Source organism: Panthera uncia, assembly GCF_023721935.1.
Source record: "Panthera uncia isolate 11264 chromosome D3 unlocalized genomic scaffold, Puncia_PCG_1.0 HiC_scaffold_8, whole genome shotgun sequence".
Taxonomy (NCBI): domain Eukaryota; kingdom Metazoa; phylum Chordata; class Mammalia; order Carnivora; family Felidae; genus Panthera; species Panthera uncia.
In genome coordinates, this window is record NW_026057586.1 from 43,217,775 (window position 1) to 43,289,863 (window position 72,089).

The 72,089-nt window shown below is 37.8% G+C and overlaps 1 pseudogene; it reads left to right on the plus strand.

Moving 5' to 3' along the window:
• The first annotated feature begins 18,279 nt into the window (after window positions 1–18,279).
• Window positions 18,280–52,318, plus strand: LOC125914326 (uncharacterized; annotated as a pseudogene).
• Window positions 52,319–72,089: the final 19,771 nt, after the last annotated feature.

Below are 72,089 nucleotides of genomic sequence, written 5' to 3' on the forward strand. Positions count from 1 at the left end.
GGCCTTGAGTGCAAGAATCTGTCTCCTGTGGCTTCCTTTTATTAGCACAAATGAGTTGCTTGATGACAAATTAGTTAATGGTCACCCCAGAAGGTGAAAAAGTCTTCATAGCAAAATGAATTTAAAAATCTGGAGGTATAAATGGAAAAAGTGAAGGAAGCAGAGAATCAAAGTGCCCCTTAGCGAGAAGGGCCATATGAAATAGCTAGCAGGAAGCTGCTGGGGGTGCTGGGAACCCTATGGGTAAGATTCGAGATGGAAAAGGCCATCCTGAGCATTAGGATGCTGAAATGAGACATGAGCTGGAGTTAAATAATCTTGGGGCATTATTTTAATGAAAGTTTTGACATTGGTATTTCTGAAATTGTGTAGCGCTTTTTTCTTTTAAATCTTGCACACACACACACACACAGTTTTCCAGTGTGGCAGGTTCCCACGAGCTCTCCCATGAGTTGACTGGTGCTTCAAGTAACATAGGATTTAGGCCTCTGGAAAGTCTATGTTGATAGCAGTTTAGATCGAAAAGACCAGAGTCCCAAATCAAATGTAACAGAGAAGGAAGAATGAGAAAGAGTATAAGGCCTCAGTAGAAGCAGAGATAAGAGGAGGATTCTTCTGAGCATAAAGGCAGAGAAGTGTTACAGTATTCAACAGCTCTCAGAGCTGAAGGCAGACAGAATGAAACAGCTGGCAATCAAATGACAGCAAGTAACTGAGCACTGGAAGACTGGTAGAAAGAATTTCTCCATTTTTCTATTCTGGAGATAATGAATCTAAATACTTCAGAATTTTTTCATTAGTGTGTGGCAATATGAGGAATAATGGCATTTGGAAGAAATAAACATCCAAGAGAACATTTTTTATACCTCTGAAAGCGAGCCGAGATATACAAAGCCCTCCAGCAGACATTGCCCCAGGCACCAAGACCTTCCAAGGTAAATAGAAAACAGACAGCTCTAGAGAGGGAGAGGCTGACTCTGGGTTAATGTGCACAAACACGAGCAGTCCAGAAGTGAGCATGAGGAGGTGAACAACAGGGCCACTGGGGAAAATTTCGTGAACAAGAGATGAGCAAATTATAAGTGTCACAGCAGGATAGATGCTTTAAGAAAAAAACAGTCATCTTTTCATAAGTTCTGTTTCATTTGTGTAACAAAAAGTCTTAATCTGTTACTGCTGATCAATGATTTGGTGTATCAGAATAATGTCCCCATCCTCCTCCCCAAGATGGGGACCTGTCATTATCACCTAATCGCTTCCCTGAGAATTGATTTTCTGTGTCTGCCTTTAGAATTCCCACTAAATGGGTCTAAATTTTCCTTAAATTTGATGGAGGGAACAGTTACAACCAGAGCAGCTATAAATAAAAAAGGAAGAGGTCCTGAATCCCGGACCCAGAGCTGGCACCAGCCTGAACCTGGGCATTTAATTCCTCCTCGGTGAAGGCAAGGAGGTTCAATTAAAGAGACGTTATTTGTTAGCAGGTTTGTGACCAGAATCATTGCTCTATAAAAGTGTTGCAGGGCAAGAGTAAAAAGTGGCACAGAATCTAACATTGAGAGTGTGCAGGAGTTTCTTTTTAGAAACATATGGACACCCCCCAAAGATATTCTTTGCTTTCAACAGGTGGCTTAAAATTTTACCATAGATCTCCGTGTCTGGATGCCACAGATCTGTCTAGATTAATGCTGTCAAACTCACGTTTTTTCCAAAAGGGCTGTAATATTTAAAGTATCATTTTTCCTAATATTTTATACAAACTAATGTTAACACTGAATTAATTTTAGTTCATTCAATAAACATATATTTTAGAGCACTTGCTATATAATAGTAAATATTACTCCAACTGTTGGGATGGAGCAGTAAAAACAAACAAATACACAAAAAAGAAAAATCTCAACTCTTACAGAAGTTTCTCTGTAATGGGGGAAACTGAACAAATATAAATAGATGATAGATAGATGACCTATAGATAGGTAGGTAGATAGATGATAGATAGATAGACAGATAGATAGGTAATAGATGATAGGTAGATACATGTGTGCATGTACACATATATTAGAAGATGTAAATGTTTTGAAGACAAATAAAGGAACAGGAATTCAAAAAGTATAAGAGGAAGGTTCCAAATTGCTCATGGTGAGCTTCATTGACCTCTGAGGGAAGATCACCAAGAGGTGATGGCATGGACTTCCCAGGCAGAAGGAACAGCAAGAGAATGTAATCACTGTCAGGCAGGCACATGCCTGTGTGTTACAGGAACAGGCTGGTATGGCTGGAGTGGATGGGTCGGGGGGGGGGGGGGGGGTAGTAGTAGGTGATGAGATGAGAGAGGAAATGGGAGGCACACAGGATTGAGGTTATCAGCCATTGTTACATTTTTGGCTTTAAGTCCGAGTGAGTTAGCGTGACATTCCAGGATTTTAAGAAAGGGAACAACACAATATGATAGATTTTTTGTAGGTATTCCCTGGCTGCTATGGTGAGTATTGACTGAAGGAGGGGAAAGGGGTGCAAAGGCAGAAGCGGTGAGAAAGTTATTGCAATAACATAGGCAAGATATGAGAGCAGAGTGGCCCAGGATGAAAGCAGGGATCATGGAAATAAGTGCTTACTTTCTGGGCAAATTATGAAGGTAGAATTCACAAACTGTTTGCTGACGGATTAGGCCTGGGATGTGTCAGCCAAAGAAGGCTCAAAGATAATTACATAGGTTTTCACATGAAAACCTAGAAGGATGGGGTTGTCATTAATTAAAATGGAGAGCATGATGGACAAGAACATGCTTGTTTGGGGAAAGGGGAACTGAAATCAATTGTTCAGTTTTGAACATTTTAAGATTGACATGACTATTACATACTCAAGGGAAAAATCCAAGTCAGCAAGGAGCTACAAAACCTGGAGTTCTGGGAACCATTCAGATTAGAACAATAAATATCAGAGTCTTCAGCAGAAGTTGGTATGTGTAGCCATGAGAATGGATGACATTGACAAAGAGTGAATAACAGCAGAAAAGAGGTCCCTGATCCCCAAACATTCCAATGCTAAGAGGCTGGACAGTGAAGTGTTACCCACCAATGTAACTGAGGAGCAGTGATCGGTAAGGCCGAAGGAAAATGTAGATAGTGTGGTGCCCTAGAAGTCAAGTGAAGAAAGTATTTCAAGGAGAAGGGGGTTAATCAAGTTAATCAACTGAGAAACAACCATCAGATTTAACAATATGAAGGAGGTAAAATGTTGATGAAGCACTGTTTTCTCAGTCAAGTAAGAAAGATTATCAGGTGAGGTGGAGAGAAGGGGAGAAGTGTTTGGGGTTTGAGAGGTTGGAAGGTAGGCAGCAGTCTTTTCCTCCCGACATTGATCCACGGCAGGTATTATCAGGGAGTAAGCAGAGAGTGGGATTTAACCAGGATTGAGGTGAGAATGAGGAAATGAGAGAAGGCCAAGGGTGCCAAATATACATACAAAGGAGTGATTATGGGGGTGCCTGGGTGGCTCAGTCAGTTAAGTGTCCAACCCTTGATTTTGGCTCAGGTCATGATCTCACAGTTGGTGAGGTCAAGCCCCACATAGGACTCTGTGCTGTCAGCCGGAAGCCTGCTTTGGATTCTCTGTCCCCATCTCTTTCTTCAACTTCCCCACTTGTGCTCTCTCTTTCTCAAAAACAAATAAACATTTAAAAAAAAGAGAGAGAGAGAGATTATGACTGGCCATGAGATTTAAGCTGGAAAGAAAGGAATGAGGACAGGAAGAGAGCAAAAACAAGTGAAAATCAATGAACTTTAAGCACCAATGGGGTGGGGGGTGGGTAGAGAGAAAAATTGTTGAAATAAGGGCTCTAGGGCAAGTGAGCTGGGAAAATAAGAGGTGGCAGTTTGAAAATGGAGTCACATGTATTGGAAATGTTAAGACTTAGGGTATGATCATCGGTGCGAGGGAGTGAAGGAAATTGTTGGTCAAGATTGTAGAAGGAAAGAAAGTCAAATAATTAAGAGTCTAGGGTATTGGGGGGATAATCTACATGGATACTGCAATTGTGATAAAATATGCCAAAAGCAGTGTTAGAGAATACCAACTATGTTTTAGGGAAGAAAAGCACATCAAGTTCTTAACATTTGTTTTTTTAATGCATGCCTAAGAATTTGTAAAATGGCTTATGGGAATAGATCAACAAGGAGCACACTCTATACTTTATTTGAATTGATTTATGGCAGAAGCTTTAGGTTGTATTCACATTCTTCACATTACTAAGCATTTGAATCTCTCTTGTGCTTTCCTTTGTGTGCTCTGGGCAGCATGTTTTATTTTATTGACCAAAATCTCATTTACAGTTCAATTAATGCAGTGGAGAAAACATGGTACATGCCAAGCCCTTCCATTCTTTATGGCCTGCACTGTGATTCTGGCAAGCCAAAACCAATTAATTCAAAAGAGAGAGCAATGGAGAGAAGAGATTTAGTTCATTCTTATTAAGAACTAATTCCTCCTGCTCATACAAAATCGGTGTGGAAATGTTGATACCAAAGTAACTATATCTTACAGTTCAAGACTCTTTTTGAAATTTAATATCTTCTAGTTTACTTTGAGATTTATCAAAAATGCCATGCACAATACTTAAATTCACATACATACATGCAAACACATATAGAGAGCAAAATTTTACTAAGGATATGTCATATTTTGCTCTCCTAACTGAATAAAGATTTCACCGTACTCTATCTATCTACTTGCTAATATTTCCTTTCAGTGTCAGTTGAGCGATTTGCTATGCCTTCCTGTCTTCAACAGGAACATATACCTAAATCAATCCTAGTCCTAAAGTGGAGCACTGAAAACATGGACACAGAAAATGTGCTTGATATCATTTAGCAATGTAGCATCCTTTGAGTCTTGTTTGATTTTATTCAGACTTCCTTCACTGGAGATTATAATCTTCTATACACAGTGCACTATCAATTTTGGTGCAAAATTTCTTGTCAAGATTCTTCTTACAAACTGATATTGTAATATGACTGATCTGTTTTCCCTCTTCTAACAACATTTAGAACTTCTAACAACTATATAAAATAATAGATTGCTTTGCTTCTCTTCTGTATAAAGGAAAAATAGGATTTGGCATAAATAATAGCTATCTTTTATTAATGTATATCTACTTAAAATAAAACCAACATACGCTGTGGATAAGTAAATATGCCAAATAAAGTTCTATGTCCTTGAACTTTAAAAAATGTTTTGACATCCTATAACAAAATCTTATTTTCAAATGTTTTCTTTGTCATGTAAGTCAGTGTCACAGAATCTTTTTTCAAATGACTTAAAAATGAAAGTGTATCAGGTCCAGGGTCAAGCTACTGTAATATCTTTTCTTAATTTATTTTTGTTTGTCTGAAAAGAGGACTATTTAACATCCAGGTATAGCTGTTGATATGGAAAGGCTATGCAATTATAAAAAGAATTTGAGTTGGTCAGGAATACTAAAATAAAATAATCAATATTGAATTTCATCATATAAATCATAAAGTAAAAGTGTGAACAAATTTTAGGGGAAAATAAATTTAATTTAATAGGCAAAAAAGGGTTTATAATATCATATGAGATTTAAAGATGACAGCAGAAAGTGAACTGAAATATTAATTTGAAAATAGGGACAGTGTTCACTTTTGCCTTTTTCCCTTAGCATTGATTTATATGCATTTTTACTCTCTTATGATTTCAATCGGACTATGATACAATTCCTAATCAAATGTAAAATCCTCAGTTTTAGATGTTGCTTTCTATTTTCCATCATTAATCTATCTTAAAGTACAAAATAACAACAGTAGGTGCACCCTAAGTTCTCAGGAATCTCAGTTATCAGTTTCCTATCCACCCTTTTACTTTCCCTGACTCGAGCTCCGTCAGGCCTTGGGCTACTGCATGTTTATTTCATTCATGCATCTTTGGCAAGGATTATCTCATCTGCAACTTGAATAATGCATTCTCCTACAATTCAAATTTGTGTTAGTACTACCAACACAATAGTAATGTAAGTTCAACATCTGGTGTATGAAGTGGAGAGGCTCTAACAAGGAACAAATAAAAAACAAAAGTATGAAGCAGAAGATGTCTACTGTTTCCTGAAATCTGTGCCAGGTCTAACACTGGGTCAAATGCAGCTGCCAACTCCACTGCTTGTGAAGTTCCACAGCACTTTATCTCTTCTCTCTTTTGGTGGGAAACTCTGTTCCATCTTATAGCTCCCATAATGGGAGTAAAGCAAAAATGAAGAACCTCTATCACTCTCCAATATGCACCATCTCTTTGGAATTCTATAGCAAGAACTCCATGTGGAGCCCAGTTCTGCATAGAACATTATTAGTTAAATTCATAGCTAACTCAAAGTTTGGACTAAACCTTTCCAAGCCTGCTATCACACTTCCCACCAAGAGCCGTGAAGTAAGTGAAACTAGTAAGTGGGCATAAAATGCACCAAAACCAATACTGACGCTCATTCTCTCTCAAAGCGCTACTCCATTCTCAATAAGAGGCTAGAAAAGACATTCCAAGTTGAGTCATTTTTGATGTGGAGCATAGAGTGCCTGATTCCTGTCCATGTTCAAAATTGCTAAAACTTTTAGGATAGGAGGAAATCACAAAACAAAAGGAAGGATCCTTCACACAGGCATGGTGACATATATAAAATGGGTAGTCACGTGGTACCAATTCTCCTTTTCTCACTCAGAAATGGAGCCCCCAACTGTTAATCGAGCACATGGGTACCCAGAATAAAGACCACATAGACTAGCCTTCATTGTGGGTATGCAAGTTCTGGCCAATGCAATATATCCAGAAGTGGTGGTGAAACTCTCAGGAAGAGCCAAGCTGCTGGCATACAAATGGGATGGATGGTTAAGATGGATGAAACAGGCACCCTGGACCACAAAATGGAAGATAATGCAGAAACTATGTAGAAGAAACCTAATCTTTGATGATCATGGAGGACCTGGAAACTCTTATCCAGACTTTCATGGAAGAGAAAAATAATTGCATCCTATTTCAGCCACTGTTATATTTGTTCCTGTCATATGCAGATGAAACTAATCACAACTAATACATTAGAGAAGGCTAATTGTCTCATTTTATTAGAAGCATTCAGAAGCAATTATGAAGAACTCCCTTTCACAGGTGTTCCTATGAGATGATTTCAATATTATATGCATTTCAAGAAGCATAATAGCATTGGATAATGTAATTAATTCAACCCATTTTGCTCCCTCATCCAGTTCCTCTAAATCCACATGGTTCCCTGTTAAGCTTGTAAGGTACTGTTGTAATCATTATAAATGTTCACAAAATTTCTGGTTCTCCTTCCATACACCTGGCAGAGTTGCCCTTCCCTGAACACTTGAAATCAGGTGGCTCTGTGACTAGTTTGACCAATGAAATGTGAGCAGAAGCAACATATGTCACTTCTGTGAGAAAGTTTTAAGAACCCACGTGAGATTCACACTTCGTGTGAGATGCCCTCTTTCGCCCATAGTGGTGATTATGAGTACTTGCCAAGATACAGCCCCCGTCACTCTGGGTCCCTGAAGAAATGTTATGAGTGCCCCTGCCATTTCACTAAGGAATAAACTTTATTTTATTAAAACATCTATTTGGGGGCAGGGGTTGTTTCTGCAACAGTAATTAGCCTATACTACCTGATACAGGTAGCTCCCTGAACGGTTCTTATAACCTAAATCATCCTGTGCATGATGTTATATTGATAGAGAGACAAAGAGAGAGACAGAGACAGAGAGAGAACTTAAAAACTCTTAAAGATTGAACCAATGGAAATATCCAAGTTCTCCTTTGCTTAAGGGTTTTCTCCCTCCACAGGATTCCCCACATACCATCCAAACACTTTCAGGTCTCTCTTTCTTCCCATAGAATCTTTCTCTCAATCTGCTTTTTCAAGATATTACTTCATGTGTCTCCCTGGTTCTGTTTACAAACATCTATGAAGACTAAATCTATCCTACCTCCTTCCACCTGCTTATATCTCTCGTCATTTATTTCCGGGATCACTCCTGAATCTTCGCAGGTCTTGTGCCCAGTACTCTACCGAAAATGTTGTAAGTATACTAATGATTTCAAAGTTCACAAAATGAATGGCTTCATCCTCCTCAGCTACTTTGCCCCATGGGCCACTGATGACATTCCTCTATAGCTTAATGACACTTTTTCTGGCCCTCTTCTCTCTAGCCACTTTTCTCCATCTTCTTTCCTGACCACTTTTCTAATTTCAGCCACCACCAAGATTCTCCAGTCAATCTCCTTTCCATTTACTCTTTTTATTTTTCCTCCGAGTAAGCTCATCAACCTTACAATTAATAAGCTGATGTCTTAAAATCAGTACGTACAGCTCCAAAACTCAGCAATTACTCAGAAACCTCAGAGAACTCTAGTTTATCATAACCAACTTTGGGTTCTATTATTATCTTCTGCCTCAACTTTGGGTTCTATTCTCCATGATATCTCAACGATTTATCTTAAAAACCTCAGTCATTATTGACTCCTTTTTCTCCCTAACCCACACCCAATAGGTGCCTTCAATCTATTTCTTTCTCTGTGTCTCATTAGCAATTCTTTTGTTCATATTTGGATTTTTTTTTTAACGTTTATTCACATTTGAGAGACAGAGCGTGAGCAGGGGAGGGGCAGAGAGAGGGAGACACAGAATCCGAAGCAGGCTCCAGGCTCCGAGCTGGCAGCACAGAGCCCAATACAGCGCTCGAACTCACTGACCATGAGATCATGACCTGAGCCAAAGTTGGACACTTAACTGACTGAGTTACCCTGGTGCTCCTCTTTTGTTCATATTTGTATTATCTCTACTAACTCTTTGAAATAGCCTCCTTACTGACCTACCTTGTCAGTAGGTCTACTCATGCCAATCCTCCACTCATGAAATCTCCTATATTATCTCTGTCAATTGTTAATCATATCTTGACCATATCATCCCTACAAAATGAAGTGCAAATCATCATTGCATCAAAAAGCCCTCTAGTGGTGCCTGGGTGGCTCAGTTGGTTAAGCCTCCAATTTTGGCTCAGGTCATGATCTCCTGTTCATGGGATCAAGCCCTGCATCAGGCTCTGCACTGATGGAGTGGAGCCTGCTTGGGATTCTCGCTCATCCTTTCTCTCTCTGCCCCTCCCCGATTCATGTTTTCTCTCTCTCAAAATAAATAAATAAAAACTTTAAAAAAAAATCCCTCTAAATCTGACTTTATAACTTTTTAGCTTTATGTCCTATACTACCTAACTAGCACTATAATCTGAAACCTCTGAAGACTCTTCCTCAAATTCTTTTCTTTTTCAGGTTTCTTCTTGCTTTTTATATTTCTCTACTATTCTTTATGTTTCTATGTCCTCACTTAGATCACAAACTACTCTTTGTCTTATTAATTTTTATATTCCCAGCACCGAAAGCAATGCCTGGTAATTATATAGATGAGGTTGACATTGAGATGTTATGTATACAATATATAATTATTCATTTATATAATTAATATAATTATAAATAATTAATATAATTGATTTAATATAATATATACTGAGATGTATTTTATACCTATATTTTAAGCAATAAAAAAATTCTAAGCTTATATAATTTTTTGTATAAAAAAAATCAATAGACCTGCTATAGTTTCCTTTAACTTTACTCCTGTTTTCCTTCCAGTCAAGCTCTGTGTTAAAACTAGTTTTCACTCTTCATAAAAGTTCATGTTATCAAAAAGCAAATCTTTCATTTAGGCAAAAAGTATTTTATGATCTTTTATAGAAGAGGAAAGTCAGTTCTAAATTACTTAGAAATAGTTTCAGAATGCTGTAAAGTAAAAGCTGTAATGAATAACTTGTCCATACTTTGTATGCTGAGACATTTTTGAGCAAATCTTAAAAGATGCATAGAGATTCAGTCATGAGACTTTCAGCAAGATTAATGGATGCAATGCTGCTTAAATCCCTTGGCACAGCTTTGAAAATTTCCCACGTGCTATCAGTGATGTCTTTGTGACTTAAAATTCTGGCTTTGGTTTCAGGTTGCAGATTTAAGGAAGCAATGGATGTGTTTGATATTGACAACCTTATGGCCTCAATTATATAATAACAGGATATCTGGTTTTGATGATAACCCAGAGACCATTCCATCTGATACTTGGATTCTCTCTACAGTGCTGGTCAGATAATCATGCTACCTCCGTTTGAGCAGGAAAGTCATTGATATGAATTTTAAAGCTTTACAGAAAGAAAATTAATCATTGCATAGGTTCCCAAAAACCCTACTAAAACTTGAGGCTGCTAATGATAATTGAAGGACATTCATGGAAAAGAAGCTTCATGTTTACTTAGTACAGGCTCATTAACGTTAGAACATTCTTAAAAGTGGTCTCTCTATAGTTACCTATCACAGAATAGCGCTTGTTTCCAGATATCCTTAAGATGGGACATTTGGGGAAGTCTCCCCCAGATGGGAAATTTTGGGGCAGGGAAAGGAATATTCAGGGGGGCTAAGGTTAAACTCGAACAAACAAAAAGCTTTATTTTGAAAAGTCAAGATGCTCTGGAGTTTTCTAAAACTGACTTTTTCCTTTCAGGGATCTTCCACATCACCAAAACCATCTTTAGATTTCGTGGGACATTCTACAAACTCTGTGCCGGTCGCATCCTGACTTAAATCTTGAGAGGGGTCCAGCCATTGTGTGAAGCTTAGCAAGCAGCATTCGGAAACCACATTCTTCTACCTCTGTAGTCAAGAGCTAAAATACATTAATATTTGAAAAAAAATATTTTTGTTATAATATTTATGGCGCCATTTCTTTGTCAAAATTATTTTAAGCAACTTCTGTAACACTCAACTTCCACTAAAAGTGCCACCAATTTAAGCCAAAAGGATGTCACCAGCAAACATATTTTAACATGAACTATAATCTATATCTCCACAGAGATCACTGTTTCTAATGCAAGCTTCCGCCAGAGTGCCAACCTAAGAAAAAGGAAATCAAGTGTGTTTTAAATGGAAAAGCCTAGAGTCCAAAGAATAATAAGCTACAATCTAGGTATTTTACACTTTGATTTATAAAGTATAGAACATGCATGTGCAGTACTATTGTTTCCCTTGGCACAAGGTAGAATCTTTATATCTTGAAGGCAATCACACCCTGGTCTAAATTATTTTAATCTCAAGTAGTCCTTTACACAAAGATCATAATCATTTAAAAAGTCTAAAATGTTTAATGAAATAATTTTGAGAATGAAACAGGAAGCTCTCAGATGAAAGTCTGTGTGGTCCTGTGGCAAAAAATTCACAATAACAATGTAGATTGAGACTGTTTATTGAAAATATATGTTATTTTGTTTTAAAAGGACAGTGAAATAAAACTGAGAATAGCCATCTCTGATGGGCCACACCAAATCTCAAACAATGCCACTGGAAGAACCCAGGTGAAAAGTAAGGTGACAGAGGTGCTTTCTGGAATTTCTAGAGTATTTAGAGCATCAGAGGCAAGGAACAGGGATGAAAGAACAGAGTATCTCCAAGACAGTCCTTTTAAAGAATGGATGAAGAAGGAGAAAACAAGTGGCTGTAAGATGTCAATAGGACCTACAACTGGACCTCGGACGCCTGTGAGGAAAAGTTTGCATCTAACTTTAAAGCCACAAAGAATATCTCACCTTCAGGAACATAAGTAATTGAGAGTTGGCACATTGTTAGCTTTTTAGCTACATTCTCTTAAAGCAGATTTGACCCAGAGTCTTAGGAACCAAAATGTATTATAAAACCTTCAAACAAGATAGCCTTTGCTCTGATAATAAAAGCATAGATTGGCATTGTGGGAGAAATTAACGCATAGCTTGCAGAAAGAAAAGAATGAAATGGAATTAAGATTAAATTGATGTGATTATTTTTTTTTTAAATCTATGCATACCCTGTTTGTTTCTCCTTGACCACATATGGCCAGTGTGGTGTTGTTGCTGTCGCTGTTGTTGTTGTTACATAAGTGTTCTCATACGTTCTAGTGTTCAAAAGGATGACAAGTAGGTTCATCTTGGTGAAGAGCTAAGTGAACAGTGGGGAAAGCACTTTAGGCAGACCTTCCAAAAAGAGGAGCTGGAGTGGCATTATTTGAATATTGATCACTTGAGTGGAATCTGGACATCTGTCCCCTAGATTTATGTGGGAAACATTTGGCTTTCCTTCAAGCATAACTTTTATCCTCTACTAGAGGCAATGAGTAACCTTCAATGTTAGAGTGTTGTGTTTATGTTGGCATGTGCTCTTAGGCTTGTATGTCTGTTTTGCCAATTAACCACACTGTGAAGAAATACACAGATTAAAGCGCAGTCAAATTATTATTTGTCCATAACCTCAATATACTCAAGTGACCTTTATATGCTATCCAGTTTTAGCAAAGTACAGGAGTTTAAAGAAAACTTGTAGTATGTATCATTATCTTTGTTTGAGATTCCACACTCATCCTTATATAATTGAAATCACAATGGTCTACATGGCTGTGGTTAGAGAGGCATTTCATCCAAAACTTACCCAAAATCACTCCTCTGTGTGCAAATTTTCTCTAGCTACTCTCCACAACCAAACAGGAAAATTGACTAATGTAATCTAGACTGTAGCATTCCTGGATAAAAATAAATTTCTTTAAGCCATAGTTCTGAAGGACAGTATTCTTCCAAGATTTACACAAGTGGCACCATTTCACTTATATTCAGTCTGGGCTTTATATTCAGTCTGTTAGGTATATTCAATTAGTTTAGGTATCAATATATAATAATACCTACAGTGGGTTCCTTAAATTGTGACATTATAAATATTGCAAAATAAAGTTTCAGGAAGAGTTGAACACACACTCTTTTGAGAACCATATCCAGTTTTATGCCTACTTATACAAAATGAACTAGAAGGAATTCACTGAAGGTTTCTATTACAACTTCCAGTTCCTCTCACCTAAAATTGAGAAAATTTTCAATCATGTGATTAATATCTAAACTATTTGGATGTTCTGTGTTTATCATACTGCTCTTCTCCCTTGTGGTCCAGTCTTCTCTGAAACAGAAACTTGATCACTAACTGTAGGGATGACAGAAGTTGTTTGTTAAGTGCAGAAATAAATATGTATGGCTTGCATCTTTCTGTAGCCTCAACGTGTGTTTCTTTGGTTGCCCTGCTTGCTGCAATTGCCACTCATTGTTAGTCACTGTATTTAGTGAAATGGACAATCTTTCTTTCCAGAGAAAGAGTCACTCTGAAGTGATGAGGGAAATGAAAATGAATTTCCATGTAAGGTTATTATATTCTTTTTTTTTAATTTTTTTAAATCTTTATTTACTTTTGAGAGAGGGAGAGAGACAGAGTGTGAGCGGGGGAGGAGCAGAGAGAGGGAGACACAGAATCCGAAGCAGGCTTCAGGCTCCGAGCTGTCAGCACAGAGCCCGACGCGGGGCTCAAACTCACAAACCGTGAGACCCAAGCTGAAGTCGGACGCTTAACCGACTCAGCCACCCAGGCGCCCCAAGGATTATTATATTCTTTACATAACATATCCGAGCTATTACTTTTCTTAAAGAGAATGAAATGAGGTGACTCCTCTTTATCCTAAAGAATATGGTGAAGTGGCAAGGCACAGTGGATACCTATCATTTTGTGCCCTTCACATTCACCTTGGGGAATTCTGTTCACATACATACACATGCATGTCATGATTTCTATGACAGCTTCCTACTTTTTGTGGCCTCATGCTCTGGTCATAGTCATTATTACAGAGGGCACTTGACTCTAGATGGGCCAATATGAGAACTTGGCTGAAAATTTTGAAATTTGGACCTGAATTCTCTCCTTGGGTCCCTGACTTAGATGCTGGGAAGTAAGGGAGCTCTCAGATGCTGGTGCCATTGACCAAAAGAGTGGAGGAAAGGGAATTGTAATGAAAGGGAAGAGTAAACCAAACAACATAACAAAGCAAGGATATTAGAAAAATGTTTGATTGTTTCAAACACCTAGCTCTATTCCTCTCCTCAGATTTGGAGATACTACAATAGTCTCATCCCCCTTAGTTTGGACTAGTTTACTGATACTAGCAAACAAAAGTGACCCCCAAAGAACACTAGAATATAGCTCATGTGGCCTTAAAAGGTAAGATGTCTTGTTTTCAGGCACATGGTCCCTCCTAGTGTATTGGACTCTAAGCACCCTGGACCCCCTTCTCCCTAACTCTGTAGATGCAGTCAACTTGCAATGAGCAGGGTATGGGATATGCTGTCAGCCTCTGACCAAGTATCATCTCTAGGGGTGAATAGTATCGTCAACCGAGAGGCTGTGGCAGATGCTTAATCGTCCCATCAAGTCCAATGTTTCACTCTTAGGTTGACAATGCTTACAATATAATAATTTACAGTTCTTATCAAGGTAGCCGGAACCAAGCAGCTAAGTGAATTCTGGAAAAAAGCCCTAGGCAATCAAAAGACCTGATGGAAGATAATCTGATAAAATAAATTTCATATAAAGGTGTACGTGAGAGACACAGAGTATCACAAGAAAGTTTTACTAACAAACAAAGGATAATACTTTTAAATCTCTTAATACCATATATTGTATAGATAATACCTGCTTGGTCTTTTCTAAATTTTCTCTTCTTGCAATTGCTCCTGGTTGCCTAGCTACTAGTTGCTTAGTTTCCTGCAGCACTACCCTATAAAATTTTCTACTCTGAGAAATTTAAGGTGAATCCCTGTTTTATGAGGCAGGGCCCACAGCAAAATCCACTCAATCCCAAGACTCAAGTGAATGAGAATCAATTCAGTGTGAGCATAGAACAATTGCCATGAGGGTTGGAATTGACTTACACATTGAAGAAAGTTCTTACGTGACCTGACTTTAGGTTGTGAATACAATCCTTAGTGTTCTCTACATTTATCTTCCTCATATATTGATTTATATAAAAATTCCACCATTCTCTTTAAAGCATTAATTCATTAAAAATGAAAATCTCCAAGAATAGGTAATATTTTACACTGTTTTCTATAATGCATACTATGATGGAAATAAATCATTTGAGCAAGTTGTTGAGGAGTGAAGGGAGGGAGACAAGGTATATTTTGGGGGTCTGTGGGGGAGTAAAACAGTACCAAAGAAGGAGATTGAGCTTGCTGAAAGCAAATTCTATTACTTGATGATTTTTATTTGTTTTTCTGCCTTGCTAAAAGGGCCTGAATGACATTTATGAGCATTTTCTTTTTTTCTTTTTTTTACTTTAGAGAGAGAGAGAGAGAGTGCACAGGCAGGGAGAGGGGCAGAGAGAGAGAGAGAGAGAGAGAGAGAGAGAGAGGGAGAATCCAAAGCAGGCTGCTTGCCCAGCACAGAGCCCCATGCGGGGCTGGATCCTATGATCTTGGGATCACGACCTGAGCGAAAACCAAGAGCTAGATGCTCAACTGACTGAGCCACCCAGGCGTCCCCATTTGTGATCACTTTATAGAGACGAATAAAGATTATAAACAAGATTATTTTTGTATTAAAAACTATGTCAAATTTTCAGCAAACTGATATCAAGGGGGCAGCAGTGATGAAACTACTGGTTACCACTGCCCAAATGACTTTTGTGTCATGTGAATAAATGAGTACATATTCTAACAGATGTTATAAATGATGCTTTTCTTGACAATTTTGACACAAATATACAACCGCTACTAGCCACTTATTAAAATGTAATCCTTCAGAAGATAAACCATGTAAAACTTGATCTCTGTATCTTCTACAATGCCTAGAACAGAACCTGAGAAATATCAGACACACGAAACACTTCAACTATTAAAAATTACTTAAAACAAAATATAAAGAAATCCGAAAACTCTATGTTCAAATAGTTGGTTTTATATTTAATCTTAGTTCTTCTTAATCATAATCTTAGATTCCCTTTCCCCAATTCTTTAACAAATCGTGAGTCGTGAAAAATTATGCTACCCATTAGAAATACAAACAGCTGTCATCTCTTTTGAAGGCCAAATAGTTAATATGTGCTATTTTAACTTATACCCCAACACACAAAACCTAGGGCAGTATTTCCCAAACTTAGATGCAATTGTAAATACTTTGAACACAGAACATGCATTAACCACTGACAAAATCCATGCTTTCAGTAACGTAGTTTGGGAAACACTGGTTTAAATTTCCTTATACTTTTCACCAAGAAATTTATCCAGATATCTCAATATTTTCTCTCCTAATTTTTAAGGCTTCCTTTTAGTAAATGGAACAAAAATATCATCACCACGTAACCTCCCACACAAAGTAACTCCTGATGGCTGTGCTTAACCCATGCCATGCCTCTCAATAAAGAACTTACATAAAGCTTAATTCAGGTAAGTGTTTCACAAGTTAACACTGAAACAGATGCCTTTATTAAAGGTTATAATTTATAAGTCTGCTTCTATTTTTTAAAGGTCCACAGTAATTTCTTTTATTGCTAAACTCTTAAAGCCATATGAAAGTTACAAATTTGAGCGGCTAACAATCTCACAAAGTCTCCAGCATTGGTGTTGCTTATAATTCCCCACACCCACCCTTTCAGAATAACCTCTTTTCCAGATATTTATTGGAAGTCCTTTTTGCAAGCCCAGCAATATTTTCTGTACTGATGATACACAAGTGAAGGAGGCAAGCAATTCTCTGCCCTCAAATAGCTTATAATACAGTAATAGAGAGGCAACTGGCATAAAAACATGCTTTCCACCCTAAATTTTCCATCCTAAAATCTATTTTCAGGGAACCCACCTTGCCTCCGATAGTTACTAGCTGTCACTTGGCCTCTGTGATTTGAGATCTCATAATTCTTTTTGCTATCAGTGGGCCTCCCATACTCTCAGCCTTGGCTTGTAGAACACAACTGCCACTCACTTTCTTGGTGACGCGGGTGCCCCTGGTACTAGTGCATCCCTTACAACACTGGCAGAAGCTGTACTCTCCCATCTGGAGAGAGATATCCAGCCTCAGTTATTTAAGCTTTTGAGCTTTCTTCCACTGTCTGCTGCAGCACTTCTGGCATCTCCATCATACTTAGAGTGTGCCAGCACTTTCTTCAAACTTTCAAAAGCCAAAGTAGCCACATGTTAGCTCCAGGGCCCTTGCTGGATAATTAAATATTTTCATACTGGAGAGTGCTTCTAGATCAACAAACTCTTCCCTCTCCAGCCTTCTGTAATGGTCCCCTTGATCCAGTAGTCTCATGATCCGTCCTAAAAATACCTATCACCACACTCCTTCAGTAGATTTTGGTTGGGTCCTTCAACTCTTTATTGGTATAGCATCTTTCTACCCTTTGCAGGCTCAGCATTTCATCTCTCCAAACAGGTCCTGCTATAACTTCACTCCGGTTACAACTGTGGTGGTCAGAAGGAGATGTGGGGCTATATCCAAAGAGTGGGGATGGGGACATGGACCATTTTGCAAAGCAGAGGCCCTTCATCATGGCAAAGCACATGGGAATCAAGAAGACATAAAGTACAACTGCAAGTGCAGATGGTTCATGAAAATCTTGAGTTACAGTGTTTTCAAGTACATCCATCCAGATGTCTCTGTCCAAAGTTTCAGCAGTCCACTTGTTCCAGCCAGAGCCCTGACTTTGGCATAAGACTTGCCAGGGCTGAGAATGCAACCTTCCTGGGAGTTCTGTAGCTCTTATAATTAGGTCCTGGGCCTGGTCCTCTGCTTTTTCTACCTGCTAGCTGCAGGAAATTAAATTTTCTTCATATGTTTCCCAAGAGGTTCTCTGGCTTCCACACTTAGCCATTAATTTAATTTATCAAATACATTAATTGCTCCCAGCAACAACAATCAAATTCCATAAGCTTCATAATTACCACCTCTCCCAAACTTCTAAAGCACCTGAGATATTGCCTTACTGATGCATTTCTTTCTATGGGTATACTGTCCCGGTTCATCTTAAATGAAAACGCTTAACCACTGCACCACCACAGTGTGCCAAGAGCCTCCCACAAGAGCTCTACCTACCACAAGTGTTGGGGTCCTCATTGGGACTCACTGCAACTGGTCGGTGGCAATTAAGTGTTATTTTAGATTTAGACCCTCAGACCACTCCAGGTACCACCTCTGTTCAGCCAGATTCCCTGTGAAACATGTAGACAGATATATTCCTGCAAAAACTTTGTTTGGGAGTGCCCTTGGGGTCAAACCTGTGAGGGGCTGAAGGAAGTAGGACTGGAACTAGGGAAGAGTTGAACATTGATGCCACCACCACAGAGGTCTCAGCCTGGGACCTCTGGGAAAACTCCTCAGGGCAGTCTTGTTTGGGAAGAGCAGGGTGGGCTGTTACCCAAGTCTGGGGGAATAAGCCCTTTAGTCCTGAAAGGTGGATCTGAACAGTGCAACACAGCGCTGAGCAAGAGCAGAAAGCTTTCAGACACGATTAGCAGAAGACAAGACGGCATGTGCAGCTGTAGTGCAGAATATGGCAACGCAGATGCAAGTTGGTTATTTGAGTTGATGGAAGCAAGATAAAGTCACTATTTTTAATTTTTTCTTTCCATGAAAAACAAAATGAGATAATTAGTTGAGGATGAGTAAACAGATTTTGAGGAGAAAAAAAAAATTACATAGTTCTTCTAGATGATGGAACAACAAATTGACAGAAAAGTAGGACAAGATTGCCTGGGACCCCTGAAACTCACTTGAGATATATTGTCATAAACTTAAGGGAAACCCATCAGCGTGTTTGAGTGTTGTTCTTCAAGAACATTTAGTTTCTCAAGAACAAGCACAGAGTAGGCAAAGAGGTGAGTTTCACGAGGCTGAGGTTTCACCTGCGAGGGCAGTGGTGGGAGACAGATAATGGAGTTGATGTTAGAGAGAAGGGGATACACTTTGTATGAATCATAGACTCTAAACTAAGGAAAGATATTCAGGACAAGAGGGGCACTAATGAAAACAAACACAAAGGTAATAGTCAAAATGATTAGAAAATCTTAAAGAGCTAAATATTTGCAAAAGCAGATGACACTAGACCCGGTGAGCTAGCAATACAAGGAATGCTGAATTTATGGTGGGTTACTTTCAAGAGAGAATCAGGTGCAGCTATCAGAATGAAAATCTGTAGAGTACCTCCATAGGCTTGGATATCCGATGTTGAGGGAGTGATCACTGCAAGTGAGAAACTCAACGGTGTGAAAATCCAGAGTGTGGGTTCAGTCATCACATGATGCTAAAGTCATCGAAAGAAAGGTAAGACAGTGGTGGTGAAAAAAAAATATAAGGATCATGTTAAAACTGTCAATAAGTAAGGCAGTTACCAGGCAGTTGGTAGATACTATACAACAAGGTGGGGCAGTCCAATTTAAATAGCTAAGGCATTAGGGGAATGAAGGGATGAATAAACTTGAATGGTAATAAAAGAAAAAGAACACTTACATTACATATGGGGTGGGAGAGAGAGAAAACAACAGCCATAATAGGAACAGTTGAGAGGCTGCAGAGGAATCCGACATCCTCAAGTGATGGCCGGATTTCAGTAAAACCAAAAAGGAAAAGGAATGTTTACAGAAGTTAAAGATCATACACCATTTTATTGATAACAGAACCTGAGTTCCAGAAAGTATGTGTGCATACGTGGTGAGGTCAGGAAGCGAGGAGCTCACGGGAGGAAGGATAGGAATCAGAGTGTTGTGTGAGATTATGTCAGATTAGAGAGTGTCCAGAGCCAAATGGAGGTACATAAAGGTAACCATGTATGTCCTCAGGGGCTTGGACTTCTGGCGAAAATTGGGATCAGAGATAGGCACAACAGGAAGATACTGATCTTGATAGACACTTAGGAAAAAAACAAATATTCATTCTTAATTATAATATTCCTGAAACTGTCTCTTGACCATTTTGTAATAGTGAAAACATTCACTTGGAGACTAGGGTAGGACAGTCTCAGGATCCCAGGAATCTCTTTTTGCCTTTCTCAATCCTGGTGTGAATATGGTCATGGCCAGTGAAAGGCCCACGGTCCCAGGAAGTCAATCATAAGACTATAACTGCTGCTTATGGTGATCGCTTCTGGGCTCAAGTTGTGACAGTTAAAATTTTGCCCATGGTTTCTTTCTTTCTTCTTAATTTTTTAACGTTTATTTATTTTATTTTTGAGAGACAGACACAGAGTGTGGGGGGGGGGGCGGGCAGAGAGCCAGGGAGACAGAATCTGAAGCAGGCTCCAGGCTCTGAGCTGTCAGCACAGAGCCCGACATGGGGCTCAAACCCACCAACCACAAGATCATGACCTGAGCAGAAGTTGGCTGCCCTACTGACTGATCCACCCAGGCACCCCTCTTTCTTTTTTTTTCTTTTTAATGTTTATTTTTGAGAAAGAGAGAGAGAGAACGAGGCAGGAGGGGCAGAGAGAGAGGGAGACAGAGGATCTGAAGCAGGCTCCACACTGACGGCAGAGTGTCCAAACAGGGCTCAAACTCACAACTGTGAGATCATGACCTGAGCCAAAGTTGGCTCCAACTGAACCACCCAAGTGCCCCTTGCCCAGGGTTTCTAAACAGAGCTGGCTGCAAAGACTTCTCTTTGATGACTGACGCATCTGTTTCTGGACCCATGTTCCCCACTATGTGGAAGAAGTCTATCTGCTGAAGACAGAATGAGCAACCCACAAAGAGAAGCAAAGAAGAAAGAGGAAAAGGAGACTTTACTGCATTCTAGTCTTTGAAGCCGATTGTTTCGAATGCCAAAGCTGACCAAACCCTTTCATAAGTGGCCAATATATTGCACTTTTTTTATTACTCTGATTCAAGTTAGATATGTGTCACTTGCAACCAAATGTACTTGACTTGTACATATATTTAAAATAAACACATTTTAAACAATGGGACAGTTCCGCATTGTACTCTTGAAAGTTCTAAGTAGAATGACCTTGAAAGGTCTTCTAATCCATTTCTTTGCCTTCAGGCAGAATGACACTTAAACCGTCCAAGAATGCATGTGGATTTTTAATAAATACCATCTGTTGGTGACATATGCCTGTGGGATTTGTATGTGTAAATTACAATTATGAGATGCTCAAAAAAATAAAAAACAACTATACATTTCTATTGCCTTCTCTGGAAAGTGATGAATCATGTTACAGAGTGCATACTGTATTTCTCTTTTTGAAAGGGCATTACCAATTACTTTAGCGATTTGATTTTCAACAAAGTTGAAATTGCCTTAATGAGACTATCTCAGAATTTCTGATTCTTCAAAGTATGTTCAACTATCTTAAATTTTTAGTTTTAAAAAGTCTTACCTTTGACAAATACTTGTTTTTTGCCATTATCAGTGCTGTATGGAAGAAGAAACACAAGTTCGTGGAAAACACACTCCTCCCAGAACAGTAATGACATCATTTCTGACATTATCAAAGGTGCTTCCAGCAAACACTCCACAAACCAGGGCAATGTTGAAGTTTCTTCCAGGAGAGCCAGAAACAGTGACCAATGCTCAACAAATAATAAAGGATTTTCTAAAAGGTAAAGAGAGAAATTTGTTTAGGATCCTAAAAGAGTACTACCAAAAATAAAGAGTAAAAATAATTAAATCTCTATCAAATAATAACACATTAGGTAACTTACTGTTCCATTATTGTCAACACCATATGAGATTGTAAGTAATATTTCAAATCAGAGTCTAAGGATTGCATATCCAGACATAAAAAAATTCCTATTTCAGGCATTACCCTGAAAAGGATATAAATGGTCATTCTTCACTCTGATGGCCAAAACAGTGACCAAGAAACAGCATCCACCCTGTTCAGGTCCTTCCCATGATGCAATGTTCCCATAATGCCACAATGCTGGCTTAGGATTTTAGAAAGTCAAAAACAAAACAAAACAAAAAGGAAGAGTTAAATGAAATTTAATTTCCCCATTCTGCACAATATACAATTTATGTAGTAAATTTTACAATATGTGTGTTTCAGGGAGCCTGTGTGGCTCAGTCAGGCATCTGACTCTTGATTCTAGCTCAGGTCATGATCTCACGGTTTGTGAGATAAGCTCTGAGTAGGGCTACAGTGCCATGCTTGCGTGGGATCCTCACTCCCCTTCTGTCTCTGTCCCTCCCTTGCTCAAGCACACGCTCTCTTGCTCTCTCTCAAAATAAACAAATGAACTTTTAAAAATCCTATAAAAAATAAAACAAAATACGTGTTTCAAAGTCAGTGTAAGTTTGTACATGTGTATATCAGTTTGTTTGTATGCCGTATGTATGTCTGTCTCCCTGAGCCTGTAGAACTATTTCTATGAAATATCACACTGGGAACACTATTACAGGCTATTTTCCTTAAAATTCTCCAGACCAGAAAGGCACTGTGGCATTTCATCTATAATAGACACCAGGCACTGGAATGACTTCACAGGAATGAAATGTAATATTCAAATCAAGTAAAGAAACTAGTTTCTTTGTGCAATTTACATATCTCTATATAATAAAAGGGATCATATTTTCTTCAAATACTTTTTTTAACTCAATGAACAACTCTCTCCTACTTCTGGTTGAAAGTAAAGCCAAATTATTTCAGTCAATAGTTTCAAGAAATAACATTTTACATTTATTTTTCATTTTCATGTTTTATACAATATCTGTCATTTGTTTGAAAATTGAATGTGTGGCTAGTCGGTTAAGTATCTGCCTTCAGCTCAGGTCATGATCTCAAGGTTCATGAGTTCGAGCCCCACATTGAGTTCTCTGATGCAGAGTGCAGAGCCTGCTTCAGATTCTCTCCCCCTGCTTGTGCGTGCACACTCTCAATCTCTCTCTCCCTCTCTCTCTCCCTCTCTCTCTCCCTCTCTCTCTCCCTCTCTCTCTCCCTCTCTCTCACTCAAAAATAAATAAACAAAAATTTTTAAAAATTAAGTAAAATTTTGCATATTTTGAATTCTCCTTAATTACATGTACGATATATTAAGATATTACCAAGCTATTTGGAAATTTAATTTGAAGATTGAACCTTTACTTGTATTTCCCTAGGTGGGATCCCCTGAACTCTAGTCATAGGAAATATTTGACACTGTTTTTGTGAAGAACACATTTGGAAAATGCTTCCATTAATATTTTAAATCGCTAACACATGCACACACACAAATTTATGTAATTTTACTTAATACAACTTTTCCCAATACACATTACTTTAGACTACTCTGAAGGAAATACCATAAAGAACACAGAACTTCCTGATGGAAACACCATAGACTACCTTAAGGAAGACACCATTTCTATTGGATTAACTTTAAAACATAGTCTACTCTTCATAGGAATGAATTGCTTGCAAAAATACTAAACAAACAAAAACAGAAACAAAACAAAACAAAAAAAAACCTTCACATATTCACATAAGGCTGTGTGAGCATTCCTTCCCGGCTGGCTGAATAATTACAGAAACCCCAGGGAGCATGGCTGGGGATGGGGACTCCCCCCATCCCTTATTTCTTCCTCACACCTCTTGTCCACACTGCTCCACATGCCACGCCATGGTCACTTCTGTGTATCATACTTGACATACTAATTGCAGAGAATTCTCAGATTTGAAATCCCGAAGCGCTCTGAATTCAGTCTGTCTTTGAGGTATGTTTTCATTAATTTAATATCCGTAGGAGGAGAACAAAACCGAATCATAGAGAACACTACACTAGGTTTTAGGTGAGATGAGTGCAGGAGCTGCCTTGGCAACAGGAATCAGCTTTTATGCAGGCAGAGATGCAAAACTATGGTCTTCTTGACCAAGAAGACAAAAATATACACAGAGCTCTTCTTGTTCCAAAGAGATCTTGAATTCATCTTTTTTTTTTTTTTCCTTAGTATTCTTCTAAAGTATTTCCTAGCTCTGTCGGGACCTTGTAATAGTCTAAGTATATCACAGATATATGCTACACTTTTATCTTTATCCTTGCACTTTTCTTACCAAATTTTAAACATAAAGTTTTCATATATCTGATCATCTAGGAGCAAACTAAATAGCCAAAGGCCTCATCAAATATTGCACTTTTGCTTTCTCATCAGTTCCCTTGTGATTTGTATCACTCCCCCAACTATTTCTAAGTAGATCTTCACCAACTTCTGCAAGTTTTAATGCCTACCCATCAAACTTTTATTTAAACCTTTGGTTTCTCAGCAATATAAAATCTGAATAATTGAGAAAATAAGTAATACTGAAGAAATAAAATAATAATCATCTAAAAATACATTATAAGATAAGGGGAAATGTCCCACAGTAGAACCCAGAAGCTTCCAAGTTCACTTCCAGATTCTGCATTACTTCACTGTTTTACATTTTTAGACTAAATAAGCTCTTTCAATACAACAGTAAAGGGAGATAAAACAATGGATCAATACATAATGATTACAAAAAATTATCTCACTACATTCTAATAGATAAATTATATTCTGAAATTATTTCACAACATTCTAACAGGTAAATAAACTATATATATTGGTTTGATTGGCTCATATATTAGTGCTTTGCTAAGAGAACAATATTTTAGATTCAAGCCTTAAAAGGGGTCAAGTAACTATGGCGAGTTTCCTAATCAGAAACAGCATCCATAATCCAACCAGTCATCCCATATTATCCACCTTGTTGCCTGATGAGTGAATATGGATGAATCCACACAAAATAAAAAATATCACTCTAATAAACAATTCACTGAATGACCAATGTCATTTTCATACATATTTACAGAGATTTCATTGATTCAAATTAGATACAAATGGCTTGCATTGCCTCAAAACCAATAGAATTTCTGCACACAAATTCCTTTTCCTAGTAAGTCATTTTCCCTTCCTTCTTTGAGAAAGGTCAAATGTAGCCTCATCTAGGAACATATTTATCACCTACTCCCTGTCTTCATTTAGGGTTAGGGCTTCTTCTTTGGGTGGGGAGAGCCTTCACTGATGTGCTCCCTCCCCCTTCCTAACCAGCTCTGGAATAGGAACTTCTACTATACACCCTACACTTAATTTCTATAATGACTTTTAGCAAGAGTATCATCATGACTTAATGACATATCTACTTGTATGTCTTCCCCAGAAGACAGTGCTTTCTGAATGGCAGGACTGGGTATTTTCCTTTTGTGTAAAAATTAATAAAAAAAAAAAAAAAAAGATAAATGCTTACCTCCTACACTAAGATCTAAAATCATCATAAAATAAAAATGAATTTATCTGTTTAGTTTGCAAAATCAGATCAATCAACTCTAAGCCTCCATGCATATGCCTAGTTGACTGAAAATTAATGATTAGTCATTTGCTGTGGTGAGAGGGGAACTTTCCACCACTCTAATGTTATGCAAGAGTCCCAGAGGTTTATATGGACCAAAACATTCAGGTATACCCTTCTTTGCAGTCTACCTAGGACAGTGTTGATACTGTCTGAGCCTGAAGGGCAACTTTCTGTCCCCATGCTAGTCCCAGGCACAGATATCTGTCACCAGAAGTCTCAGGGTCTCAGCCATTAGTGATCAGACCACTGGCATTTCTGTGTCACACCCTTAGAGGCCCATTATCACCTTTGGAAGCTGGAGGGGAACCCATCCCATGTATACAACATATACCCAACACAGCCACCTGATCATTCACCCAGGGGACTCTTAGAACTCCTTCACCCCAAGCACTAACCCTGCTCACTCCTTTCCCTTTCACACTGTCCTTGTTTAACTCTTCTCAAAATGAATTTTCCCCCTGGGGGAGGAGAAGTAGAATAAGGGCAATTTACCTTTGGGCCTACAGTGCTGGCTTCTCTTTCCTGAGGTTCAAGTGGGAAAGGAGATGTTAACAACAGATAGTGTTTTTTTAATCTTCTGTTAACTGACTTATTAAGCATCCTTCAGAGGAAAAGACTAGTCAGCCATGTCAGCAAAAACAAGGATTCACTGAGGCAAACATTGTAAGCATTAATTCAAGAACACCCCCCGGGAAGAGGCAGCCTTAGCTGAAATTTTCAAGAGTTGTAGCTCCTTTGCAGTGCTGATGCTATTGTGGAGAGGGATAAATCCAGGTATCTTCACTGCATTAAGTCAACATTCAAATCTTATATTTCCTGTGATTCAAGTTCCAGATTCACCCCAAAACCTAACTGTAGCTTAGCTTCCTATGCAGTTCTGCTGACGAGGATAAACGTAACAGGCATGTTTGTTTGCTGCCTGACAGTTGTTTTTCTTATTGTGAAGTAATAATTGGCATTCTGCTTTTGTAAATTAGTCTCAAGAGCTTTGAGAATGGATTATATATAAGTTGACAACATGTAGAAGGGGGAAGGCTAAATCAGGGTCAGGCGGCTACTATAGACTGCCTGGGGAGACCACCAGGACAATGCCCCACAACCTACCCTAGGATCATCAGATGCTTTTCCTTCTCTCTCTACAAGCAGTCTAGACTCACATGTGGGGCTCAATAGCTGAATATTGAATGATTAAACCTTTTACATTTTGACAGCATTGTTTAGAGTACAAAAGAAGTCTCCAAGCATTATCTTTTTTAATTCTTAAGAAAATGCTAAGGGCTGATATGGAAGTTTCTATGTCTGTTTTACAGGTGAAAAAAACTGAGCAACAGAGTTTTGGTGACTGGTTTGAGGTTACATTGTTATTCACCAACCAAGCCAAAATGTATTTTAAAAAGTGGCTACAAATATTTTTAACCTGGATGTAACATTAATGCCTTGCTACCAAAACTCTGCCCCTCAAAACACCTACAGATAAATAATAGTTAATGGTTATGTAGCTCTTAATTCTACACAGGTACTATTCTAAGTAATTTACAGACATCAACTTGTTTAGTCTTTATAATAACCCTATGAAGTTAGTGCAAATTATTATTCTTATTTTACAGGTGAGGGAAATAAACTTCAGGGAAATTACGTAAAGTGTCCAAGGTCACACAGCCAGGAAGTGGCAGAGACAGGAATCAAACCCGGACACTACTGTTTCCAAAACCTATGCTCTTTCCCTATGTTATACTGTGAATATATGAAAATCCTTTGCCTGGTTGGATACCATAAATCTCGGATTCTACTTGCAGCTTATTTGTCATGTGCAAAAGGCATCTTTGCCACTTGGTTTAGTAGCCATGTTTGAGATTTGACGTCTATATCCATATCTCATCAGGCTTGTACTTGGAAATCTGTCACTTTCTTCAACCCCGCCACATCTGCCAACCTATACTTTCTAACACAAGGACAATCCCAAGAACTGACACCTGCACTCTCAATTCTAGACTTCCCCAGTCTGATTCAAACTGCTTCCAAATGGAAGTCCAGTTATAATTGACAAGATGAGATAAAATTTTATTCTATTAAAAGACAATTTTTTGGAATACCAAATGTTTTTAGAATAATGTTCTTCCCCATGCTTCTCCAATATCAGATCAACTTACTAAATGCCAACCTGTATTTCAATAGGTATCTCATTCAACTGACTCTTTTGTGATAGTTTTGGGAGTATTCCCTCCTTAGGCCACCCACCACAATCATCTCTCTCTCATTCGAGAAATATTTATTGAACCACTAATATATGTAAGAAATAAGCCTAAATGGAATCCTATGAGATAAGATTCCAAAGGCATAGCCTTTGTTGTCAAGGAGCATACTATTTATTAGAACTAAAAGATATACAGAAATGAATATTAGAAGAAGAGTATTATTAGTTGCAAAAGGTTTGTTTTTGAAGAACTCTGGAGGAGAGATGATCCCATTTATTCTAAGGAGTCAAGAAGTCTCCTTAAGAAAATCACATTTCAGGTAGAGTCGTACAGGAGTGCCAAGGAAAGAGACTACTTCAGGTTGAACAATTTGTAAGATCAAAGAACAGAAGTTAAGACAAAGCAGAACAGTTTTCTTGCTTGGCTAGAGCACTGTATGGATCCAAGGATGTAGCAAGAATCATCTTGGAAAGGTAGGTTGGGGCCAGAGTGTATGAACCTTGAATGTACAGCTCAGCATTTCACTCTAAAGTAATTTTGGAAGTGAGTAACATTCTTTTTGTTACATTGCACAGTGGCTAAAGCTAGGGACAGTGGGGGTCAGAAAAAAATCTCCAGCTTTGCCACTTAGTAGTTCGGTGACTTTGAGTAAGTCATTTAACCATTCTAGGTCTCAGTCTCCTCATCTGTGAAATGATAATGAATATAAGAACTACACGTCATAGGGTGTGATGGCAATTAAATAAAGCAATGCTTACAAAAGAAGACAGTGTGGGGATTGGCATTGGTAGATACTAGGAAACACTATTAGTACTGAAAAAGCAAATAAGTAGTGAAGACTTAGAATTCTCGTAATTCATTTTGCACGCGTTGGAATACTTTCTAAATCATCTGTGCCCCTTTGCGACAAAAGGCATTTGACAACATATTCCACATGTGTGTAGTTGAGTACTACGTGGACACCTGCCTCCATCCTGTTCTTTGCCCACTTCTGTCTTTGCATTGGTCTTTCTGGCAGACACATCACACAGATAGTACATATTAATTTTCTGTTTCGATAAAACCCGTGGGACTTTTTCACACATACTCCAACTGCCATGCCAAGCCTCCTGAGTCCTGTCCTCATGCAATTATTTTTTTTCCCTAAATGTAGGAATTCAGATCATCTCTGTTAATTTAATCGTATTAATTTCAATTGATTTCCTTGTAGAAATCATTTTAAAACGACTAATTTTAATCTAACATTTTAACTTCAAGTCACCTGAAAATTTGATAAGCATTGAACCTCTCACTAAAATATCTAACTAGGTTAGAACAAGAAGAGTTCTGAATTTTATACCCTCATATGTCTCCTCTAGTTTATTAACTTATTAATCGACACTATTAGGCTATGATAATTCAGCCAGCTAGATTTTTCTTAATATTCTTATGTACTTCTTGCTCAAAAAGCTATCTTCAAACATTAGATCAAATATTCTTCCCAAATAGGATATAATTTATCTGCCCCATCATTTGTAACAGAAAGTAAACTAGATGTTGTTGTCATAACTTGTTCTTGGTAAATACATACTGGCTTTCCATAATCACTATTTTCTTATTTAACACTCTCCCCAAATTTGTTTTATGTCCATGCTTTTCTCAAAGTTCCCTGTGCATATGAAGAAGAAACCTGGCCAAATGTTCTTACTGAAGCTTTTCCAGGTTAAGTCTGTATGGATTCTTGAAGTAAAACATTAGCTGTGTGGGTAGATGGTATGAAAATGGATCCATCAGAAGACAGGGCAAGACTCTTAGCTACATCTATACCATGAAATGTGTTTATTTACAAAGATCTTCACAAGGAGATTGGGTAGCTTCAATCTTATATGTTATACTCTTTTAAGGCACATTTCAATATATTTTGCAAGCAAGAGAACCTTTCTGAGGCTTTTCATTTAAATTTTTTGTGGAACTATCAGGTGCACAAAGGAAGAATACACCAATTAATTTGGTTTCCAATTAATTTTGTTTCCTGAAGTCATTTCATTCTAAGACAACATCTGGAAATCCCCTTATTTCACATAGGCACTAGCAATTAACAGTATAAAAAATTAACAGGATGCAAAGATTTCATTCTGCTTAACAATCAAAAGGAGTTGTTCTATCAAAAGGAGTTGAAAGGGGCTTCCTTTGACCCTGACCACCAGTTCCATTTGTAGTTCATTGTCCCAAATCTCTTGTTCTAAAAAGCTTTCACAGAGCAAACACCTCGGTAGCTTGTTCTGTCACCTCTATTGCACTTTGTCCAATAAATTGGGTCAATATACTTCCTATTCTCAGCCTTTTCTTCTGACTCAACAGGATGCTGGCATCATTCCAAACCTGCTGGGCCCCAATCCTGGTTTAATAGAAATTAAAAAAACAAAAATCAATGAGAGAAAAAATGTTTCTGGATAGCTCAGCTGACATAGCCACAGGCAGGAGCTGGTTAGTGCTATTCGGCATTATCCACATGATCAGACAGACATAGACTGTTATTTCACAGTTCACCCTGCCGACCAAGTCACTCAATTGTCGCAATCAGTGCTAATGCTTTAGGGTAAAAATAAATAAATAACAAATGTGGACTCTAGCACATGCACTGGCTGGTGCTGTGAATACACACGGAACAGCACTATTGGTAGATTCAGCCAGCCAAGGTCTAAATCAGCTAGCTAATCAATTCCTGATTTGTCTTTTTCTTTTTTTTTTTTTTTTTTTTTGTTTCTGCTTTGTCAGTTAGCTGGTTGTGACCCATGAAATTCCTTCTTCGGAAAAGAGTTTGCTTTAGGTAATACTCTTCATTCTAAAAGAAAATCTACTGACTATGGCATCATTGGGTGACAATACCAAGCACAAGCTACCGCAAGCCAAGAGGCAAAAGGGAAAGGTTATCTAGTAAGTAACAAGGAGAGATTTCTTGCCTCGAAGTATATGAACTCCTTAAAGGCTTTAGAAGCTACCTTCCCATGCAGTAGCCTAGGGATGCTATAATTCATTCAAAGAGCCACATTCAGAATGGGGAAAATAGAAATATAAACCTATCCAACTTGGCACGAAAAACTTAAATGGGTTTGAATAATTGAAAGCAAGCAGACTTTACCATATTGCAGCCAAAATTCAAATGGCATGCTGGCTCTTGAGACACAGAAAAGCAATCTAGGGCATTATCTCATGTGTCATTCGCTCTACTTTTCTTTAAGAAAACTATAGCAAGAGGATTTGTATTTTAAAGATTAATGCCAGATATGAGCACCAGGAAGAATGAGTATCTTTAAAATGCTGAAGAGGCAGAAATTTAGGAGAAAATAGATCTACTCATAATTTGAAATTCTGTCTTTCCTCTGTTGGCTGAGTAACAGGCTTTGTCATCTACTACAGTAGCACGGAATGTTGAAATGTTGAAGGAGTGGGAGGGAAGGAGGTTGCTGCAGGCAATATCATCTCTATTATCTGTATTAAAGGAAAAAAAGAGCATCATGTTCATAAAGGAAGGAAATACCTGTTTTCACCAGCAACAATAGAATTTCATAGTTTGGCTGCGTTATTTTAATGTCTCCCAAATTAGCTCTCATTCCCTACCACAACCTTGCATCGTATTCTGGACTTTGTGCAAAATAGAACATACAGATATTCCTCTCATGCATGATGTCCAAATTATAGTCATAATTTTATAATAGTTTAAGTCAGGCAACCAAGTAGGATTTCATTTATAAACAGAAATTCTTGTCAGTTTCACAAGTTAGGAGGAAAAATATAAGTAACACTTGGTGAAGAAAGAAAAAGAGGGGCGCCTGGGTGGCGCAGTCGGTTAAGCGTCCGACTTCAGCCAGGTCACGATCTCGCGGTCCATGAGTTCGAGCCCCGCGTCAGGCTCTGGGCTGATGGCTCAGAGCCTGGAGCCTGTTTCCGATTCTGTGTCTCCCTCTCTCTCTGACCCTCCCCCGTTCATGCTCTGTCTCTCTCTGTCCCAAAAATAAAATAAAAAAATAAAAAAAATAAAAAAAAAAAAAAGAAAGAAAAAGAGCGGATGGGTTGTCCCTGGGACACATTGTTTGCAGTAAAAGGTTAACTTCATCAGCAGAAAAATGACAGAGTAGAAATAGCAGTAATCAAACAGAAGCAAGTAGTAGGGGAAACCTATCGAAAAGCAATGGGAAAGTGGAAAGAACTTGAGACAAAGTAGAGATAAAGACGTTTTGGAATAGAGGCTACGTGACAGAATGCATGACCAATAAATTCCAATTTGATTAAGAAGGTTATAAGAATCTGAGGGAGGAGAAAGAAGATGACTCTCTACTGAATGTAGAAGGTGGAGATTGTTAAGTGTCGGAGCCTTTGAGCCTGCCAAGTGCCCTAGGCTTAACAAAACATTTTGTCAGGGACGCCTGGGTGGTTCAGTGGCTTAAGCAACTGACTTTGGCTCAGGTCATGATCTTGAGGTTTGTGAGTTTGAACCCCACATTGCACTTGCAGCTGTCAGCGTTGGGCCAGCTCCAGAACCTCTGTCCCCCGCTCTCTCTGCACCTCCCCCACTTGCATGCACACTCTCTCTCTCAAAAATAAACACTAAATAAATAAACACATATTTTGTCACATGTCTGGTTGGTGGGCATTAAGAAGGGCACTTGTTGGGATGAGCACTGGGTGTTATACGTAACTGATGAATCACTAAATTGTACTATTGAAACCACTATATGTCAACTAACTTGAATTTTCAAAAAATCTTGAAGAAAAAAATGTCAGTTTCCCAACCTCTCCCTCTTTTTATAGGTACAAAGAGTAACGTGGCTCAATTTCTGAAAGCTAACCAGAAGAAATGTGGATATAGACAAGTGCATTCTGAATAGCAAAATAAACCGAATTTTCTCCTTTTATTGAATAGTTGCCTTAATTGTTTACTGAAATAGAATAACCTCAACAATACTACCTCTGGAGAAGAAGGGGTACTCGTCCATCTGGGCCAGATGCCATCCGGTGATGCAACTCAGATCACTCTCTGCAATGGGAGGGTCAATGGTTTCCAGTGCAGAGGTGGGGCCACATCCAAGTCACTGAAGGGATTTTTCCAACTGCACAGGCCTGCCACCCAACTGCAACTTAAGAAAATGGTGTTCCATAGGTTGATAAATCTCCCCTAAAGATAGCATACTGGCCTCAGGGATCATTTAGACACAGATGTTATCTTTCTACACTGGTTTTCCTCCATGATTCTTTAATGTAAGCTGTAACCTAGATAACAATGGCTCCAAGCCAAATACCAATTTACATATCAAAGGTACATCCTGCGGTACATTTGTGTTGACCTAACCATTGTGTTGACTTGAAGAGAAAAAACGAACTGTTAGTGAGAATTATTGTGTTAATTCAGATTTACTGAGAAGATCGGATTAGATGTGCAAAAGATTTATTAGGGGAAGGAGCATCAAGCAGAAGAAAAAAAAGGAAGAATGGTAGGGTAGGAGTTTCCAATGGTAACAGTGTTCCAAGAAAGTTTCAGCCAGGCTGGCGAGGAGTCCTTTAAGTTAAAGTCACCCACAGCAGGAATCCTATGTCTCAGAGGAAGGGGCCACCTTAATACCTCCACTGGTCATTGGCTGGGAGCAGCCCACCAGGAATATGGTCTCAGGCAAAAATGATGGGTGACCCAGAGGGGCAGCTGCTGAGGCTGTCAGTCAATTACCTGTATTTTCATGGCTACCATAATTAGTGTAATGTTGCAACATTTTATTCTAGCCAAATAAAGCGATTGACCAAATCACTGACTTTATTTAAAACATAACTGCTATCAAAGACTTGTAAGGGTAATTAATTTCTTTCATAAACTTTTCCTAAGAACATACTATATATCGGGTACCATGCTAGCTGCTATAGATAGGGAAGTGGTTAAAACACAATACCAGCCTCAATGAACTTATAGTTTTACACGAGAGAAAACAACATGCGATGAATGTGTATTACATATTAAAACCAAATAAGACCAATTTTATCATAATATGGATATCTTTTAAATGCTTATGATATGTTCACTGGGTGAAGCATTTAATAAAACACTACAGTGCAAAGAAAATGAACTGTGTGGTTAGTCATCCTTCAAAGTCAGGCAGTAAAGCAAACAATATTATATGGAAAAAATTAACATCTTCATTTTTAAACTTAGAATATTTCAGTAAAATAATGTAATGTTTTTGCAAATGATACGAAATTGGTTTCAATTCATGAACCATTTTCTGTTAATTAGATCTGTTTATAACAAATATATGATTTTAGTTTTCCCTTTTCCCTTAATTTTAATTGTTTCTCAAAAGTTAGATATTCCATGATTTCAACAGACAACACCTCACATTTGTAAAAATGAGGATCATGAAACTTCATTCATATAGATGAAAATTATCCCAAGATTTCATACATTCATTGAACAAATATATATTGACTATCTATTCTTTTCCAGCTTCTCTAGGTACTAGGGATACAGCAGTGAACAAAACACACAAAATTCCTGCCTCACCTGAAGTTTAGACTCTTGTTGAAGGGGGAGGATGGAGAGAAAAAATAAATAAGTAAGATATAACATGATAGTAGTGTATTCTAAGGAGAAAAAGAAACCAGAAAATGGGGATAGAAAGGGATGACAAGGTGTATACTAAAATTTTCCATACGTGGACCAAGAATAAAAAGTTTATTGAATGAAAATAGTAATTCATTGGAACACCTAGGTGGCTCAGTTGGTTAAGTGTCCAACTTCGGCTCAGGTCATGATATCACAGTTTGTGGGTTCAAGCCCCACGTTGGACTCTATGCTGACAGCTCAGAGCCTGAAGCCTGTTTCAGATTCTGTGTCTCCCTCTCTCTCCGCTCCTTCCCCACTCACACACACACTCTCTCTCTCTCTCTCTCTCAAAAATAAACATTAAAAAGGAAAAATAGTAATTCACTAATCAAGTTTTTTATTAATTTATTAATTTTCAATAAGCATTTATTTGTAGGTGCCAGTGACAAGAACACAGAGATGTAGGAGATATGATCACTGCCTTCTCAATGCCTGCTAAGTAGTGGGAGGGTAGAAATCAACAATCAGTATTATATTCCCAAAATGCTAATATATGAGCTGAAAGTAAAATATCAATATAGCTTTATTTTCACATTTGCAAACAGAGATACAAATACAGATATTTTTTAATATTTTAATAAATATTATTTAATATTAAATAAACCAATAACTGGCAATGTGACAATAGTAAAACTTTTTTGAAAACTCCCCAAATCCTCCTAAATGATAAATCAGGAACATTAAATGAAACAAAACAAAACAAAACTACAGACAGTATCCTCAACAAAACTAGGGATAAGGTATCCCCATAAGCTTCAGAACAGGCATTAGTGTGTCTAAACCATCAACAGCTGTGTGCCCTACACAGAGGAACAACTATATGCTCAGATCACTGAGGAGTGGAAGAGTGATACCCATTTATCAACCCGTGAAAACCAAAATTTAATCCAAAACAATCACAACCAAAATAAGATAATCCTATGGAAGCCAAGACTAAGGATTTGGGAAAAACCTGAATGTCCTTACAGGACACAAGTTTCAGAGAAAGCAAATATGGCTTATGAACGTGAGAAGATTGAAGAGAGCTTTGTCAGTGTATGTGCTTGAGAAGTACAGAGCAAATATTCATTTTTAGAAGTACAGAGTTTTACTCTTAAGGAGCGCTATTGGAAATAGATGCTTAGGTGAGTGAGTAGAACAGGAAAACTGGTTATATAAAGAGAGAGAGAAGTTTCAGATACTTCTCTTTGGGTGCTTTTGGAGGCACCCAAAGGAATTAAGTCCTGGAAAGTGGTATACAGGCAAAATAATGAGAATAAGTCTGATATCACTACCTTGGAATGCAAGCCTATGCAGTTGAGGGCTGAAGCATGCATTTAAAGAAAGAAAATACTTCTAATCTAGACTTACCTATAAAAGACACAAAAGCACCTACACAAAGGCCATAGCCTGAGTATTTCACATAACAGAATGGACCTTCTCAATCCAAGGAGCTCTCCATAGGAACATAGTCCTGATGGCCTAAGAAAATCTACAACACTGGAATATGGGAAGTGGTGAGAAAAGCAATATGATCTAAACCATATAAAGTTATTGACAAGAAGTGCCTGGGTGGCCCTTGATTTTGGCTCAGGTCATGATCCTAGGGTTGTGGGATTGAGCGCTGCACCAGGCTCCATGCTGAGTGTGGATCCGGCTTGGGATTCTCTCTCTCTCTCTCTCTCTCCCTCTCTCTCTCTCTCAGCCCCTCCCCAGCTTGTGCATGTGCACGTGTGCTCTTTCTTTCTCTCTCTCTCTCTGAAAAAAAAGTTATTGACAAGAAAAATGATGAAAATTAACCTACTGATATTTCAATAACCACAGGGTATACACACTAGGAAAATCTGTCAATAAAAGAAATGAAAATGAGCTGAAAAATATCAAGAAAATTAAGAACACAACCACAGCTTTGAAAATAGCACAAGTCTTAATAGAAAGCCTAGAAATTGTATGACGATATATCAAGAGAATAGGATACCAAATCTCAAGAAAAAATAGAAAAAAAATTCATGAATAAAAACTGAAATAGAAGGAATATGAGAGTGAGTCTACAGAAGCCAGTGCAGTATAAAAAGAAAATTTATAAAAATTTAAGCAGATTTTTTTTAATGTTTATTTATTTCTGAGAGAGAGAGACATAAAGAGAGAGTAGGGAAGGGGCAGAGAGAGAGGGAGCCACAGAATCTGAAGCAGGCTCCAGGCTTTGAGCTGTCAGCACAGAGCCCAACATGGAGGTTCAACTCACAAACCATGAGGTCATCACCTGAGCTGAAGTTGGACCCCCAACCGACAGAGCCACTCAGCCACCCTTAAACAGAGAGTCAAAAGAATTTTCAAGAAAACTGTTGGGTGTGGCCACGAGTGCTGCCCAATCAGAAAGTCTGGCTGGAGAACCTGGGCAGCCACAGAGGCCACCCTATAGCCCCACTCAGGCCAGGACCAAAGCCAGCAAATCTGCTCAACTGCTGAGCATACCTTACAGCCCCATTGCATCAGGGAGCCCAAATAGTGACCCCAGGGCAGGCTGAGAGCCCAGCCTTATGGCCTTCCCTGATTGCCAAGCACAGCCTACAGATTCACCCAGGCAAGGAGCCCAGCCAATGACCCTGCCCAATTGTGGAGCATAGTGAGCGTTTGGACCCCATCAAGGAACCCAGAGAGCAACTTCGCCCAAAAGTGGAACACAGCTAGCAAGCAGCTCATCACAGAGCCCAGCTTGTGACCCCATTTAACTTCAGGACACAGTCTGCCGCCCCACCTGATCATATATATAGTACTGCCTACTGCCCGGCCCAACTGCAAAGCCCTGGCCTGTCTGAACGTGTAGCCCAGCCAGCAGCAGAATCTGCTGGGATATCCCATCACTTTTTGCCATATTTTCTTCACTGCAATTGAATCATTAAGCCCAGACTATACTCAAGGAAAGAATTAAGTTCTAGCTTTTGAGGGGAGGACTATCAAATAATTGGTGGCCATACCTCTAAACTATTACAAACACCAATTAGGTGTTTTTCCAGAAACAGACAATTTGAATTTAAAATTAATATGGAAAAAAAAATAAGCAAGAATATTTAGAAAATAATTGAAAAAATATCATAATATAAGGGAGCTTGCCCTACCATATATTAAGCCATATTACTATGTTTTTATAATTTAAAAATGTAAAAGCACATGAACCAGTGGAAAAAGAATAGAACATCCCAAACAGACCCAAGTACATACAGAAATATACAGAAAGGTTGACTTTTATTTATTTGTTTTTTTAAGTTTATTTATTTATTTTGAGAGAGCAGGGAAGGGGCCGAGAGGGGGAGCGGTCAATGTAGGACTCGAACCCATGAACTGTGAGATCATAACCTGAGCTAAAACCAAGAGTCAGACACTTAATTGACTGAGCCACCCAGGTGCCCCCAAAAGGCAGACTTTTAATAAATGGTGATCAAAAAACTGGGGGAAAAATCACTAGAAGAAGAAACAAACAAAAAACGTAATAAAAATAAATAATCTACAGAGAAAAGCAGGGAACCCAGTGGAGAAGATACAGAGGCAAGGTAGACACCACTGAAAATGACTTCACAGATAGTATTAATTTGGGAAGCACACGTTTCATGTATTTAACAACAATATAAATTAGATAACAGAGAAAAAGGCAATCTTAAAAGCTACAAATACATTTAAGCAAATAAATCTAACTGCATATTGGGTTGGTGACAAGCACATGGAGGATATAGGATCTAGTGAAGAGACGGATTTACAAAAGTGTGGGCAAAATGAAAGATGAAACCAAGAATGGGTGATGCACCCCCGGACTAGGAAGAGAGGGAACAGTTGTCACCATTAGGCTACTAAGGGTCCAGAGAGGACATGACGTAATGCTGGAATCTAAGGAGATGCATAACCATATGACACAGCCACCCTCTAAGAGCTACAGTCATTAAGTAGAGAAACACAGCCGGCAGCCCAGCAGGAAAAACCAGGGGAGGAAATACCCCAGCTTCACTCTCCTGCCCTTCAAATGTCCTCTCCTCCACAAAGGAGAGCCGGAGAGAAAATGAGTTCAACTATGCCCTTTCTAGGGAGTGCTTCCCACCACACAGAGCAGGATAAAACATTGAGAACAAATGCAGAAGGGCAAAAAGAGAATGTACAGTACCCCAAAGAAATAATGTTAAATTTATTAGGTGAGCTAATGCATAAAGATTATGTGAGAAAGGCTCTAATTTTTAGGGTTCAAACAATTTCAAAATCTTTAAAAATTTAGAAATATACAAGATGTAGTAAGTTAAAAATTTGGTTGTTGCTGTTTCTGTTTTCCTCATAATTGGGGATGAAATGCATAGTGTTTTATACTGCTGACAAAATGGAAAATTGTCACAATCTTGCTAGAAACCTATTTGGCAATAGGTACCAAGAGGTATAAAAATGCTATAGGCTACAGTCCTCCAAGCTAAAAAATAAGTAGATGGTATAAAAAATGGACACACAAAAACAACCATGGCTGGAGTATTTTAAAAAGCAAATTGTAAGAAACTTAAAATTGAATGATGAGGAAATGTTACCTAACATTTAAGTAGTAATTTTAAATTCAATGTACAAAAAGTTTTAATGACTTGGGGAAATGCTCCACAGCCCTCAGGCTCTTTTAAGTCCTCATGGGACAAACTTAATATTTATGTTATTATGCTAACCAATTTATTTTAATCAATATAGAATAGTTAACCTGTTTCATAACTAAAAAATCCATCAGGATAACGCTGAAATGATGTCTCTGTGACCTTTGACTACAAATCACCTCCACTCATTCTTTTGCAAGAACTTATGTATCTATTTAATCAAGTAATAAATTATATCCATCCTTGTTAAAAACACAACAAACCAAATCAGAAAAACCTAGATAACATGAAAGCTTCATTTACCATCACTCCAGACCCTACTCCTTTCCTCAGAGCAAACCAGACTCAGAGCAGGAAATTTAACTTTCCAAAAGTTCATGTATATGTAAAATATATATACATAAGTACATGTATGCCTATGTTATATGTGAGACCTATATATACACATATATAGTTATATGCATATACAGCCAAACACACATTATACATGTGTGTCCATGCATATATAAAAATACATGCACATACATACATAAATAATCCAATAATAGGTTCATGTAAAATTGCTTTCCATTTTCAAAGGTTTTATCAATTTATATCCTACAAAGTTTTTGCTTACATACTGGCCAAATACAGTCCTCATTTACTTCAAATTTTGTCAATCTTATGGAAGAAAAGTATCTTTGTTATTTTAATTTGCATTACCAACTGTAATAACTTTCATGTTTATCAGTATATCTTCAACAATAAATTGCCTGTTCATATCCATTGTCCATTTTTCTATTTAATTATTTATGTTTAATTCTTTATGTTTTTCCTTTTGATTTATTTGTATTTTTTTTTTTAATTTTAGAGAGAGCACATGCTCAAGTGAGGGAGAGGGAATCTTAAGTAGGCTCCATCCTCAACGCGAAACCAGAAGCAAGCCTCAATCTCACGACCCTGGGATCATGACCTGAGCTGAAAACAAAGAGTTGGACACTCAACCAACCGACTGATGGGGATGTGTGTTTTTTTCTTTTTTTAAATGAAGAACACCTATGTCCTGTTATTTTTTTTTTTTATGATTGCATTATCTTCCCCTAGTATTTTTACTATTTACACATTATATTTTCAATTCTTGTGTATAGTTCCTACAAAAAGATCCATTTTTACTAGATTTTTCCATTTGTTGCCACACAATTTTCCCATTATTTTTATTCAATGTTTTGATCACTTCAATATTAATAAATCGTCTCTTAATTTCTAATTTTAAATAAATAAATATTTAGTTAGATCAGACTTGCCAAAGTTGCATCTATTATATTGGTCTTTTTTAAAGAATTCATTTTCATTGTATGGTTCAGGACTAATTCATGATTTCCTGCCTTTATTTTTATTAATTTCTTCATTCTATTTTCTTCAGCTTTATTCTATTATTTTCCTAGCATTTTAATTCATATGTTAATTTCTTTTTTAAGTTTTTATTTTCAAATGTATATATATCTCTGAATTTAATTCATATGATATGTTTAAAGCTTTATCTTTCTTCTAAATAGATTTTGAGCTTTTTAGTAGCAAAATTGCCTGGCATGCCATCTGTGTTTTGATATTTACATACAGTCTGAGAGTTGCCTATTATTAGAAAATTTATTTTCATGATTAATATGTCTGGTCTTCTTTAATCTAGTTTTATGCTTTTTATTTATTGTACTTCCCTTACATTTTACTTTATTTAATTTTGCCCTTGCGATTTGAAAATAAGTATACTGTTTTCGTTTTATAACTGTTAAATTTGTATTTTTTAAAATATTGAAACCTGGGGCACCTGGGGGGCTCAGTTGGTTGAGCGTCCAACTTTGACTTAGGTCATGATCTCACAGGTAGTGAGTTCGAGCCCCGCGTTGGGCTCTGTCCTGACAGCTCCAAGCCTGGGGCCTGCTTTGGATTCTGTCTCCCTCTCTCTCTGCTCCTCCCCAACTCATGCTCTGTCTCTCTCTCAAAAATAAATAAACAGTAAAAAAAATTAAGATATTGAAAACTGGTGTCTCTACTTATGAATATCTATCATTTAAGAACATATCCTGACTGCTACTATGTAGAATGAGAAAACTACCCAATATTTTATTCCACTTCTACTCTTCCATATTTTCATTTTTTGTTGTAATCTCTATTGAAACCTTGCTTATCATTTCAAGCTACTTATTATTATAATTATTTATAACACTTTTGCATTTTTCCATTACTTTTCTTAGCACCACTTTCAAATTCATTGTTAAAACACTTATTCCACTGAAGTAATGAGTACCACTTTTAAGTTTTTGATAATGGTTTCCTTTCAGAATGGAATGAAGGCCAGCGGTTTAGTCTCCATTTCCTTTTCCCCATGTAAATGGAAACCATCACAACCTTTTCCCTTGTTAAAACCCCTTACAGAAGATCTTCAACCCAGTGTGCCAAGAATGGGTTACAGGAATGATGACAAGGGTCGGAATCACCCAGCCCTGTGGGCAGTTGAACAAACACCCTGGTCTTGGAACTCCACACTAGTCACCCGGCTGCAAACAGCCCTGAGCATTTACCATGCAACACTTCATTTCCTCTGCGATGCCACATTGCAAAGACCTGCTAGAAAGTCCTGCTATAAATGCTGCTCTATTGCTTTCTCTTCAAAGTTGTGGAAAAGTTTGAAATCCAGATGTTTTCTCCTTATTGTATTTAATGTATTTCTGCATCCTAGATATGTGTGGGTTTCTTTTTCATTGTTAAGTATCCGAGCTTTTATCAGAATGTGTTTATATTCCATTCCTTTTAGTAACATTTGACAAATCATGGGCCATTTAAGTTTACAGAGTAAGTTTATTCTTTAGTTCGGAATGTTTTCTCTCATAATCCTTTTGCATATTTCTTGTAGATCATTTATTCTAATTCTTCAGAAAAACAGCAAGTTTTCAATATTTTTCTGTTCGTCTTTTATATTTATCATCTTTCCATTAATTTGTTTTTACCTCTTTTTCTTTTCCTCTGCATTCTAGACAACTTCTTAATTTAATCTTTTTTGTAATTCTTGATCTTCTGCTATGTCAGGCCTGTTCTTTGTCTACAACAGGTAAAAATTTTATTTCTACTTTTAAAAAATTATAACATTTTTATTTACCGTACCTAACAACTTTTATATTACCTTATATGTCTTGGCACACATATTTTTTCATCTCTGTTATCTTATGTCCTCTCTTTCCTATAATATTTTATAAAATTTAATTGAGTTCAAAAATTTCTAGTGATGAAAGCTACAATGAAATATGTATATATTTGTTATGTATGTATAATTTATCTTTTCTTCTGGTTAACAAATCTGTTTATAACTTCCAATTTTTGTTTGTTTGTTTTTCTTTTACATTTGCCAAAACGGTGACAATTCCATGCCAGCATCTCCTTTTCCCCAAACAAACAACTATCTGATTTAGGCACTTCATTCTTTGATTGAATGCCATTGTCTTCCTCTCATTTGATCTGAAGTTGTAAAGTTAGTTGATTGGTTGTTTTTTCAGTCAACTAGAAGGCTGAGAAATACAAAGAACTGTAGCCAGTGGAAAGACTGCCTTTTAGTGTTCCTATAAATAGAAAAGATAAAAATATCTTTGGTTACAGGTCAGATCCTGTATCCTAGTGCTGTTACCTAGTGCTGTATCCTAGTGCTTTTTTATTTCAAAAAAGAATTTCTGTGTTTGGAAAAAAAAATAAGTAAATCTGTCAAAATCTGTTGTCACTCACCCTCTGCTTCTACCTTCCTCCACAAGATCTGGCCTCTGGCATGTCTATCCCCAAATTTCACCCGGTCCCCTTCAAAAGGAGGCCACACCACAGAGGAGCCTGAAGCTTTGGGCAGATACTCTTTTCCTTTCCAAAGTTAAAGCCCTAGAATATACACTTGAGTTTATTTGGATCCCAAGTCCATATCTTTTTCTACTACAGATAACTGGCCCTCACACTCATATGAACACCTTTAAAGAGTCTTCCATCCCCATTGTGCCCAAACATTGTTAAACTAATAGCTGTTTGCTTGCTCACTGCCTGCATGACTGCTGGATTGATTAGAGGAGCCCCTATTACTACAAGCAGGCTAGTGTTTGGGATGCCCCTTTCACATAAAGATTCTTATTGTTGATCATGAGGATTCCTGGAGCATGTGTGATTATATTTCAATATACCAGTCAATGAAAAACATGGTATCCCTATCTCAGTAAAAATTCCAACTATGTATTCTATCCAATCAAAAGTATCTGCTGGATTTCACTCTGTTTCTTTCAAGGTGATAAAAAGGTAAGTGATCAGTGGGGAATCTGTAGATACAGTTTTAACATGATGTTGAAAAGAAAGTATGGGCACCAGGTCAGACTTGTGACCCATTTAGGGTACAGAAAGGCCTTTCGTTATGGGATATTCTGCCCATAAGACTGAGTTCAGGGCTGGCCAATAGAATGTTATGCAATGATGGACACGTTCTATATCAATACATTTGATACACTAGCCATTAGCCTCTGGTGACTGTTGAGCACTTGAAATATGCCAGAATGACTGGCATACAGAGGACTGTATTTTAAATTTTATTTAATTTTATTTAATTTTAATTTAAATATCCACATATATTGTACAGCCCACAGCTAATCAAATCATTGACTTATTTTTAGCCAACTTTTCTCCCCTAAATCTAATCTCCCAATTATCCCCAAAGCCACTGGAGTTTATTTCAAAAAGATTTTGAAGCAGGTATTGCCTTTATTACAGTTTTTCCCTAAGAGATCACTCTCAATTTTAAAGGACATCGTGTATTAGGTCTAGAAGGTTGAAGGGCATTGACCTCTTCTCTCCAAGAATTCTGAGCCTTATCTAACAGTGAGGCCACAACATATCATCAAATATGAGTTAGCTGGAGGACTGGGACCCCTACAAACTTGACAAGAACATTAGGAAGGAACTGAGCTCTTTTATCTTCACATTGTTTTTTCTTCCCCCTCCAGAGTCCCTTCTATTCATAGAAGAGTTCTGAAGAGTTTACCATCACTGATCTCAGTGGTCCTCATCCTCCCTTCCCAAGAACCAGCAAGATCCGATCTCATAAAAACAAACACCGAAACCTCATGTTATTTTTTAAATGTGTGAGTCTTACTATAGTAGATATTCAATTTTGAATCTCACCGTGTCTGTAAAGTAGTGCATTTTCATTGTCTCTCACCATTTTCCACTTCTGAGTTTAAAAACAAAACGAAACAAAACTTTCTGCCTAATGACATATTTTATGCACAGCATGTGGTTATAATTAAAATAATACCATTCATTCCACATACAAACTATTTTTCATCTTGGGAAAAACACTGATTACTCCCAAGGAACATTGCTGCATGGTAGTTATTACTTCACCATTTCACAGATGAAGAGTGGGAAAAAGAAATAAATACAGACTAAAAGGAGTATCTGTGTGGATGCAAGAATCAAAGTTAGACGTTTAAGGTGTGTGATTTTTCATCTCAACCTCAGACCTGTTCTCTCTCCATTTAGGGTTGTAACCATAAATCACCCTCAATTAATTGTGAGCATATTTTACATAGTAAATCTAAACTCCTACCAACAGACAGCCTTCCTCTAACCAGAAAGAAGAAAGAAAGAAAGAAAGAAAGAAAGAAAGAAAGAAAGAAAGAAAAGAAAAAAGAAAGGGAGGCTGTAATTAGCCAGATCATCTTCTTAATTTCATCAACTATTTTGTTGACTGGTTCCATGGGAAAGACTCAGAAGTGGATATTTGTGGAGCAAGGTAATTGCTACTTCCTCCCTGACCTTGTTTTAGTAATCTAGAAAATATCATGAAACCACAAAGCTTATGCACCATCACGATTTACAAATTATCCACACACAAAAATGGCAGTTTCTGCCCCAAATTTCTATCACCTACAGAACCTGCCTCATCACTACAAAGATAACTATACATGATGGTGTGTGGATGGGAGGGCTTGTAACTATTTGGGAATCTTTAGGTTCATAAGGAAGAGGGGAACTTTTCTCAAAAGAAACATCAAATTTTCTTTTCTCACAAGAAAATAAGATCTTTGAAGATTTTACTTGAGTGGAGAATCTCAGTTATAAAAATCCTGTCCACGTGGGGGTGCCTGGGTGGCTCAGTCAGTTAAGCCCCCCAACTTGAGCTCAGGTCATGATCTCAGGGTTTGTGGGTTTGAGCCCCGCATCGGGATCTGTACTGACAGCTCGAAGCCTGCAGCCTGCTTCATATACTGTGTCTCCCTTTCTCTCTACCCCTCTCCTGCTCACTCTTCTCTCTCAACAATGAATACACGTTAAAAAAAATTTTTTTTTTAAATCCTGTCCATGTGGTTGTACCTATGCCCAACATATCTCTTTCCTTCCTAACTATACTTATCTTAGAAACCCTTTCTCTCTCTCATAATGGCTAAAATTGTGCCAATAGAGTTTTATTTCAGTGAATAATGTTCTTTTAAAATCCAAATTTTTGGAGAATATTATACATCTATCCCTTTACCAGTACTCACCAAGCTATATTAGAGAAATTCGACGTTAAATTTGTGGGGCAGCAAAATAACAATTATGTGCAATAGAGCAGACATATATGACATGGCAAATGTAGGCTGGTGGTCTTCAGACTATACCATATGTAATATCACATTCTAGAATTTGAGAGAAATGCACAGTGTGGGGCCCCACCCCAGAGACTCTAAATCGGCAGGTTTGAAATAGGCATAGGAATTTGCGTTCAGGCAAGTTTCTTAAGGTGATTCCATGCCTCATGCTCAATTCCAGGAAATGTTGTCCTCTGAAGGTGTGCACAGCACAATCCATGCACTCTACATGGGGCCCTGGGCATCGCTCATTCTCATAAGGGCTTAGGTAATTTGAATTAATGGAACATGGGGTATCATAAGGAAAGGGCTAAAATGGAAAGATAGCTGAATATTTGACAATGGCCCAGTGTCAAAGGTGTACTTTGCCATTTAAAAATTTCATTGAAGTTAGGCTTTGTACCCAGGAGAGTAGCAACCTTTTGTTTTCTTCCTCTTCTTCTTCATCCTCCTGCTCCTCTTCTACAAAACTCCCTATTCTCCCAGCCTGGAACCTGCTTTATATAGTTCCATATCACCTAGACAAAATAATTTTTCTATGTTGCCTTGGGAGTCCATCTATCATCTTTAACATTACTTCAATAAGAAAGCTTATAAAGTACAAAGAATCCAACACACATTTCCCTAAGATAGAAATTTAAATGCATACTAAAAAGAAACCAGACAGATAAGACTCCTAGAGAAAAATAAAGCAACTCTACATTATCAAGAAGCAGCATGTAAACTGATTAACTTTTCTCTCAAAAAGAAAAAAAATCAGGAGGAACATATTAGGGAGTCACTGCCACATTCTAGGGTTTCCCAAATCTTTGTAATTGTTCCTTAGAAAGTTTCAATTAAAGTGTTCTAAATTTTTAAAATGCAATATAAACTCATTACCAGATAAGCACAAAGGAATATTCTAAAGTCACTTATGAATGGATTTTGGATTATTCATCTGCTTCTTTCCATTAGGACAGCCAAACTGTAATTAATGCCTTTATTCCCGTGTTACATAAAGCGTGGAAGTCAGACGTGCAGCATCCGCATCCCCACCACACACCAGCTGAATCCAAATCTACATTTCAACAAGTTTTCTGGTGATTCAGATGTACATCAATACTTGAAAAGCACCATTCTGTCACATCAGGACTTAACCTCTGAGGGACCTCAGAGACTGTACGCTATGGGTACTCTCCGATGTTGGTGATATTAAGTATCCATGGGGGGGTCTGAATACTTATAGAGATTGTGACTTTAGAATGCATTTTCAGAAATAAATCCATTTTTATGAATGCAAGTTTATACAAGAAAGATGTTCTTGGGGCTCCTAGGTTGCTCAGTTGGTTAAGTGGCCTACTTCGGCTCAGGTCACGATCTCACAATTCGTGAATTCAAGCCCATATGGGGCTCTGTGCTGACAGCTTGGAGCCTGGAGCGTGCTTCAGATTCTGTCTCCCTCTCTCTCTGTCCCTCTCTCCTACCTCTAAGTCTCTCTCAAAATAAATTTAAAAAAACATTTTAAAAAAGATTTTCTTATTTACATTTTAATTCCTACTAACGATTCCTACTAAAGTCCTCAACTTGGTGGTTGACCCATGGGTAGTTACTGGCAGAGTCTCTTTTAAAAGACAGTAGGACCAAATATCATACTAGCTAAGGGGTTTTAATACATGTTCAAAAGCACATTTTACTGCAAAATAAATGCCTGTTCCACCCCTGTGCAGTAGTAAACCTAATAATTAGAGTGCCTGATGATTGGCCACTTTGTATGAAAATACAGAAGAGAAAACTGTTACATTGAGCATCCATAAATGTTTTTGGTTGTGAAATCCAGAAAGAAATTTTAATTGTTGGCTTCATAATTCCCCATCTCAAACATCCTAAACCATCAATAAAAAACACCAACAAAACTGTGAAAATACATACAATAAAGTGGGTGGGGGAGATGAAGCAAAGGATAAGAGGGTTCATCCATAACTGATAATTTTTAAATTTCTCTTTTTAATTTAAACCATTTATTTTGCTTGGTCACTGGCTTCCTAGAAGGTAGGCTCCAGATCCTCAAAACTGGGATTTGATTTCTGATAGCTTAATCCTGACATCAGCTATGGGTTTATCATGGGTCAAGGACAGAGTTTCTGTTCTTTGGGAAATATTTCCTTCACTTTATCCCTTAACTATAACTGTAGCCCATACCGAGCCGATCAGCATTAAAATATTCAGAGTTTTTAAAAGCAACATGCAAAAAAGTTTAAGTAGATGAACACAAAGCCATCAGCATAAACAATTTAAAACACTTTCCTTTAATGAATTCATTATGTATGTGATGAAAAGGCTTATTTTTATTCACCATAACGAAACACCAAAAAGACAATTTTGATGACCCAATTTTTGCTCATTTAAATTATTTTATCTTTAATTTATTTTGATTTACTGATTTCTTATTGGTAACTTTACATTATTCCGATTTATGACAATCTGATTTCTTCTCACATCATTCTTACATTGATAATTTCAATCATTTTAACAGTCTCTTTTCTAACATTTTGATATTTTCTAATCAACTACAGTATTGTAAGTAACCAACTTCTCACAGACAGGATTTGGACCTACCATTAGTATGGAAATGTCATATATTCAGCAGAAAAAGTTCACTGCTAGTATTATTTTTTGAAAAATACATACCATTACTTATATGAATAGAGCAAAGGAAGATAGATATTTGTGATTTGGCTCTTATAACTCAAAATCTTCATTTATGGTTTATAATTGCATATATTTAGTTTGGCTAATGTATGGAGGATAAATATAGCTAGATATAACTTTTGAGCAGAAATAAATATAGCTTGATTTATAGGACAATGCTTTTATTAGGAGTTAAAAGCTTAGCTATCTCTGTAAATACACAAACAGATATATGCAACCATGTGCAGTGGGTGTAGAGTCTATCAAGTAGCTTAATGTTATCAAAATACTCCAGTGATAATGAAACTCAAGCCTCAGAGGACAGTAAGAATATTATTCCATATAATGTATTATGCATCAATAGTTTCAGGCGGGCAAATCCTACCAGCCACTCAGGCCACCACAACAGTTAGTGAAAAGAATATTAACTGATTCATGAAATGGAAAAATAGAGAGAAGAAAGGGAAACCAAAGAGAAATCCCTACATTGCTCCTTTTTTTTCTTTTTTTTCTTTTTTTCCCCTTCTGGCCATTGTTTTCAGTCCACCCGGAGTCCCATGGTTCTACTCTGTAGACTCTATGCTCCCACCCTCCACTCTCCAAATCTGCATCTGACCCTCCCTCTGCCTCCACTTCTCTTCTTTCATCCTTTTTTTTTAATTTGCCATCAACACTCAAAGCCAAGTATGTACTTGTTGTCATTCAGTCCCAGATATTGACTTGTTAAAGCCTCTAATTCAAATCAATCCACTATTATGACCATACTCTAATTCCATTAGATTAATGATTAATATGTATCCCACAGCCTATGACATTAATTCCACCTGAGCAATATTCTTTTTTTTTCCTGCATAGAAAAAGTACTTTGTCACAAGCAACAAATTTTAAAGATTTGCTGAAGTCCCTTTGCCCTGTAATAGTATCTAGTTGTCATTTCAGGAAAGATAAATTGGGTCCATTATCAGGAAATAGTGGCTATTGCCAATTTTTAACACCAAAACTGCACCCTGATCTTCAAAATCCCTTTCTATTGATTTCTCTCATATCAGATTATGTTGCACAGACATATTTTACACAATTTAAGATCATTTATCTTTGCTTCATAAGAAATCGAACAGTTTTTATTGATGTTTACTCGGGGGCATGTGCTTCATTTCTCGTGTAACGTACGAAAAACTAATGTACTCTTAATAGCAGACAGATTACACAAATTTGCATGGGTATTTTGAAAAGATAATACCAAACGGGTTGAAGTAGCACAGAGAGAAAATTTTTTCAACTTCATTATTTTCCAAAGCAGCAAGATTACCAACCAGCTTTGCAAAACTTTCCCTGTTGAGCTTAAACATACTACATGCTCAAGTGTTTTAATTTGAATTTTTAAATATGGAGGAGGACTTGCTCCTGAGTATCAGGAATTTGTCAACTTAATTACACAATCCCAGTAGTTTTGTGAGGACACATTAGTAATTTCCTCCTGGCTTTGCTAGCCCCTTGCTTCCCAGCCTTGTATTCTGAAGGTCTCTTGCTCTTTGCTTCTCACCTCTTTGACTTACAGACTCTGCTGGGAAGGAGTTTCCTTATCAGGCACACATCACAGAGATATGTTAATATGCCTGCTCACCTTTTTATTGTTGCTATTTACCTAAAGACAAGAATTCCATGTAATTTTTAAAAACTGATTGTCAAAAATTAAATGTTCAATAGGAATGCTGTGGAAATTTTGTGAAATAAATTTGGTGGGTGCAATGGGGCTTTCTGTTCATTTGTAGTTCATTTTTTTAAAAAGCCTTAACATTTTAGGCACAGTGACCCAATGAAACAATATCACATGATATATGTCCATATACATGTGTGTGTATGTGCATATGCATATATGTATAAAAACATTCGACATGTATACTTTTTTTAAACGTGAAGAGAAAGAATTGAGAAGTAAGTCTTCTTACTCCTTCAGCTTTCCAGTTAGGACCTATCTGAGCTTGTTTTCCTACACCCTTTGTCTCCTGATAGCTGCTCCCATCCACTCCCCATGCCCCTTGGTGTGATCCAAGAAACAAAATGTTGCAATCCAATACTATGCCTCAAACAGTCCCCATCACACAGTAATGTCACAAGGATTATGAGAAAAAGTCATCCAAAATATAATTAGCCCCCTTTTGTCATTGCCATACAATGACATTTACAGTAGTCTTTTTATGATAAATATAAAGCATTCAACCCATACCTATTTTTTTAAAACAAGAGTACAATTCAATAGTCTATTGTTGAAACCTTAACTAGCTTTTGCAAGCTAGACTCGAAATTATACACTGAACCTAAATTATGTTTGAAATTGGCTCCTTTATATAGTTTAGAACAAATGATTTCCAGATGAGAGTCAAAACTCAAAAATAGAGCCTAGAATTCAGAACTGTTCTGTTGGATTATAGAATTTGTAGGCTAAGGCAAAATGAAGGCTCAAAATCTGCTGAAAGCATGTATTTTTGGTCTCTGCTCCTAGGAGAATGTTCATGATAGATGCTATGGAATTTCTGTCAATTCCTAAAATAACCAAATATTCTACTTTTGGAAACCTAAATAAATAAAAAGAAACGCAGCTTCTTTCACATAACAGCATAAAGTTAAAAATCAAAGTTTGGAGCTAAATCCATTAGCTGGAACAGTTCAGAGCAGATCGAGGCACATGGGCTGCATTGCCTCTATCCTCCCATTCCTTCCACGTTTTGGATTTTTTCTCCCTCTATTACCAGATGTATAGTCTCCTGCCTTGGGAAAGGGAAATATAAAAACAGTGCATGTGCTTCATGCTTTCACAGAATGTTTCTCTTTTCCCAGACCAAAAATGTTGCAGAATCATAAAATAATTTCAGATTCACATTTTTTGTGACTTTATCTATCCCTATTTCAGCACAGAGAATGTATGCAGTAGCTTACTGATGTAGAGACAATGCAATATAGAAGAAAAAGGCCAGAATTTTGATTTGGGAGAACTGGAGTTGAATTCCAACTACACTGTCTACTAACAAGGAAAAATCTCTCTGAGCTTCAATTTTCTCTTCTGCAAAATGAGAATACTACCTCGTTTTCAAGAATGTTGAAAGGGTCAAAACTAATGTACATAAAGTCAATAACATAGTCGTTGACACATAATAGGTGGTCAACGTGAGACCTGTTATGTTACTGGTATAATAGGAACAAACAGAATTCCCAGGCCTGAATTCTCATTTATTCTGCAATACCTCCCTGGATCTCTCTAGATCCAAGAGTCTCAAAGGTACCTATCATAATTTCTACTTATCTCTAATCTCCCTGTAAGAAGACACCCTGTTTCACTACAGATTTAGGTCTGCACTGGAACTTGGTAGTCACAATGCTGGAACAAATGGAAAACTAGCCACCCTCACATGGATCAGCTAAGCCACACATGACCTTTTCCACCTTTGCAGTGTTCCTTTTGACAAACCTTATCGTAACCTACATTTTAAAAGTACCAATAGTTTTTCATGCCTCGGCTTCATTGCTGGTGCAGGCCACAAGCTGTACTCACCTTGTGCCCCAACTCCCTACCCCCGACCTTAGCCAGGTCTTCTAGGCTCTGTGTGGTGGGCCTCAGGGTAGGGTGGCCAGCATGGACTCTGGAGGCTGGGGCTGCACCCCCTAGTTCGTATCTCTGAGACACTCGGGCCTGTGCGCTCAGAAGCCACCTTGATGAGGCCCCATGGCCCCAGGCCAGTCTGTAACATCACCTCTTCTGAATGTGCCACAAAGCAGATCCTTGACTCCCCACCCAGGCCTCCAGACCTGGCACAGAGGGACAAGGTCACCTCCTGCCTCACCTCCCTTTCGCCTTAATCACCAAGCACCTTTTCCCATACAGTCATTGACTGAGGAAGACTCGGAAACTGCCGGGCCACACAAGCCAAGCCACGGACGCATGGGCAATCACCAGAAGCAGCCAGGAGACCAGGGTAATGCGAGTGGCAGCCACCACCATAGGATCAACTTCGACAAATATCACCTACATCACTTTGGAAAAGTTGGTAGGAGGCATTACCAGGTAAAGAGGAACCAGAGCTCTGCCCAACTGATAACCTTGATACAGCGTGGACTTTAGTCGGTGAGCAGACACGGGTACATGCTGTCAAAAACAAGACTGGAGCTGCTCCCATCACTGATGTGGTCCGATCGGGCTACTGCAAAGTTTTGGGGAAGGGAAAGCTCTCCAGACAGCCTGTCATCGTGAAGGCCAGATTCTTCCATAGAACAGAGGAGAAGATTAAGGGGCAGTGGGGGCCAGATGCATCCTGGTAGCTTGAAGCCTTGTGAAGGGAGGTTCATTAAATGCTAACAGGTGCTTTTCAATCAATCAATCAAGTACCAATAAATTATAGATAAATATGTACCTGTGGTGCAAAGTCTGTTTGAATAAAAACTACACTAGACACACGAGGAAATAAATCTGACGAATCTGTCTCTCTTCCCCCACTATTTCTCTTGTCTTCTTCCTTGCCCCTTTCTCACCCATGGAAGGGCCAATTCTAACCTTACTCCACATCCCACCTCAAAGGTCACCTCTTCCTTGAAGTCTCAAGGGGCAATTCCAGCCTCCTTTACCATATCATACTACAGTTACATATTTTTCTTGGTACTTATTATTGGCAAACAAGTGCAAAGCTGTCGCCCCTGCAATTACACATGCCAGGAAGCTGGCAATGGCTTTCATCTTCTTCGTCTGTAACAGGAAGTCATCTCAACAGTCACATTGGCCGGCCACATACCTTCTGTTCCTTCTGTCATTCCCTTCATTCCTGACCTTTCGTGACCTGGCACTGCAAAGCCTGGAAATTGGTCTTCCTGCCTCCAGGTCTGCACCTCGGCTATTTTTCTCCACACTATTAACAGAATGTTCTGTTTAAAGTACCAATCTCATCATAGCACCAACTCTGTAGGTCTTTTTCTTTGCATTATCTACTTCATAAAATCCCAAGGCTGGGGCATGGCTGCATGTTCTGTCCTGAAAGGGGAGGTTAGGGCAGGGGCTGAGAGCTTGAGGTTCAGAACTGTGCTCTCTGGAGCTTACAGCCTGGCTCTTCCACTGGCCAGCCACGGGACTTGGGCACTTAGCCATTGCTTTTAGCTTCAACTTCTCCCTATAAAATGAAGATCTGGAGGGAGCATTAAGTGCAATAATGAATCTATACTGATGAGCAGAGGATCTCCCCCATATCAGTCGCTTGGCAAACGGTCATCATTCATAAAGCAACCCTCTGCTTGCAGCTCTACCCGCATCTACTAAGCCCGCATCCTACTCCACATGCTGGCAGTTCCCAGGTGGAGTTCGACTCTCTCAGGACTCCCCATCCCTGCTCACTTTATTAATAGGAGCAATAATAATATGTAGCAGGAGTGACTCTGTGCCCACAATCTTGGGCATGCAAGCAATAAGCCTTATTTTATTACAACCTAAGATAGATTTTTATTTTGAGCTCCTTTCCTCCGGGGAGTGGAAACTTACTATCCATCAATTCACGAATCCACCTTCCTCTTACCATCTCCAGGGGGCCATGTCTAAGTTCCGAGACATTCGTCTAGCACAAGGGGATTCAGTGATGTTCATCAATCCAAGCTCGCATCCCTTCATCTAGCCTTTGGTCATTGGTAGGCACTTCCAGGAACTTTCCTTGTTATTTCTATGCCCTTCTTGGCCACTCAAAACTTGTTCACTCTATAACTCTGGAGACAGTCTCTGACATTTCCGCCTCGACCTCCCAGACAATGATTTCTTGTCTGGAGTCCTGCCATCTCCCTGAGTATAATCGTGTCTGCGTGTGGAAACCCCAGGTCCTCTGCAGAGGCTTTGGCCTCCCTCTCCCACACCTCTTGGTGGTGGGAGTGGAGGAAAAGTACAAGGTCCCTTCTGAGGGATCCTCCAGCTGAGACTCCATGACTCCATCTAGTCTGACTTGGAGGAGTTTTTCCCAAATCTTAAGTCCTTTGGAGTCTATTCATTTTACACCCCACAGATTTTTTTCTGCTTATAGCTGTAACAAATTTTTCATAGAAACAGTGAAATCAACAACCTACCTGCTCCAGTTTGGAAAAGTAGAGTGATAATAGGCAATCTTGAAAGAAAAATGTTGCTTAAATTTCAAAATATTATCACAATGCATTATTAAAAATAGCTAACATTTACTGGGTGAGTTAGACAAATGCATCCGCATACAATTTACAGTCTGTATCAGTCAGGGTCCCAGCAGACAACAGATGGTGCGCTCAAATTAAGATACTGTGAGTAGGGTTTAATAAAGGGACTATTTACAAACTTGTGGCAAGGGTGTAGATAAACCCAAAGATAATGCAGTTCCCTGGGGCTAAGGATGGTGTGGCTTAGGTTACTGTCCCTAGACCCAAAGAGACAAAACCAGGGAGCAGTAAATGGAAGCCAGAATGAGAGAGTCCTGGAGAACAGCCACCTTGAAAGGAGCAGTGGCCTGTACTTAAGAGATAGGTGGCCAGAGGGAACCTTGCCAGGCAGAAGCCTATGGAATAAATAACACCACTGCACTCTCTGCCCTCCATCACATCGCCTTCCAGAGCTCACCAACAGGAAGTTAGGACACAAGGGAGACCTACAGATGCAGCCCATGCAGGTAGGTTTTGTGGAGCTGAGAGAAAAACAGAGAAGAATGGAAAGTGGTTCCAGAGGGTCGGATGGAAGATATCCAGCCCATGGTCCATGAGAAAACTCCCATGTAGTTGTCAACTTGGGCTGAGTCAGCTCTAGCTGCTCTGACAAAATGCTGTAGGCTGGACAACTTAAACAACAAGCTCAAACTACATGAGAACAACATTCTCACAGTTCTGGAGGCTGCAAGTATGAGATCAGGATGCCAGCCCAGTCAGGTTCTGGTGGGAGCTCTCTTCCTGACTTGTTGATGGTCCCCTCCTTGAGACCCATTCACATGGTCTTGCCTCTGTGCATGCATGTGGAGAGAGAGACAGACAGACAGACAGACAGAGAGAGCCACCGAGAGAGAGGGGGAGGGAGAGAGAGACATCGGGGGGGGGGGGACGGGGAGAGACACCGAGAGAGAAAGAGAGGGAGAAAGAGATATCTAACTCCATCAGGAAGGCCCTACCTTCATGAGGTAATCTAACCTTAATTACCTCCAAAGACCGCATCTCCAAATACCATCACCTTGGGGGTCAGAGCTTCAATGTATGAATTTAGAGGGGACACAAACACTCAGTCCTTGGCAAACCCAGATAATGCTTTCTTAGTGATGCCTTGCTCATCTAGCAGAACTGACCATTCTTGCATTTACCCAATGTTGCAATATTTGGTGCATACAGTATGTCCTCTGTGAAGGACATACACACACTGTATTCTATCTGTGTGCATCTGTTTTTCTCTTTCACCAGACCCAGTGCCTTGAGAGGGGAGAGAAGGTTTTGCTTGTGTGTGTGTGTGTGTGTGTGTGTGTGTGAGAGAGAGAGAGAGAGAGACAGAGAGAGAGACAGAGAGAGAGACAGAGAGAGAGACAGAGAGAGACAGAAATACCAATGACAGTGCCTAAAATATAGAATATAGTGTGCTGGCTAAATGAACAGATAAGTGAATAAATGCTTTTTCTCCATTGCTCAGGATCAAACTCCCTAAAGGACAATCCTTTCACAGATAAATAAACTAATTCATGGTATCTTCTCTCTTTTCCTGATAAAATATGTGTTGTTTAATCATGGCCTTCTGTAGGTAATACCCCGGCCTTTGTCAAATACAAACTGATTTGGTCTGATATTGTGAATTTTAGGCATAGCAAGAGAAAGGGGAGGAGACGTTTGTGGCAGGGTGATAAAATATATACTATATCTATTTGGAAGCAGGCATGTCTATGAAGTTCCCTAACTTGTCAACTAGAGCTTACTGGAATTGAATGCAAAAGTTAACATGAATTCAGCAGGAAACCCTTATATATAATACTATCTAAAGTTATGGTACAACTTGATGTGTTTTTTTGCCAGAATAAAGTTTTCTGGTTTTGAATAAAGTAAATATCTACCAATAAATTGGTGTTACCGATCAATGACCTAGTTCACGCAGAAGTGCAAACACAGCTGTGCAGTCAGTGCACTGCCCAAAGACCCTTGATCCAGAAGGGGAAGAAGATGACTCTTCTCACTAAATTTGGGCCTTGACATGGGCTGCATATACCTGAAGAAAGGGTGCTTTTTTTCTTCACCTGAAGATGTAATTAATGGACCCCAACCTAGAGAAGGCACCTTTTTCAACTTGCTGAGAGCTCTCTATCTGCTGGCAGCAGCGCTGACCCCAAGCTCACTGCAAATTCAATATTCCCCAATAAGCTCTTCATCCCATGCCTCTCTCTTTTCACAGCACAATCATTATCTTCAGTGTGCTTGTTCAAGATCAGGGTATTATTTTTGGACCTTATCATCTCCTTTAACCTCTCTATCAATTACCAATTTAAATTCTCTTAATAAAATGAGGAGAGATGTGAACAGAGGGTATGTTGTATACTATTGAGTGCCAGGGACTACAGTAGCTGTTTACAAAGAGTAAAAAAAGAATATAAGACAAAGACCAGGCTCTCAAAAATTGAGTCATTTCTTTTGGGAGATAAAAGATAAATCCGTGGAATAACAAATAACTGGAAACAATGATAAGCACAGAAATAGTCACTACAGACCCCGTGTGCCCCTGGCTCAGGGCCTCTGTTTCCCTGTCATGCCCATGCCTCTGTTGATCTCTAAGAGGGGGGACTAAGGGGCATTTAGTGGGCTCTAGTTCCACCAGCCGTCTTCTTCTGTTGCCACCCAGCACAACTATTGATATTTTCTAAATCTTCTGCAGGAAGTAAATATGGGTATTTTTACAAAATCTTACTATGTTTATAAAATATTTATTTATTTTGGAGAAAGCACAAGTAAGGGAGGGGCAGACAAAGGGGGACAGAGAATCTGGAGCCCCAGAAAATCTTTCTATTTTTAATAATGTAAAAGAAGCTAAGTAAAAACAAACAATGTGTGTGATATGCAAATGCATGTTTAGGACAAGCCTCTCCAAATATTTTACTCACGTTCTTCCAAAAATAATTTTTTAAAGATTTACAGCACTTCACATTTTTGACATCTAAAGTTTTTCAACAGATCTTTAGGTAGTTGCAAAGGATGTAATTTCTGGCATGTTGTAAATATTGACTTGTTTCAGGAAAACTGTTACGGAGCGCATTTCAATATACCCAATGGAAAGTTACCAGAACAAGCTGATACCCTTCAACATCTGTTTTAAAAATACATGACCAAACTTTTTTACATCATTCCTTTTCTCCTTGAATTCATATTCACATTCCATTTCACTGCAGAATTTTATCCTACAATATATTATAATGTATTTTTATGCACAAAGATTTATACTTGATAACCCATCCATACATTTCTATTTTCCAGAATCATAAGATCCAAATATTTGAGTTAAATTAATATTCTGATAATTATTATATAATTAGTCAAACCAACATAAAAGCATCTGATATTTTGATAAGTGGTAAGTATGCGATGTTGAGTGTTACCAGAAATACATAACTTAGTAAAAGAGACAAAACTTTTAAAAACATTAGTTCATGTATCATAATAATTATCACTAGAATACGATGCGGTTCTGTAGCAACACTATTCATTTTACTTACATGTGGAAGTGAGTATTTGGCAGTCTTGTTCAAATAAATAAACAGTCGGGAATAAGTCTTTTTTCCCCTGTAGTAACATCACTCAATTATTTAAACTACCTCCAAGTTTTATGTAAAAAAAAAAAATCACACCTTATCAAAATCAAAATTAATAATCAAGTGTCAGCCTGCTTGGGTTCTTCTTTACAGTTTGTTAAAAGAAATACATTGGCAACCACTTGTCTTGTAAAGGATTTATTACCAGCTTCTTCATTAGGGGCTCTCTTTTCCTTACTATCCACAACAGTATTTAGGATTGCTTCCTTGTTTGACATGTAGGAGATTTACCCAGCCCAGAGCTGTACACAAGCAAGAGGCTCTGGGCTGATGAGAAGAAATGTTCTTTTTGAAAGTGGGAAAGGGGTCATGGTTAAAGGAGAGATAAGATCTAAGAACCAACATGGCATCTCAACCACAGATCGGTTTTTGGAAAAAAGTAAAAATGAAAGTTGAGGGTTTAGAAATTCATTCCCTTAACACTATGCCCTTGAAAAGCTTGTACAGAAACTCAAGGATACTCATACTTCATTTTGAAGCCTACCGCCCCAAACTATACTTTTCCAACCATATTAGATGGCCTAAGGCCTTCTCCTGAAACAGATTTCAGCAGGCCACACCCGTGCTCAGTAACTCTCAATGCCTCTTCAGTGTGTAAGATGTAGACACACGGACGCATGAATCCATCTAAATGTGACCATGGCCCCTCCTAATCTGTCCTCCCGCCTTGATCTCCTTCCTGAGAATCTAAAATAAGCAGTCTGCTTTAGTCACCTGGCTCTGCTCCCCATTTTACGTACATGTTTTGCTTATTTCTAGATCGTGCCTTTGCTCCTGTGGCTTCCTTAGCTTGGAATACCTCATCCTCTATCACCCTCCCCATCTAAGAGAGGTTATCTTCTTGATCCCTTCACCCAGACTTCCCCTGCCCACTGCAGACCCAACTGATCTCTGAATTCTGGTGAATTTATATACAAAACATAGCTATAAATATATAGACTACTTTTTTCTGAGGAAAGTAAGATTAATTAAAATCAGTTGTGTTGCCTAAACATATGATCTTTTATTACTTGTTACTCTTTCATATTCATTAATTTTGCATTTCCAATTAGGACGTGATTGGACAATGTTTCAGAACAGTGTTACATTTCTATATCTCTCATACTAGATGCCCAAAAAGGAAGCATAAAAAGTTGTTTCATTTGACACAGACTCAACCATCAAACATGAAATAGCTTTTTATTCTCAATCATTTTGGGCCTTTCATGTATCTTTCCAAAAGTCCTCTGGACATCAAACAACCAATTAGATCTCCCAAAAGAACGGTAGCAAGTGAACTAGTTAAGATCTTATTTCCTTCAAGTTTTAGTGAATGAGGACAAAAACATTTTCAACAATGTAAGTTATAATTTATCTGTTGGTCCCCTGCTAGACAGCATAAGCACTTATATAGAAGTGAGTTGAAATTGTAGAATACTGCCAGAAGAATCTCTACTAAGTAAATAGATTTGGGGGTTGTGAAATGCATTTCCTCCCTACAGAATCAGAATCTACTTGTCACAATAACACCTTGGGTCACTAGTCCTGGTGAAGAAAAACATGCTTTATTGCTTCCTACACACTGTTGCCAAACAGATTGGAAAATGACAAGACAGAGATTGAATAAAAACATTGAAACACCAACATCACTAACCTTGGGGATGTTTTATTTGCCACAACCAACTAATGCCTTCATATAAAGTGAACAGACTGTCTAAGAAAAGGCCATGTGGCATTTATTTGTGAGGCATAGATAAAGTTATGGCACTTATCTCTAATTAGTAATGGGCACTTCTCCCACCTAAAAGCTTGGCTTTACTGATAGTTTTAATTCTAACTACAGTTATTATATGTACTGCCAATTTGATTATGATTTGTTCTATATGATTTTGATATTTAAACAGTTCAATAGTACATACTTTTCTCTTCAAAGAAAATATATAGATTATATAAATTTTCTTTTACTCAAAGTTAGCACAGTGATAGCCACATACTTTGATTAAATCACTATTTCCTAAGGAATCAAAAGTAAGGCAGAACACAGTACCAACTATTCTAACAAGGTATCTTTATTGCCTTAATTTACAAAAATTAATTTTGAATTTCTTTTTAAAAGCGTTCTATGAAATTATGTAAGCATTTTGGGGCTAGATAGATGGATTTCTCATAAGGCATGGAATGCCTTCATTTCTACAAATGATATATTTGTAGAAAATGCAGACTCTAAGTACAACTTTGCTGCTGACATTAGATGCTGATGTACCTTTTGACCTCACATAATGTGGAAGAAAGAGGCAAAGGGTTAATGGTGACTGAGATACTGGAAAATGATCTTGAATCATGGTTCTGGTGAAGTGAAAAAAGAAGAAAATTAACCAAGAGGAGATAAGTTTGTTTCCTGATGTACAAACAAACAGATAAAAATGCATTGATAGTTGACACGTGACAATAGATCAGTATCATCAGGATAAAAAAAAAAAAGGAATTTGTGACAAGTTTAAAGTCTCTTATGTGGTGATGACTCAGTTTCTGGAAAAGAGTTCTGGGCCTGTCCAGTAGGAATTATTTGGTCAAAAATATGCAGCCTTGCAAGATGGTACAAAGCATTGGTATTAGAAGGGAACATTAGTCTATAAAAGTATAATGCAATGACATGTATGAGCAATGTATGAGCAGTTTAAGGATGAACACAGAAAATTTCTCCTACCATACTCTTATCAGTGCAAGAACAAATAGAAGCCAAATAAATCAGCATTGAACAGAATGTGCTGAATAAAGAGAAAAAGAATCTCTTTGCTGCAAATCCAAAATACTCATTATCTTAATTTTACTTGATTGTTTTCAAAACAACCTGCACTGTTGATTGTGCCCACCTTCTTGCAATTCCCTTCTGTTTCTGTGACACCATTGCCTGACTCTGCCAACGGTTACTACTTCTCATTCTCCTTTGGAGGCCACTGTTTGCATCCTCACACATTAATTTTGGGTTTCTTCCATAAAATCTTTACTCCATTTGACTCCATAAAATCTTCCGAGATAAATTTACCCTTGACTTCCACTATGAACTTCCCACAGATAACTGCGAAATCTATCTTCCATCCCAGATCTATATAGGCCACAACCAACTAAATATCTCCAACTAGATGATCTGTAAAATAACAACATGTGTAAAGTTAATCTTCCTCTCCTTGACCTTCTTCCTTGTGTTAAGAAATGCCACCAACATTCACTCAGTTGTCCAAGAAGGAACTCTACAAGTCATCATCTACACAACTGTAGTAAACACTATGTGCCCTGCCCAAATCCCCTTTACTAACACTGTGCCCATCCCCAAACTGCTGGGACTATTGGCCACTCCAATTCACTGGAAAATTGTCCTTAGTTGAAGAAAGCCACCTCTTAGTGAACTTAGTCATTCCAGAGTGGCTCACGGCCCAATATTGACCATTACAGAGTAAAAAGCCACTTCTCTTACCTCAATGCTATGGTGTAGTGTACCAAGAGTCCTCCTCTTAAGGACAGGCCAAACCTTGACTTCACATGAGACCACGTCTTTGCTGGACTCTTTCCCCTGTTCCCTCTGTTCTGCTTGAAAGCACTCATTGTCTTAAAGCATAAACACCTGAAACCCTATCTCAGGCTCTGCTTTATGGGCACCCAACCATGGACACTCCCCATGTCCGATATTTCAGAGTGTTATCCATTCTATCTCCTTAAGAGTCTTCAAATATGTACCCTTTCCATAAACACTGCCCCTACCTTAGTTTGGGGAGCAGAGTGTTTGTCTTTTTTAAATCATATTCTTACCTTCTCTATTTTAATAGAGTATAAAAGAATTTCCTTTTGTCTTGTCCTACTCTTTCCAATCCATTCTCATCATTGCCACTGCAATAATTTTTCTAAAATACAAATTTAAACTTGTCATTCCCCAGCTTAAGTTTCTATTGTCTATGGGACAAAGTTATGTATTTTCAGCATGGCCTCTAAGAGTCCTCACATTTCTGTCTCTAATGCACACTCTAGCTGACATTCTATCTCTATCCCCACTGCTAGAACCGAATGGATTCCACACATTTATTCCAACTTCCATTTGCATAACTTTTCCATCACTTGTAATGACTAACCTCTTCACAGGATGAATGATTCCTAACATCTTCACAGGATGAATGATTTCAAGTTCACCTTCAAAACTTATCAGCCACCAGACAGACCCTCAAGGAAGCTCCCCTTACTGTTCACACTTTTCCCTTTTCATTCATTTGTCCTTAACTCAGGTAGTTCCCATGTGTTCCCCCGTGCATATTTCTCTATGAATACTTCTTACAATTCCAATTACTTTTCTTTCTTTCTTTCTTTCTTTCTTTCTTTCTTTCTTTCTTTTTTTACTACTCCATAAGCTCCTTGAGTACAGAATCTTTTTATGCCCTCTTCCTAGCCTAGGGATTTGTATTTAGCAGACATTCGAAAGAAATTTAAAAGGTAGTAGTCTTAGAAAGAAAAACAACAGCAAAAATTTCTGGCCACAGGGTAGGGCAGGGAGTCTGAGCTCTTTTAAACAACACACTGCCACAGCTTGTACACAAGTGAATTGCAGCACTCCCTGGGAAGACAGAATGGAATTTCCTAAAAGCACAATTTGGTCAGACGAAGTAGACCAATAAGGAAGAGGTAACCATACATGTTTTACTAGTTCCTAATGAGTTGGCATTGGAGTTATAATGGAAACTCATGTAGGCATTCAGAGCGGGTTTCAAGAGTAAGTGACCTTTCAATTGCACAGGTTTTAAAGAGCTCAAGCTTGGTTTAATGCTATGCTGTCACCATCTTGGCATTTTTAATAATTCCTATAAAACGGCCCCACCTTTCCATTTTTCACTGGCCTCAAAAATTATGTAGCCAGTCCTGCATACTTGATTTCCAGAACTAGCTACAGGTTAACTCATTAGTGAACCTGTGTATAAAGATTTCTGGTCATGCAATTACTTATGTCCAAGTTATACCTTACTTTTTAACATGGGTTGTTCCTCCCGTACTCTCTATTCCCTCAGTTGTCTCAGCTGGGGTTTGCCTGGCATCAGAGCTTGAGACAAAGGCTTAAGTGCACGGGCTTTAGATGAAGGTCCAGCAAAAAAAAAAGCTGGGAAGGAACGTAGACCATATAAGGCTGTATATCAAGTTGCCTACACCGTAGGGGCAGAATGCTCACCCCCACGGAACCTCCTGAGGAGCTGAATGAACTATCTGTCAGAAGGAGGAGAGGTGTAACATTTATCCATTGGCTCTCATCCCCCACTGGTCAAGGATAGCTCCACAGAATGTACTCCTCCTGTTGAGCACTCTCTTGTATCAAGCAGGTTCCTAAAAGCATCAGAGAAACCAGGACAGGTATGGGGGTGGTCCTCAGTGAGGCAGTGCCAAGTCGCACCTGCACAAAGCTGGTCAAAGCCTCCGCAGTGCTGGTTGATGCAGCCGGGCCCAAAGTCAGAAACGGGGCTGAGGAGATAGAACATACCACTAAAGAAGTGTCTAACACCCCAGAATTCAGTTGTTTTGACTTGTATTTTTATGATCTGTTCGGATGGCTGCCTCAAATGCCTTTCTTTTTTTTTAATTTAAATATTAGTCACTCAACATATAGTGCAATATTGGTTTCAGGAGTAGACTTCAATGACTCATCGCTTACATACAATTAAAATGAAAAGTTCTGAGAAGCAGAAGTTGAGGCTCACGCTACGTGTGCCTCCAGTGTGTGACGGAGTGCCTGGCACAAATAGACGTAAATAAAAAGGGTGTCCAAATGCAAGTCACCCTATTTCAGATTAGTCTGACTTCCCCCTGGCAAGTCTAGAGCTTAGACGGAAACAGTAAGTGACAAGAGCCGCAATGCACAGTGCCAGACCCTCCTGTAAACCACGCGTAGCGAATTGGATCCTGTCCCTCACACACACTGCATTCCCCAACATGTGATGACCTCCAGCCTCAGCCAGGAGATAGTCTGCTCTTTGGAGTGAGTTTTTAGAGAGTAGTGGGACTGACAGAAGCAGACGCTTCACCTTCACCTTCACCTCAAGAAAAAAGAGAAGAGCTTTACGGGAGCCACCTTAAAAATGTTGTATGTATGTGGCCTCTGGAGTTTGGGGGGCACCTGAGGTGTGAAACCTGACACATGCCTGATAGTTACAAAACAGATGATGCACTGCCACTGTCACTGTGTGGCCAAGAGGAGAGAACTAGTGGGCTGCACTAGGAGTAAACTGCAGTTTCACAGATGGCAGGACAAGAATATGTGTAAGTTTTTTCCCAAGAGCAAAGTGGAATCTTGGAGGGCCTCTGACACCCCAGTGAAGAAAAGTCTATGTGAGGTAGACTGAAGTAGGATGTCATAAACAGCAAACCAGAAGAGAGATATAAACCACATTGTGGAGACTTTCAATTGGGGTTGCTCATCAAAAAAATCTCGGAAAAAACACAAAGGCAAAAGAAGCCCCAAGACCAGAATGCACCCTTCTTCTTGTCTCCTTTAAACTCATTTTGGGGGCACCAGGAACCATGGCAAGCAAGCATTGTACGTTTCCAGGTCCAAAGTAGTAGTAAGCTGAGGTAAGAGAGGAAATCAAATGAGTTAAGAATTCAGAGTTTTAACTATGACAATGAACCAAACACACTGATTAGTAGAAGGGTATTGTTCTTGGTTCAGAAGATAATAGGAGACCTTTTCTTTTTCTTTTTATCTCAGAGTAACTAGAAAATCTATATGACTTCTCCAGTATTTTATCCATTGGGTAGGACGTCTCTAGTCTACCAGTAGGGTTGAAATAGGTGGAATCTAAAACACAAAACACACACACAAAACAGACTCTTAAATACAGAGAACAAACTGGTGGTTGCCAGAGGGAAGGTGGGTGGGAAATGAGTGAAACAGATAAAGAGGATTAAGAGGTACAAAATTCCAGTTTTAAAATAAATAAGTGGTGGAGACGAAAAGTACAGCATAGGGAATATAGACAATCATATTATAACAATGTTGTTTGGTGACAGATGGTGACTACACTTACGGTGGTGAGCACTGAGTAATGTATAGAATTATTGAAGCAATACGCTGAAACTAATATAACACTGTGTGTTAATTATACTTCAATAAAAAAAAAAGAAAGAAAGAAAGAAGGAAATGGGCCATGGGGAAACTATCATCTGCTGTCACTATATTGAGTCCAACAAATTCAATATATCTGTAAGAACTCTAATACTCGTTTGATGACTGTATGCATGAATAAATTAATTAAGTCCCAGCTGAAGACTGCTGGTATTGTCAATGTAGGAATTCATTGAAGTCAGATTCCAATAAAACTCAGTCAGAAATTCCTACAAAATTGGCACCTTAACTGCAAAGATTATAAACCTGCAGCCATGAAGACATCATGCCTCCATAGTCCCAAAATTAAATGCATGTACTTCATTAATTAAGAGTTATCTCTTAATATGAGAGATATGAGACCTCAAAATACGAGATATAGAAAACACAGGTAAATTATGCAATTATTCTGCCTTTCTCCTACAAGGCTTTTGATGTAAACAGATCCCAGTAAGAACTGGTTTGGGAAGAGGTAAAATAAGCAGAGGAAGTTTTATGATCTAATCTCTTCTTTTTTTTTCCTAGTGAGAAATGATTTACAGATTGAGTAAAGTCAGATTAATCAGAAAACAAAGTTGGAAATATTGAGTGGCTGTAATTAAATATAAAGAATGAAGGGAAAATAAATTTGGAGGGAAAAGTGGTGTGCAAATTATTTTATCATATTGTACCTGTAATTTTGTTCCTGTATCGACTGAACTTTACCTCTTCCTCCTGCCACATACCCTGGACTCCATTTCATTTCTTAACTCCAAAAGAATCAGCCCTCATTCATTCAATGTATCATTTTATTCTCTGTGCTGATAATCAATATTCATTTGAACAGCTGTTGCAGAATTTGTCATGTAATAAGAGCAAAATTATTTATATATAAGTATTCCTTGCTTTTCCCCTCCCATTACCTCTTGTTCTTCTCCCTTTGTAAGGAAGAGGGTGACTTCTGATTAGTTTCTGGAACATATCTTGTAGTGCAGAATTTAAGTAATAGGTTAAATTTCTTGAGGAAGGCTGTCAGAGTTTTAGGAATGGATTAGATTCCTTGGGAGTCCCTACTCAGTCGAATACATCAAATGAGGTTTTGTGAAGGAGGCAGTAAACAGGATTATTTTGTGTAAGGAAAGATGAAATGATAGAAGATACCAGTATGGTTGTGGTTGTGTGAATGAAAGAAAGACAAGCAAAGAATTGGGGCAATTGCCAAGAGAGCAGCACTGGGTTTCAGCAAAAAGAGAGTTGGGTTTTGGTGGGAATCTGAAAGTGAGAAACAAAGAGAAAAGCTTTGTGGTAGCTGTGAGTCTGAGAAGACTGAGGGACAGGAGGAATGATGAAAGGGGTTCTGTAAAAATGTTGGTGGAGGTTATTATGCTACTTGTATTAATATTCTCCGAGAGGTAAAAGTTGTGACAGACACAGCCATTTCCTTCTTTTTCCCCTGATTAAAAAAAAGTCACATAGCAGGTGGAGGAAGATCTTGACCTGAGTAGCTTCACCAGCCCCAAGAAACAAATCATGACCTGATAATCAGTCCCTGCACTAGCACTGCTCTTGGTTAGTGATTGCTGTAAACTTGAATGTTGAGTCCTGGGTCTGACTAATAGGTATAGTGGGAAGTCTGACTACGAAAGGAAAAGGTCTTCCATTCCTGAATGAAAAATGCTAACTTCTTAAGGAAAAAGTCATTTTCCTCCTCTTCTTCCTTCATTTCTTATGCCTTGAAGAAGAACTGATGGCTGAGGCTGGAGCAGCCATATTGGACCATGAAGAGAAAGGCCAAGAAATCTTACAGACCTAAGCATTGACTAATTATTGAGTTAACTGATTAGTTATTAAGCCACTGAACTAAAGCCAGTGACCCCTACTTTAGGATCTTTCATAGTGTGAGAAAAATGAACTCCTAGTTGTTTAAACCACTGTAGTTGGGTTTCCTATTACTTGTCATTGAATGCATTCTTAGCTAATAAGTAAAGATCCCACTTTTGATAAAACTGAGAGTATTTCCAAGAATGGATAGAATATCACCTCAAGCCAGAACTGCCAGCAACCCTAAGATTTATTAGCATTATTATCACAATGCATTATAATTAATTATGTACACATGTATACCTCCCACTATGAGACCCTCAAGAAGGGCTGCATTCTGTTCATCTATCTTCAACGTTATCACAAGTACAAGGGACACTGTGGCAGCTTATTAAATGCTAGCTGAGTGAATGCAAACAATTGAAGTTAACCCCAGGACAAAGTAATAAAAGAAGAACCAACAGTTAAGGTATAAACACGTTCTTCAAACCCAACTCAGAAAAGCTTTCATTTTAATCAATAACTTTCTTCCTACCTTTAATCATTTGAACTACATTAATTTTGAAATAAGTTAACTCTGAATTTTCTAATTTCTAGGTTTCCAAGTCCATCTTCCCTACACACCAATCCCACCTAACCCCCACCCCCCATTTAGAGTTACTTAGGAGATAATTCAACCTACAGAATAAATAAATATAGCTTACATCATACCCTTTTACATTCTTTTTTTTTACATTTTTTTTTCTGTGTGACAGGATGCTTGAATTAAAATACTGATTTGCAAATTCTGCATAAATTTACATATTATTTTCAAGCATCCTTAACTCTAAGCTTGTAAAATAAAACCCAATTAATTAATTAGTGCAACCTACTGCAATTGTATTTAAACCCAATATTCACAGCATGACACACAGTGTATTTTTAAACCAATTAATTAAATCACATTCCAGTTCTGAAAAAGCAGACACATAAAGACAAAGAGCTAGTGACAGACATGGAAAAAGAGATAGAACCAGAGGAGGCTGGGCCTCTCCTATGGATTCAAATTTAACATCAATACTAGAAGTCTAAAAATTAGAAACATGCATTAGAACGTTGAAGATTCTAATGTCATCAGCAACTGTTGTAGTATAATAATAAGAGATCTATTCTGGATAAAACAAGGGACAATTTACTCTCAGTGCAGTTCTACAAAAGTTATATTTCTAGATATTATGTAAGAATTGGGTCCTCTCTCCAGATTACTATGGTAATTGCCACTGTGCTTGCAGCCCACAGAAACGCCTCTCTATTACCCTTGCAGTTACTATCACACGATTCACCCTTAATCATTCTACAATTATTTTATGTATGCTGTTTTCTCTTATTAACTTCATTGTAATCTCTACAAAGTCTAGGATTATTCCCTGTTTCTGTAATCCCATGACTCACTGGAAGTGCTTTGAAGATAGGTGTGCAAAAACTTGAACCAGAAAACCCTTCTTTTTAAAAAAAAATTTTTAATGTTTATTTATTGTTGGCAGAGAGACAGAGAGCGAGTGGTGGAGGGGGCAGAGAGAGAGGGAGACAAGGAATCCAAAACAGGCTCCAGGCTCTGAGCTGTCAGCACAGAGCCCGACGTGGGGCTCAAACTCACAAGCTGTGAGACCATGACCTGAGCCGAAGTCAGACACAACCGACTGAGCCACCCAGGTGCCCCTATAAAACCCTTCTTGAACAAGTGAAGAATAAAACTTTTAAGAGCCACATGGAGATCATTCAGTGTTGTTTATAAGTGACTGATATGCTAAGAGACAATACCATGAGAGTTTTGAAGAAATCATGTCATAGAAGCAGACCCACACATTGGCCATTAGTGGAACAAGTTGAAAAGAATAACTTTGGAATTTAAAAAAGTTCAGGAAATGATGGACAAAATGATGAAAGATGAAGAATTAAGAGGCAGAATTCAGAGTTGTAAAAAAAGTAATGAGATTTCCATAACTAAAAATCAAATATCTAAAGCAGTTTAATAGATGGGTCGATAGCACTTTGAACAAAGCATTTTGAATAAGCTAAAAACAAATAAAAAATATAAAAACTGAAACACAGGAAGAAAATAATGATAATGGAAAAGACACTTCAGGACATGTTGGGCAAGACAAAAAGTGTAATGTTTGTGAAACTAGAGGACAAGAAATGATTGATAAAGGAATGGGGTAGAACAATCACTGTAGGAATAACAGCCAAGAATTTTGTTTAATCATAGAAAGGACATAAACCTTTGAATCATAAAGCTTAGCAAACTCCAAGATAAATACGAAACAAAACAGAACCAAAAAACCACACACCTAGCCTCATCTTGGTAAAACTGCTAGGCACTTAAGTAAATGAGAAAAATCTTTAAAACAGAGAACAACCTTTGAGGATAGTCATAAAACTGACTACTTTTAACAATAATCAACTTCTCAACAATGAAAATATCTTTAAAGAGAAGACAGTGGAATGACATGTAAGCACTGAAAGAAAGTAAATACTAACCTAGACCTCTGTACCCACCAAAATAGCCTTTAAAAAGCATTCAAAAATGTGCTCTAGTTTTTTTAATGATAGAATTTACTGCCAACAGACAATTAAAAAGGAGTTCCTCAAAAAAATCTGGAAATAATGAAGCACTGCATAAAAGGCAAATATATGAAGAATGAAGAATTAAACATAAAGAAATAATGATTACAAAAAGCAATTATCTGTAATAACTTACAGAATTTAAAATACTTTTATGTGACATTATGTATCAAAGTAATACAAATGCTGTGATGGGGTTAAATAGCATTAAAGAGTACAAATGTTTTAGAACTACCTGTTGAAAGTTAAAAATCAGAATTGTTCCATAATATGCTGAAGATGCATAATAAAATCTTCAAGGTAACCCACAAAAAGTAGAAATATACATATCCATATAACAAGTTAACAGAAGAAAAACATTAAATAATATAAATATTTTTAACATTTTAATTACACAAAATAAGGTCAAGAAAGAAGGGGAATAGGATTATAAAAGAGACAGGCTAAATTACAAGCCTTATGAGATGACAGACTATCTTTATAGCGTTAAATGCATGTGACCTAAATAATCTAGTATTTAGCTTAATAATGAAAAGTTAAGTGTCAGGCTGAATACAAATGAACTATATGCTACTCTACAAGAGACATACTTTAAATATAGCACAGAAAGATTATAGTAAAATAGTGGAAGAAAATATATCCTACAACAACAACAGAAAATTGGTTTGGCTGGTTTAGATAAATTAATATGGGACAAAGTAGACCTTACAAGCAAAAAACATTATAAGATATTAAAAATAAAAAGGATATTTTAAAATGATTAAAAGCCAGTTCAACAAGAAGATATCAGAATCTTAAATATATATTCTCCCAATAACACAGCTTCAAAATATGCAAAGTACATATTGACAGAATTATAAGAAATAGATAAATCCCTAAGACCTTAACAAAACTCTCAATAGCTAGTAGAAAAAAAAAACAACAATTAAAAAAGCATAAAAACATAACCAATATGAACAACAAATTTAACAAAATCGATCTAACAAACGTATAAAATAGTGCACTAAACAAAAACAGAACTATCTATTCAAGGGCACATGGAACATCCTCCAAAACTAACCATATGCTGAGCCATTAAAAAAAAGCATCAACAAATATCAAAAGATTTAAATCATCCAGAGTATATTTTCTGAACACAGTGGAAATGAACTAGGAATCAATAAAAAAAATAACTAGAAAATCTCTAATTTCTGGATATTAAGCAGTATTATTCTAAATAATCCACAAGTCAAAGCAGAAATTAAAAAAAAGAAATTAAAAAATATATTTGACTGAATGATAATGAAAATACAACATATAAAAACACAAAATGTAGCTAAAGCAATGCCCAAAGAGAAATTTGTGCATTAGAAAAGAAAAACATCTAAAAATCAATGATTGATACTTTCATTTCAAGAAACTAAGTCAAAAATAGTTAAACCAAAAATAGTTAAACCAAAAATTAATCAACAAAGCCAAAAGTTTGTGGGGTTTTCTAAAATATTAATAAAACTGATGAACTCCTAGCAAAGCTAATTGAGTTAAGAAAACAGAAAATACAAATGACCAATAGCAGGAATAATAAAAAGAAAAATCATCACAAATCCTAGAGATATCACAAATTATGTTATAAATGATTTTATGCCAATAAAGAACAACTAGGATGGAATGAATATATATTTTTTGTAATTATTTTATTTTTAAAACCTTTCCCTTAAAGAAAATCCTACACCCAGATGACATATTTTATGAATTCTTCCAAATATTTAACAAGGAATAACAATGATTTTACACAAGCATTTCCAGGGAGTAAAAAGAGAGGAAACACTTCTCAACTACTGTAATGAGGGAAACATAATCTTTATTCCAAAATGTGAAAAGAGCATTAGAAATAAGAAAAGATACAGATCAGTTTTTCTATAAAAGTAAATGCACAAATCCTAAAGAAAATAACAGCAAATGGAAGAATACAAAAAAAATACATCATGAGGGGTACCTGAGTGGCTCAGTTGGTTAAGTGTCTGACTTCGGCACAGGTCACGATCTCACAGTTTGTGAGTTCGAGCCCTCATAGGACTCTGTGCTGACAGCTGAGAGCCTAGAGCCCGCTTTGGATTCTGTGTCTCCTCTCTCTCTGCCCTTCCCCAGCTCTCTCTCTCTGTCTCTCTCAAAAATAAATAAACATTAAAAAAGTTTAAATACATCATGATTAGGTAAAATTTATTTTAGAAAAAGAAGAGTGATATAACATTTTAAAATTAAATATTATATCCCACCAACAGAATAAAGAAGAGTAAAATATATTACCAATTTGAATGCACAGAATATTCATTTTATTGAATTTGAACACCCACTTCATGATCAAAACTCTTAGCAAAACAGAAATAAACATATCTTAACCTAATAAGTAGCTACCAAAAATCCTACAGGAGCATCACATTTAATAGTAAAATATTGAGTCATTCCTCCATGGGATTGGAAGTGAGTTAAATTAAGGATACCTCTTAAATTCAACAATATACTGAAAGTACTTGCCAGTGAAATAAAATAAGAAAAAGTAATTATTAAAAGAGGTTTGAACTAGAAGGGAAGAAAGAGAACCTTTATTATTTGCATAAGGTAGGATTATACACCTAGAAAATCCAAAAGAATACACCAGCAGTCAAGTACAATTAATAACTGATTACTACAAGGTCACTGAACATCAAATCAATATATAAAAATTAGTTATAGTTCTATAAGCCAGCAATGAATAACGTAAAAATGGCATTGTAAAGCTGATATTATTAC